Source organism: Hyperoodon ampullatus, assembly GCF_949752795.1.
Source record: "Hyperoodon ampullatus genome assembly, chromosome: 1".
Taxonomy (NCBI): Eukaryota; Metazoa; Chordata; class Mammalia; order Artiodactyla; family Ziphiidae; genus Hyperoodon; species Hyperoodon ampullatus.
This window is the reverse complement of record NC_136914.1, coordinates 87364165-87425112: the sequence shown is the minus strand read 5'-3', so window position 1 is coordinate 87425112 and position 60948 is coordinate 87364165. Positions and strand designations below refer to the sequence as shown.

Here is a 60948-nt window from a genome sequence, read left to right as displayed (position 1 = left end):
TATTATTAGCTGTTTGCTTTCTGGCCTTGCAACAAGATATATATATATATAGATAGATAGATAGTTATAGATATAGATATAAATAGATACACACACACATATATATGTATATATATGTATATCTATCTCTCTCTATATATATTCTTAAAGTGGGGAACTAACATTGTTTAAGGGAAAACTTTCTAGATGTATACAAACTTTTAAACTTTTTCTCTTAAACTGCTGAGAATAAGGTATTAGGTGAAGAATTTTTTTTTCAGATCAGTTAAAGTCAATTTAGTCAAAGTCACAGTCCTAGTGAGTGAAAACTTTAGAAAAGTTAATTGAAGATATAGGTTTTGTAAATGACCTTCTAGCATACATTTCCACACCCTTACCCCATTCAAAGACTACCTTGTTCTCTAATAGGAATCCTGCCATGATCACAGCATCTATTAATCCTCGTAAATACCTCAAAGGAACTTTTACTGACTCCTAAACTTCTACATTTTTCACTCTTATTTTTCAGGATGTCAAACTTGGGACAATTTGACTCTGACTTTTACCAATCTAATTATAACATTGAAAATCAGGAGCAGAGTTATAGTGATTCTAATGCCTATGGAAATCTTTATGGATCTAGAAAGTAAGTACTTGGCATTGAGAAAATATGTTCTCATTTTAAGAAGTCATAATATTTTGACAGGGGGTTTCAGGTAGGGAGGTTCCCTTGAGGGAAGCAAAACCTCTCCCCTCTGTATCTCAGTAAAATGCCCAAGAAGAAATGTTAGGAAAGGGCAGAGAAATGAATTCAGTTTTCCATGAATGGCCTTGATCGCCTCAGGCCTATTCATAGGTGAAAGACTTGTCTCCTCTTTTCAAAACATCACTTAACAGGGAGCATGAATACAGGCCCTGGACAAACAGAAAACATTTTCCTTTTACCTGATACTTTCCAGGACACTGCTCAAGAAACCGATTTTATTCAACTTCATAAATATTTACTGAGTGTCTGCTTGTGTGTCAGAAATTAAGAAAGGCACTATAAACTCAAAGATAAAGATGAAATCCATAATCTTTTCCCTCACAAAATTAAAAAATTTATGTTGGAGAAGGGGACAATTAAATATACTATTATAATACAGTGTGGCAATTCCTAACTGAAATCAAGATAAATGTAATTCAGAATGTGTTAGTTATTTGAGTTGACAATTCAACTTGAGTTGAAAATAAGTTAAAAAATGATTAAGAATTTAGTATTTACCTTCTACTAGTGCCCCAAATAGGGCAGTTAGAATGAGAAGAATTTGGTTTAATCTGGCTCTGGCATTTGTTTTTTGTCACATTGGGAAAGACAACTTCCCCAACTGAGTGTGTTAAACTGAGAAATAAGGATGTTAATAATACCTACTTTGTGAGAATTGTCTGAAGAACAATTGTGAAAATGTGCAGGAAAGTGTGTGTTAAAGTAAAACCATTATAATATATATGTTATTTTTTCATATAACTATAGTTTGCAGAAGCAATGGACACCATTGCCAAGTCACTTAAACATGCATTTGGTTACACAGTTGCTTCTTTAGATGTTCTTTTACATTAGTGAACTGTGAGAAGGGACAGAGAAATTAAGGAATTTTTCCAAGGTCACACAGCTAGTAAAAAATGGGGTTAGGCTACTAGTCCAAGGTTGTTGGATTAGACTAAGGGGCATATAATTTATTGTAAAATCAAGACATTTCTGAGAGTAAAATGTGTGCTATTAATAACAATGTTGGTACAATAAGAATAAACTGGATCATCTTAGGCAAACTGGGATGTGTGGTTACTGTGCCATTCCAACAAGTTTAGGGCAAATAACCACATAAGAAATACTTCAAATTTATTAATTCTTGAAGTTTATTTTTCGAACACAGGTAAGTACCTTGAAAACAGAATAAATACAACAGGCAGTGGGGACTCTTCTGTTCCAACTACAGCCAAGACAATTTGGACATTGTTTTTATGGGCTGGTGACTCCTGCAGACACAGGCAGATAGGTGCCATTTTCACAAGCTGCATCCTAACTACTTGCGCTGAACCACTGCTCTAAAGCCATAGGGAAAGGAATTGGTAACCAATGTTTTTAAAACTGTAGAAATTAAATATCTGGAATTTTATCTCATTCATGCCCCTAGTCTATGTTGTCTAGCATTAGTCAAATTGCCATAAGAACTTCTTAAAATGTAAAGCAATCTATACCTCTATCTACCTATCTATCTGAATATTATCACCAGGAAAATTAAATGTGTTTAAAATATTTATAAGAAAAATGGGGGAAAAGGATAAAGCTGTCTAGAATTGGCTCAATCATTGCTGAATCCAACAACAGAAAAAGAACTTAATTTTATTTCATTTATGATTTACAGTTTGGAAGGTCGAGAAAAAACAGAAAAGTGTATGATGGCCCAGGGAGTAGTTTGAGCATGAAGGTATTACAGGATGGTAACTCAAAATATGTAATCCACATGAAAGCTATCTAATAGGATTTTTCAGCTCTGTGCTCCTGTTTTATTGAAAGGATCCAGTGGCCTGCTGTTTCTTTTCTCCCTTCTCTTCTCCAGATGGAATAAGCACCTGGGCGGCATCTGCAATCCACATTTTCAGACTAAACGAAACTGAAATGTCCAATAAGAGAGAGGCAAAGCTGTCTCCTTAAGCAGGGACTCAAACCACAGCCTTCTCCCCCCACCCCAGCCCACCCAATTTTCTTTCTCCATTTGATTGCACATATCAACGTTGACCAGAAATCAAGATGACAAGGAGATGGAAATTAATATAACCAAGTGAGGGCAAGTTATGATTATATTGCATCAGGTTGATGGCCTGGCCTACTTCAGATGCTTAGCATTTAAATCCAAGTCCTGATTTGGATGTGGTAACATTTGAATTCCAACCCACACTGCAAGTCTCAGGAATTAGAAAAGGGCATATTAGCTGTGGTACTTTTATGAGGTACATAAAACATGGAGTCAGGTCAGTGATTTACAAGTGTGCTTCAGATAACTCCGGAAACTTGATCTTTTATTCATACAGTGCATAGTTCAATTAAAATGTACCCCAAATCAGAATAAGATGCCCATCATACTGGCAAAAGACATAAGAATCCAGTAGCTAGTTATAATCAATTAGTCTCTCTCTCCCTGTCCCCTGCCCCATTCCCTCCTCCTCAGTATGAGAGCTCATTTTAAAACACTTGTTATGCTCAGTGAATGGCATGGTGATCTGAAAGCTGGTTGAATGTGCTTATTATGAATGAAGATATTTATATTTTTAAACAAGTTTTCTTTTAGGATGAACAAGATGGAGTTTTCTCATTAAAAAAAACAACTTAACTATCCAGTCATTCAGATAGGCATTATTTCCAATGACTGCAGCCAGTTTTCTAGGCTGTATTTTCCCACTGCAGTCTCCCAACGTTTGAAATGGGAAATCTATTCCAATTATTTAGAGTAAGAAATAGCTGTTTCTGCAGAAAGGTGACGACAACTGGAAAACTCCCTTTGAATGTTTCAGCAGGACTTTAACAGATAGATACTGAATCATCAGCTTTTCTGAATCTCTAGACCTGCTAGTCCTTTAGTGTTTCAAGCATAGTTAATGGCACTGTCAATGCCACATCATTATGTGTACCCACTGGCTGAGCCAGGATCTGGGAATGTCATACAAGCCCATTCCCCCAGGGATCAGACTGACAAAGGAAAGGAGCATCAATTGACCCTCATGATGGAAGTCCATATAGTTTTGGAGAAACAAAGCCTCTAATAAAATATGTACCTATTGATTATGTGATGCGACAGAAAACTGACTCTGTGCAACAAGCATAATTCTGAAACCACAGAAAGTATAACTGAGTCTTCTAACAGTGATCTTCTGTATTTACATTGGAAGGTGAATGTTAAGTCCTGTTGTCTCAGAAACAGTTAAATATTTTTCCCAAGCTGGAGGCCACGCAGTATCTTAACACAATATCATCTAAGTAAAGACAAGCCTCTTCAGGCTGGTTGGAACTGTATAACCCCATGTATAGGTGGTGAAAAGGGGAATATTGAAGAATTAGTGAGCATTCAGAGCGTTTGTATATGGACCAGGTGTGGCCATTGCTTCATGGCTTAGAGATGGAAAGCCAAGCCAGGCATGGTGTAGTGGAGATTCTCCTGGTAGGAAAACATAGGGTGGGTGGGATGTTGTCAGTCTGGGTGTTCCAGGGAAACCAAAATGGGAAAAGCTATAAAGATGATCAGCACAGAAGGAATACAAACTCTTGGCTTCCTATTAATGTTGTTTTCTCTGAGGAAGTGGCAGACTGGGAGACAACTATTTGCAAATAGAGAAGATGCTGTTCCAGAGTGTGAGGAAGGTGTCTAGAATGCTTCAGTGTCAGTCTCGGGAAAAGAAGAGCATACAGATACTTAGCTAATGCTTATTGATCACTTTTTGTGTGCCCCATGTTAACCTAAGTGCTTTATTTATTTCAGCTAATTTAATTCATCATAACCTTATGAGTTCTATTATTGTCTTCACATTACAGATGAGGAAACTGAGGCACAGAATGTGAAATGATTTGCCTAAGATTATAAAATTGGGATTTGAAGGCAGTCAGACTCCAGGAGTCCTGTTTGCTAAGCACTCTACTTGGTTCAGGATACATCCTACGATGGGACTAGCATTACAGGCAGAAATATAATACATAGAGTTGGACAGCAAAAGAAGGGAGATACGGACAAGAATGTTGCCAGTCGTTCTAAAGGAGGCTTTTGCACTCACTTCACAGTTGTTTGAAATGATTTTTACAGGAATAGGAGATGCCTGTTAACAAAGGTAATATTTAAATCCTAGCAGCCAGAGTCCAGTGTTTATTCTGGTCTAATTTAGTTGAAATTTGGAATAATGTGTTGAGTTAGAAATCATCAAAATTTCAGTATTTACGTTCTCAAAGAGATAATTAAGATGGTCTGCAATCAAGGAAATCAAGGACCACTTTTTATGTTCCTTTCCTTTCCCTTCCCTTCCCTTCCCTTTCCTTTCCTTTCCTTTCCTTTCCTTCCCTTCTCTTCCCTTCCCTTTCCTTTCCTTTCAGTAAAAGCAATTTGAAATGACCAAATAACCTCATAGATGAGGCCTTTTTTCTTCCTCCCTTTCTCTTCCTGCAATAAGTTATTTATTAAGATTGTTTTCCAACTTTCTCACACAAATGGTGAAATAAAGACCAAATAAAAGCACAATCAAGGAAATATTGTAATATGGTGTTTCAACAAAACTAAATTGCACATTTCAAAAGACGGACAGTGAAGCCAGCTATGGAAGACTTTTAAGTCAGGTTCTCAAATATAATTTGATTGTCAATAACTGTCTGGGAATAGCCAGAGCTAAAAAGTCTACTCCTTGATGGACAACAGTCAGTTTATGTGTTTATTTTTTTCCTATGAATTGACTACTATAAAAATTTTGATTTTTAAAAATTTTTATTGAAATATAGTTGATTTACAATGTTGTGTTAGTTTCAGGTGTACAGCAAAGTGATTCAGTTATGTATATATATATATATATATATATATATATATATATATATATATTCTTCTTTTGCATTCTCTTCCATTATAGGTTACTAAAAGATATTGAGCATAGTTCCCTGTGCTATACAGTAGGTTCTTGTTGATTATCTATTTTAAACATAGTTGTGTGTATATGTTAATTCCAAACTCTTAATTTATCCCTCCCCCTCTTTCCCCTTTAGTAACTATAAGTTTGTTTTCTATGTCTGTGGGTCTATTTCTGTTTTGTAAGTAAGTTCATTTGCATCTTTTTTTTTTTTTTTTTAGATTCTACATATAAGCAATAGCATATGATATTTGTCTTTCTCTGTCTGACTTCACTTAGTATGACTATGAGTTTTTACTTGCTGCCTCCACAGATTTATAAGGAATGTCCTGTTTTGTGATTGTCCCTAAAAATCAGTGAAAAAGCAGAATTGTGTAGGGATCAGGGTACTGCTCAGACAGACAGTTTCAGTTCACAGTCCAGCACCTGAATGTTATTGTGTGTTACCAAGCAAGTCATTCAGTCTCCATGAACCTGTATTTCTTTTTCTGTAAGATGGGATTAAAACTACAGTTTTTGCTTTGCAGAGTTTTAATTACGTGAGAAAATGTGAAGGAGAGTGTCCAGCACATTGTAAATTATCAATACATGTTGGTCAATATGGATCATTCTTCTAGAGAGTTTTCTCACAACTAGTTACTTTTTCTTTTTTTGATTAAATTTAAACGTCAAGCAAGTTAATTCTTTCATGGGTAAATAGTCATAAAAACTAGGAGAAATCATAAAAGGAAAATTGTAGTTTCCTTCCTTGATTTGTCGTAATAGCCCTTTCTTAGATGTGTAAATATCAGTATTTTCCTTTTTCTAGACAACAAACCAGTGAGCAGACTCAGCCTGCCTTCGTCCCACCAGAGATGCTCGTGTCATCAAGTTATGCGGGACAATTCTTTCAGCCAGCATCCAACCAGGATTATTATTCACCATCTTCTTACATTGACAGTTTTGATGAAGAGCCTCCTTTACTAGAAGATAAGTTAAGGAAGTGCTATTAATGCGTGTACAGCTCAAAGAACAATAGCAATAATCAGCTCTTAATGTGTGCTGTCAGCATGCCGCACACAGTGTTTTATGTGATTATTCCACATATAAACAAGAGTTTGCCAGACCAACATACTTAAACCTTTGGGAGTTTGTCTCCTGTATGTGTGGGGACAATTTGAAGTAGATACGAGCTATTGCTGTGCTAGTCTTGCAGTTTTTAAATGTTTCTTCACTGTTTCTTGCATGTGGACTCCCTGACCATATCTAGACAACAGTGAAGACATCTTTTGGCAGAGTGATTATATCAAAGTAACCACCAGCATATCTTACTATTTTCTGCTATGTTTGCCTGGGAGAAATGTGGGTAGTTTCTCAGTATTTTTTTTTGTTGTCATGGAGAAAAGACAGGTTTTTTTCCCTTCCTGGCTCATGTGAGCCCGCACATCTCAGATAGATATGACTAAGTGGGAAGGAATATGATTCCAGTAAATAGCACTGTTGGTGGCAAGGAAACCTGAGGACCCTTGCAGTTAAAGGTGGCCTCCAAAGATTTCAGGCATCTTCCATCCATTGCTTTTTTTTTAATCCAGCCAATTTATATCTGCCGCTTTTGTTGTTAAGGAATGTCAACATGATGCTAGAAAACTAAAGTTCAAGGAGATTTAAATTTGGAAGCCAAGGAGAAATATTCACAGGCTAACTGCTCTAACTCTTTTGTATGTAGTCCAGTGAAAAGGGATAGGCTAAAATTCCCAATATTTTACATCAAAAGATCATTGTTTGCTTCTTATGAACACAGCCAGCCACCTGATATTAAAACATTCTTCTCTCTTTGCCTTCAAAATTAAGAAAAGAGGAAAGATTTAAACAGTTCAGAAAAGCACAGAGATTTATATAATCGATTTGTTGGCTCTTTAGAAGCTAGTTAAGTTTTTGGATCAATTACGCTTAACCAATTCATTCTAATTTGCCTCTGCCTCTGATATCTAACACCTGAAAGTTATAAGCTATTCTCATCAAGAATTTTCCTTGACTCTACCAAAATCTCTATGTAAAAAAACCTATCAATTGACTAATTATAAAAGTAATCTATATTCAAAATAGAAATTTGGAAGATATAGAAACATATGAATAAAAATATTTTAAAAATCACCAAAAATTTTGTCTCTGAGACATGATATCATTAATAATTTGATGTAATTTCTTCCATTCTTTATTCTGTTTTTCTATGAATATATATACACTAAAAAATGAAATACTATATTTCTTTGACTATGAATATATTGGTAAATACTTAAAAATAAAAGTTGGATCATACTATGAGTATAAAGTTTTGCATTTTTTAAAGTTACTTTATATCATGAGCATTTCTATACATGCATTCTTTAAAGTCATTAAATGTTATTTGAAAATATGACATGTAATGGCTTCATAATATTTTACTATATACAAGTACTATAATTTAAATCTACCATAGAGGTCATTCTTTATAATCCATAATGCTTTGGGGGTTTCCCTGGTGGTGCAGTGATTGAGAGTCCGCCTGCCGATGCAGGGGTCATGGGTTCGTGCCACGGTCCGGGAAGATCCCACACGCCGTGGAGCGGCTGGGCCCGTGAGCCATGGCTGCTGAGCCTGCGCGTTCAGAGCCTGTGCTCCGCAATGGGAGAGGCCACAACAGTGAGAAGCCCGCGTACTGCAAATAATAATAATAATAATAATAATAATAATAATAATAATAATAATAATGCTTTGGTGAATATCATAGTAAAAACTTTGACCTGTACAGAATCTGTCCTTAGGATGGAACTATAACATTGGGATTATTGGGTCAAAAGTCATTTATACTGTCAGGCTCATCTAGAAAAATAATGAGCCAACAGACCTCCATAGTAGAATATGAAATGTCTTTGTTAATTTGATAGGCAAAAAGGCAAAAAATAATACTTTTTATTTCTTGGTTACTAGAAAAGTTAGACATTTTTTCCATATGTTTATTGACTGTTTTATATGTTTTTTCGTATGTTTATTGTTTCACATGTTTTTACTTCTTTCTGTTTTTCAAGTTCTTTGCCAGATTTCCTATTGGAATCTTAAGATTTTTCCTTTCCTTTTTCATTTATAGAGATATTTATATGGTAAAGATATTAATTATTGTCTGCAATATGTATTTCAAGCTTTTTTTTCCTAGGTTGTGTTTGCCATCTAATTTGTTTATGGGATATTAGGGCATATAGTCATTTTATTAATCATGTTTATGTTTTTAACTCCACAATATTTTTCTTGGTAACTTTTCTTTCCAATTGCTCTTTTGTTTAGAATATATTTCTCCAGCTCTAGATACTGCTTATATCCTCTTGTAGATTCTTAAATTTTTAAATTATCTTTTTGTTTTTCACTTAAATTTTTGATTCATTGAAAATTGTTTTAGGTCAGTACATGAAGTAGAATTTAACTTTGTTTTTTTTCTTTAATGATTAATCAATTTTTCCTGTAACATTTACTGAAAATAATCTTTTCTACTTGTCTCAGATGCCTCCATTCTGATATTCTAAACTCAAATACATTCTCCCATGATGTCTTCTTAAATTTCAAATAGGAAATATACTAGATTTCCCCTCCTACTACATCTCAGAGAAATTCCTAGATTGTTTTGTTTTCTCTTTGTGATTATCCCCACCAAATATATAGTATATTAGAAGAGAGAGTGTGTGATATAATTTTGCATTTTGAGTCTATGAAATTTCTAGACTCTGATCCAATATGTTCTTCAGGCTGGGTGACTTTGTGAAAGCCTCAACCTGCATCTGTCTAAAAGATATAAAAAGACCATAGGCAGGATTTCTAGGATAAGATGATAAAAGACATTTGCTAGTTTTTATTGAGCATACACCAAAACAACCTATAAAATTATGAAGTTATAATAATTAACATCCCTTGCACAAAAACATGCTATTTGAAAGTGCACTCATTTATTTCTTAAATACTTTGTTGTCTAAAAGACTTGTTTCGTTTTATGTAAGAATAATAACCTTTGCTATCTGATCATGTATAATCAATGTTAACAAATGCATCTTGAAGAATAATAGTCAATTCAAATCTGCCAGACTAGAAAAATTACTGTGATATTTGGTATTTACATTTGTAGCATAGCCTGATGTTTATATTTGAAAGGCCAATGCCACAATTTGCATAGTAAACAAAGATATTAATTCATTTTTATAACATATATATTGTATACTTTACTACCACTAGATGACAGCAAACAATAAATTTTGCATTCACATTTCACAGCAGTTTCATCTTTTTTTATCTTGTAAAATAAGTTTTTATATTAGAGTATCTACAATTGATAAATAGGTATCTCATTTGCTTACCTTATAATAAATTAGAAAACAAAATATTCTGGAGATGTATTTTGGTAAAAAACACATAAAATATTTTTTCTTATGAAAATATTTAGTAGGTCTTATGTTCATTCGTTGTTTCATGACTCCATGTTGAAACGTGCAAAAGTTAATTATGCCATCAAATAAATGGCTGATATCAGTAATAATGTCTCATAAAGCATTTTCATCTGGGTTTCTTCAGGAATAATGATTATGCTGTTTGAGGAGAAAGGTATTTTGAATTAAAGGCCGCTTTATTGTGGTAAATACTGAAAACATATTGTTAACGTAAATATATAAATTGAAAATAAAGTTTGAAGACAACATAAGCCTCAGGTGAAATTAATTTAAACTATAGCATTTCTCAATTTTTAAAATCTTCTGCTATTTTAAAAATCACATTGGACATTCTAACCTATTTTAAGTTGGTGAACTACTCATATTCTCCAAAGTGTATGTTCATTAAGAAATATATAAATACACTGTGAAAATAAAAAGGGAAGTTGAAATGCAAATGATTTGTTCAGTATTAATTTAATTCAAATTAAATTCAAATTTTTTTCTTTTCAAGCTTGGGTTGGCTAGCAATCGTCAACCTGGATGTGAAAAGAGTGAAAGATATACTTTCTATCCTAGTTCGGGCAATGTCTGGCTGACCTTCTAAAAATGTCTAGGCCCCTGTTAGAGCAAGGTCCCTCTATGTCATGGCGATCATTGAAAGTTCATCTGGTATTCTGTGTGTAGAATGTCAGCTTTGCAAGGTGTTTAGGTGGTATACACAACTATAAAAGAAGTTGAATTATACCTTGTCTCTGATCAAAGAGGGTTACTAAATCCTGGGAAGGGAAGTTGAATGGCAGGTACCAATGATTTAGGGAGACAATCCTTCACATAGGAGAACTGGGATCACTTCAAAAAATACAAACCTTATGAGATTAGATGCACATTGACTCGACCACAGCTATATGATTAAAAGCATGGGTTCTTTTTTTTCTTTTGTACCCTCCTGTTTTGTACCCTATCCCTAGCCCCTGGCAACCACTTTTCTACTCTGACTCTATGAGTTGGACTTAAAATTTTTTATACTCCACATACAAGTTATACCATGCAGTATTTGACTTTCTCTGTCTGGTTTATTTCACTTAGAAAAATGCTCTCAAGGGCCATTCATGTTGTCACAAATGACAGGATTTCCTTGTTTTTTATGACTGAATAGTATTCCAATGTATATATATATATAGCACAACTTTTTTACACATTCATCCATCAGTGGACACTTCGGTGGTTTCCATGTCTTGGCAGTTGCTGCTTTCAACACAGAGGTGCAGATATCTCTTTGATATCCTGCTTTTGTTTCCTTCAGATATATTCCCAGAAGTGACATGGCTGGATCATACAGTAGTTCTATTTTTTTTTTTTTTTTTTTTTTTTTGCGGTACACGGGCCTCTCACTGTTGTGGTCTCTCCCGTTGCGGAGCACAGGCTCTGGACGCGCAGGCTCAGCGGCCATGGCTCACAGGCGAGCCGCTCCATGGCATGTGGGATCTTACCGGACCGGGGCACGAACCCGTGTCCCCTGCATCAGCAGGCAGACTCTCAACCACTGTGCCACAAGGGAAGCCCAGTAGTTCTATTTTTAAAAAAAAATTTGAGGAACCCCCATACTGTTTTCCATACTGGCTGCACCAATAAACATTCCCACGAAGAATGCACAAATGTTCCCTTTTCTCCACATCCTTGCCAACACATATTTATTGTCTTTTTGATGTTAGCCATTCTAACAGGTGTGAGATGATATTGTGGTTTTGATTTGCATTTCCCTGATGATTAATGGTGTTAAGCACATTTTCATGTACCTGTTGGCCATTTGTATGTCTTCTTTGGAAAATTTCTGTTCAGTTCTTCTGTCCATTTTTTAATTGGACTATTTTATTTATTTAGTTTTCTATTACTGGCTCTGTGACTTTGGAAAAGCTTATCACTCCAAACCTCAGCCATCTGATGCACAAAGTAGGAATAAAATAACAGTACCAGCCTCAATGCATGTCAGTAAGACCAACCTATGTAAATCTTGTAGGGCTTATAGCAAAATTCAGTAAAAATATTCAGTTAAAAAGAATTCCACTCTTTTTTAGCTCAAATGTATGTACTTTATAGTAGTTTAGCTCCAGTTTTTCCTAACCTCCACCTCACCCATATTCAAATTTAAAATGAGAGAAGGAGGGTAACAAGCTTGATTACTGGTTCCTAAGTAGTGACGTTATATTTTCCTTTGTGAATGTCCTTTTTTTTCTATTCCAGATGCATCTTAAAGTTTATCTTTATAGGAGTGGTGAGAAAAGTAACTGATGTGATGTTGGCATTTATTTCTGTATTCAGTGGATGTCAAATGGCTGGGTTTTTTGTTTTTGTTTTTGTTTTTTTTTAATGAAAAAGATATAAGAGGAGGAGAATCTAGCAGCGGGGTCTGTAAAGGGGCAGTCAGAACTCTTTTAAAAACAAGACATTGGAGAAATAATTAGAAATTACTAATTGAATTTAGACTCATGGACACTGAGCCCCACTGCTTTTGGATATTTTATTCTACCATCACCACTCATAAAAGGGAAAGGTTAATTGTCTCAAGAATTTAATCTCTGAATACACAGACTCAACAACACAGAACACTGACCTTATTAAAATATGTATGCATGCCATGATTGCTTTTACTTGCTGAATGAGCCATTGCCTTTTCTCCTCTGTGGAGTTTCAGGCAGTTAGCATGGTATTGCTCTTCTCATCAGGCAGAATATAAGTAAAATCCCAGATCTAGGCTAAGTGTCTTTAGATTAGATAACACTGCTAGTTGAAAATTATGCATGTTTGGTAGGACAAGTTTCAGAAGTGTTAGCAATAGAAAATGTAGGATAAAGAAATATCTCAATGGGCATTAAGATGGGACTTTTGGTTTGTTAGCTACCATTATATTTTGTTTTTACTGTATAATGTCAATTTCCTCATTTTTGGCTGCATTTTAAGCTTATATTTGCTGCAGAAGGCAGGGAAATTTTTCCTTGATAGAATTATTTCTCTAAAATATATCTTTCAGCTCACTGTGTGGGAATAAAAAGTCTTTTTTTTTGTTTTAAGGTTGCTATATATTACATAGAACTTTAAACTATGAAGGTATAACAATCAGATTAAAGTGCTAAGTAAATTAATAATATTTAACTTTAATTAAAGAATATTACTCATGTTTATTTTTCTATATTTATATTATCTCCTCCCCCTTCTTCTTTTTAGAACTTGGAATTAATTTTGATCACATACGGCAAAAAACCTTGACAGTGTTAAACCCACTGAAGCCAGCAGATGGCAGCATTATGAATGAAACAGACCTCACTGGGCCCATCCTGTTCTGTGGGGTCCTAGGAGCTTCCCTACTTCTGGTAATGGACAGCAGCAAGCATTACATATTCCTTTTTTTTTTTTTCCTTTTTTTTAGCTAACATTGGTTTATATAAGTTTCATGTTTACAGCATTATATTTCTACTTCTGCATACACCACAGCCAAGTACCAGATTTTAATGCATGTCTTTTCAAATGTCATTTTTGAAGAGGTCTTTGTAAATATGGAAGAAAGTATATCACTTTATGAAGTGAAAATTGTTTGATTCATAACTACATTTTTTTTTGGTGAGAGAGACATATTTAATGGAACCATAATGACAAAGAGAAACTGCCATCATGTATTACAACAGATAAAAAATGTAAATTTAAATAGAATTTCAAAAATCAAATCACCAAGACAGATTTTCAACAAAGCAGGAAATCATATAAATTATTTTCTTGTAATTAAGTCTTTTTTGTTGTTTAGAAAAGACTGTCAATCTGAAAAAGTTGGAGGAACACATGGATTTGGGAAACAGAGGGTTGAAATTTTATTTTTTGTTTTCTGTGAGATTTCTGTTGTGACACTGGACAAATCCCCTCTATTTACTCATTATTTTCATTGCTGGGGTGTATCTATCTCTAGACTATTTCAAATATTCTGTTAGGTATGAGATGAGTCTCCTTTTTTCTGGTTAGGCTATTATGAATAAATTGACTTGCAACGATAAGCAGTGATTTGTTTATTCAACCTGTATATTTCCCCTATCATTTTAGTTTTCTGTTTTTTATGAAGGCAATTTTCCCCCTGACATCTCCATTTGTCTTGTGTATGGGCCTCTTTCATTCTTTAAATCTGGGAGTAATGATATTCAGAGTCATTTCCACCTAAGTTAAGTTTAGAAGGTATTCTAGCTTATAGTTTAGAAAAATGATTTCTCCACCCAAAAAAGGGAAGAAAAAGAAGAAATGAGAAAGGTCTATGATTTTGTATTAAGGAGGTAATGACAATACATTAAAAACAGAGGATGAACAAGATGGTCAAGCCAGTCTGACAAGTATAGTTTCGTTAGGGCACAAAGAGATAAAATTGGCAAGAGAGGTAATACAGGAAATTAAAGATTCTAAGAAAAGTCCTTAAAATAACTACTCATTTCACTTTCCTTTCTTACAGCTATCCACTTCCCTAATGCAGCTATACTTCTCAAAAGTAGCTGTAAAATGTATTTGCAACTAAATGAGTCTTCACTTTTCAATATTAATTACATAATACTAATCGAAATTCTGATAGAAATCTAATTTCTGCAGTAGTGTGGTCAATAATCACATCATATTTATCCAATACAATAGTACTTAGTTATAGCATCTTATTTCTTCCTTTGAACTACAGCAAATGCAAATACTCAAATAATCTAACACTATATCAACCAGAGTTTTAATTTAGTCTCTAACGTCCCTTCTGTCTTTGTCATAGTAATTTGATAATCTTAGATTAAGCTGCTAAGTAAGACCATGTCAATTAATCAAATTGTCAGAAACAATCAATTTAATATATTAACTCATCTTGCTTTTTCAGTTAATTTGTAATATAACAGCTGTTTGCTTTTCTGTAGAAAATATTACTATTACCACCTCTTAAAGGAAAGCATTTATCCCATTAAGATCTTTTATGGGTATATAATGTTAGTTGGAATTATTTAAATATCCTCTCTCTTGTTTTAAGTGCAAAGTAATACAGGCAAAGAACTCAACTGAAAGTGGAAAAATTGGATCTGCCCCTAAATTTGCCTCCAGGTGTGATCCTGAACCTTTTTTTTTTTTTTTTTCTTATTTCTTGGCCTTCATTTTTTTCATTTTGAAGATCAAAAAAGAGGTTTGTATAAGTGGCTCTTAAGGTTCATTTCAGTTGTGAAATTTTAGGGAATGTGTAAAAGTGCATATTTTCTCAAACTTTTTAGGCAAATATTTTCACTTCAACTTTACAATTAGATGTAGGTTACTTCAGAATTGATTCTGATACATGTAGAACAATAAGGACCGAAAAACTCCACTGGATATTAATAAAGCCAAATTTAACTCAGAGTCCATTTGAGGCTGTTAACCCTGCCCTGGATATCTAAAATTAAAATGTAAAAGATGATTTTATGGGCTGGTATATTCATTGTACTAGAGAAAGCAAAACTAAATCCAGAAACAATATTCAAATCTGTTCATTATCTCTGGAGGTGTAAGATTCATAGTCACATACTCATCATTTTTATGATTTATAATTATATAAGGCACAACACCTTTTAGTGGACTTTCTTCATGTTGAAGGAAGCAAACTAAAAGGAACTGCTTCAAACACTCAACACAAATTTAATTTTACTTATTCTTCCTCTGAAAATTATTTTCACCCCCCAAACCATGAACACAAGCGATTTAAAGCTATGGCTCCATTTAATTTTTCTAGTAGAGCTAAGAGTGTGATCTGGAAAAGGAACATGCACAGCCAATATAAAAGCATAATCAGAAGAATAAGAAGTATTTCGAGCAAAGAAGTAGTAATAAGGGTGGTACAAGGCTGACCTAAAAATTTTTGAATTTAAAAAGAAATTGAACATTTATTTTTATTTTCAATTACAAGTCCTTGTTAGAATTTGAAACAACTTAAAAAATGGGACTGGCCCTGCCAGATGGAATTGTACCTCAAATTAGATAAACTAACAAGAGTAAGAGATAAGGAGAGAGGTCAGTAACTGATATGGAAAAGGACAATTTTACTACCAAATTAGTTTTATCCACCCTCTATTTACCCCACGCACAAAACTGGTTAGGGTCATGGTCCAGCTATGTGTCCTTTGGGTACAGGGAAGTTGTGTTTCACCATTACAACTATTCCTACCTCAGAATTATCCCACCTAATTAAAATATTAAGTAGAATGTTTCTCTAATACATGAAAGTGATTTGAAATTGTCACTATTTTCCAAGTGGAACAAACTCAACCAATAGAGCAGTACATAACTGATGTGTTTCTTTTAGCATGCCCATTAGCATTATTGGCATTATTTCACAAAATAGCCAGGAAGACTTATTATGGCTAACGCAGCAGAGAATTCTGCAGCATAGCCCAGGAACATTTTGTGAAAGACCTTAGTAGTGATCAACTTCCCCAACTGCAGAGGAAGAAAACTTCAAAATCGCCAGACAATTTTAAACATTAAAATGGTCATGATATTCTCCATTAATTAATTACAAAATAAATATCTCTTTATTCTGTAAGACATAAGGACAGCTATGGAGCAGAAAAAAGGACAGCTAAAAAACTCTCTCTCTGAATCAACTTACCAGATCCTTAGTTGTTTTCAAATAATTCCCATGAAAACCGGAGTCAGCCTCCTCAATTTTTATCTAGAATTTCTAACTAGATTAATGTATATATATAAAAATGACATGCATTCTTTACTGGAGCTTTGGCATCCTCGGATAGCAAACATTAAAATATCCTCTGTTGAATCAGTAGTAGATTGTGACTTTCCCTGGATGAGTTTAACGGTGCTGGTTCAGGAGCAAGTCTCTAGTGCTCTGTGGGTGATGGCTATTTTGATGAATACTCAGGTCAGTGGTCTATCCTGAACACTACTGACTTCCTTTAACAATACCTCTTTTGTGATTTGCTATCAGTTGGTTTATATAAATCAGTTTTTCATAAAATCTGTTCAGTTAAGCTGGTAATAGGCATTATGAAAACAAAGGATTCTGGGGTCGGATAAGTTTGGGGTATACTGGCTTAAATAAGGTTAAATAAGTCCCCTTGTTTATGACTTGTTAGAGCTCCTGCAGGTGTTAAAGACCTAAATTTTAGAGCTGGACTGCCTGGATTCAAAGCTGAGCTCCACCGCTTACCATTATTTTACTTTGGGCAAGTTCCTTAAACTCTCTGCACCTCAGTTTCCTCATGTGTATAATGAAATGGGTACAACCATGGTACCAACTAATTATGTTGTGTGGATTAAATAAATTAATATATGTGAAATCTTTAGAATAGGACCGAACATAGTAAATCTGACAGATGTTTGCTAATATTACTAATATGTTTTGCAAATCTCCAAGACTAAATTGGAATGTTTTCATTAACTTATTCATTCATTTAATTGTTCAGCAAATATGGGGAGAAAAATATATCCTTACCTATGCCTAGTATCCCAGTAGGCAATCTATGATAAAAAATATAAATCTGGAAATATAAGCACGCTTGTGCCATCTCATGTATAGTTCAAGGAGGGGTGGTGGTGTTGTTTGTTTTCGTGACCTGAATCCATATTACAGGCAGTATGTTTTCCAGAACTCCCAGTCTCGAGACTTATACTACAAAGACATGAACAGCATTGAGCTGATTGATTCGAAAATACTCTCTGCTTTGTTGACAATCTGATTTCTTCTTGATGTATGTTCTATGTTCAAACCGTTTTCTTCCCGTTGTTTCAGGCAGGAAAAGTCCAGTTTGGTTACGTGTATGGCACGAGTGTCATTGGCTGCTTAGGGATTCACGCCTTACTAAACTTGATGAGCTCTTCAGGAGTGTCCTATGGCTGTGTGGCGAGTGTTCTGGGTTACTGCCTGATCCCCATGGTCATCCTGTCCAGCTGTGCCATCTTCTTTTCACTGCAGTAAGTGTCTCTGTGTACTAATTTACCCCACATGCATGATCATTGCTAGGGTTTGCCACACCAGTACAACAGTTAGCCTCTTTCTGATCATTTTAGTAGTGGGATTGGGGAAACCGGCTATTAAAAGCTACATACAGGGGCTTCCCTGGTGGCGCAGTGGTTGAGAATCTGCCTGCCAATGGTGGGGACACGCGTTCGAGCCCTGGTGTGGGAAGATCCCACATGCCACGGAGCAACTGGGCCCGTGAGCCACAACTACTGAGCCTGCGCATCTGGAGCCTGGGCTCCGCAGCAAGAGAGGCCGCGATAGTGAGAGGCCCCCGCACCGCGATGAAGAGTAGACCCCTCTTGCCACAACTAGAGAAAGCCCTCGCACAGAAACGAAGACCCAACACAGCCAAAAATAAAATAAATAAATAAATAAATTAATTAATTTAAAAAGCTACATACAGATTCAGGAAATTAGGTCGGTTTTGGCTCAGGTGCTGTTCCTATTTCGATGATTTAAAAAATAAATTAAACCAAGTTATCTTTAAAATTGGCACTTTGTAAGTTGTCACATTCTTCAATATGAACTATCATCATGGGTAATATAACCAACAACAGAGAATTCACTTGTTTGAATTAAGAAGAGTAAGTGTCTGGTGCACACTGACAAATTGCTTCAGCTCCCAAGCACTCTGCCTTCTAGGAGGGAAGCAAGTGTTCTTTCTCAGCTGGACACCTTGCAGTACAGAATTCCCAGGAACCCTAATGAGGATATTACTGCTAGAGAACTTTATAGCATATATGCTCAGTCAATTTTTTTTTTCTTTTTTACTTCCTGGGCAGATAGTACTTGCAATTCAAAAATATTAATGAGGATTCAGTAGATATGCTTCTGTCGGGCACTTTCCCAGGGCAGTGCATATCACTACCACTTTGGCTGGGAAGAGTAAGTAATTACATAGTCCTTTGTCACCTGCCATGCTGCAAATCCAATTAGAAATAAACATTTGCCATCAGTGCTCATTCTTCCACATCCAAAGGAGACACAATTCACATTTTTTTCTTGGATAATCCAAGTTTTAGGTTATCAACACTATACTGGATAGGATATTACATAGAGAATTTGCCAATGCCACATAAACATTTTAGAAAGACTTTAATATTTTTGTTTAGATATAATCTCAGATATTTTCTTCATAACGTTATTGAGAATGACATAGATGGAAATGCTTTTTTTGTTTTAATATGGTTTCATTTTGAAAGTAATAGTCGAGAATAACAGAGCAAACTCTTACTTTACCAGCGAGTGCTTAACACTTAAAAGAGAGGAATACAACAGAAAATGGAAACTTTGAATGTATAAGTACAATGTGAGTTAGAGGTGTATTTATTGAGTCTTGTCCATGGAAAAATTCCACTTTTTGTATATCATGTTCCTTAGCAAGCTGTTCTGTTTACTATGTTGTTTGGTACAGATGTTTGACAAGTTACTACAGAGTTCAGTTTTACAACTTCCATTTTGTCAGATGCTTTTGCCAAAGAATACTATAATGATCAACCATTTACAAATTCTAGGTTTTAGACATTATTTCTATCAAAGTTTAGCTTTGGGGTATCTTAAATGACTCCAGATTATGAGGGAAAGAAAATAAAACTACAACTCTTGAATTTTGAGAATCATCAGAGGTCTGGACATTTTTCATTAGATTTTCATTCTGAAATGTAAAGGATGAATTAGAAATCCTTTAAATTATATTAATGGCAAATAAGCTATCTGATCCCTAAGACCATTAAACTGAAATTGCCTTTTTGGGCATATTACTATAACATTCAAATTAATTATATATAATCTCATATTTTTGTTCACCAAAACCTGTAAATTGAATCACACTAAATTTTATTTCTAATAGATATTAACTAAACCTACAAATGTAATATTTACTAGAGTGTTTTAAAATATTTTTGGTTTGTTTGTAATCTAAGGCATAAGCTATACTGTACACTTTTTCACTTGTTTTTCTTTGGTTCAATTATTAAAAGTAGGTATTTCTGTCATTCTCACAAATAATAAACACAATTCTCAATTTCAGATTCAACCAGGATCAAGTGAGGCAGTATAGTTTGACAGTGGCTAGAACAATATGCTGGTACTTAGCAGCTCTTGACCTAATGACCATTTCACTTTGCAATTTTTTTAAGTCACTTCACTCCCATTTCTTCCTAAAGAACTGATTGTCTCCACAGTTACTTTTTGAAGATATCAGTTTGAACAAATCCATTTTGATATTATAAAAATCCACACCTGGGCTTCCCTGGTGGTGCAGTGGTTGAAAGCCTGCCTGCCGATGCAGGGGACACAGGTTCGTGCCCCGGTCCGGGAAGATCCCACATGCCGCGGAGCAGCTGGGCCCGTGAGCCATGGCCACTGGGCCTGCGCATCTGGAGCCCGTGCTCCGCAATGGGAGAGGCCACAACAGTGAGAGGCCCGCTTACCGCAAAAAAAAAAAAAAAAAAAAAAAATCCACACCTTTATTTGCCAAAGTGATCTTCAGCAATGAGGTAGGAGGCCACACACATCTGTGCCTTACTGCTGCATCTGTTCCCTCCCTGAGCTGTGTCAGGCTTTGCTGTCCCAGACAAAAACCCAGGACATGGACCTGGGAGCGCTGGGGAGTAGGAACCCCACTGGAATGCGAGTCCAGTCATTTTTCTGCTCATACTGGGGGTAAATTTAGGAAGAAATTGGGGAAAAGAAATCTGTAGCTGTAAAAGAAGTCTCTAAACATAGTTTATGTAAAAGAATTTCGGAAGTTGGGATTTGAACGTTGACTCATGAGAGTGACAGCAGGTCAATTCTTCTGTTTCCAATAATCTGAGTTTTTACCACTCTATAAAATATTTAGCTTCTAATGGTGAACTTGACTCAAAAATTTTCTAAATAGCTGAGGCCTTTGAGTTCCTATGGTTCCTCACCCTCCTTTTACAAATTGAGAAAGTGGTTATAAATATTGTACCAAGGACATTTCAGAGGCAGCTGTGATTCAATAACCTCTTTTTCTCCTGGTGTAAGATAACCATCTCTTTTGTCTTTGCTCTAGGGGCACCTTTGGAACTGTGTCGGCACTGGTCATCATTGGCTGGTGTAGTCTCTCAGCCTCCAAAATTTTCACTTCAGCCTTGGCCATGGAAGGGCAGCAGCTTCTCATTGCCTACCCTTGCGCCTTACTTTATGGACTTTTTGCCCTCCTAACAGTTTTCTGAAGATTATTTGAGATGGCATTACAGGATTCTATTTGTTTGTCTCTCAGGTTATCCTGGAAATGTATTGGCATTCACATTTGGTCATATGATTTCTGTTTTATCGCTGTTGGGAGAATAATAAGCAGAGAGACAAAACAGCACTTAAGGATGGGGCTCTAATAGGCTGTTTGGTTTGAATGATGATTTGTTTTTTGGTTGGTACATTAAAACAATTTAAAATACTTTAAAATAAAAAGGGATATAGCTGTTGTACTGATGGACCCTGCTTTTCTCAATGGATATATTTCTGAGAAATTGTAAGTAAATAAAATCATATGCTGACTGGGTAGAGGAAATCTACAGTAAGCCTTTTGAGAAATCTTCATGACAGTTCAAGCTGTGTACAAGTTGTTTAAGTCACACTGTCCAGGACCTTTGGAGAATTTCAGGAGGGGTGTTATTTAGGGTTTTATTCACCTGAGAGTCAAAGAATCTCCTGTCTTTCCATTCATTTACCTTCACAACTATTGTTTGGTTCCATTTGAACAATGCATTCACTCACCACTTTTTCAAGCCCTAACTTCCTTCTTACTTGGTTTAGATGCCGTGGTTCATTACTATAATTTCTCCCTTGAATATGTATATCCTCAGTACCCTTGACATTTGCTCTCTGAATAGATGAATGTGACTGGAGGAAATGCCACTTGTTTTTATTTTATTATATGACTACATCTTAAATGGCTGCTCAGTACAACCTTTTGAGTCCTATTACATTACCCTACTATTGACAAATACACTTTCGCACTTTCTGAGACGATTGTTTCACACCATTTCTTCACTGCTCAAATCTCCAATACTCCTTTCATACTGTTAGTTGATGACCTTTCTTACTTTATTGAAAGAAAGAAACATCTAGAAAAAAAGTGTGCCTTCCCATCACCAGATATATCAACCTACATGCATTTTTATAGATACATGTATATATTTATAAAGACGTGTGTGTATGCATATGTGCGTATACACACACACACACACACACACACACACACACACTCCCCCTTTAAAAGGCAGAGAAATGGGCCATAACTGAAGAATGATATTGAATCAAAGGATTTTTATTTTAGGGTAAGAAACATTGAAAGATATTTATGTGCTGCTATGAATAATAGGTCAAGAGGAAAACACTGGTTATGCAGGTGCAGGGGCTGGATTTGGAGAAGAAAAGAGACAGTGACAAGGGGGAATGTGTGATGGAGTTATTATCAGAGATAACTTTTTATTTGAAAGACCTATCCATATGGCAAGGAACATATATAATTACCAAACGTCTGTTCTTGTGATTGTCCTGTGAATTACCTCCTCCCATTTGAAGCTCCAGACCCCTATCCCATTCCTTAGCTCAAGATGGCATATAGGCCTCAATTGTTCAAATTGTCTTTAGATCTCATATCTTTGGGGCTCCTGTATGTATGAAATTAAATTTGTTTTCTCCTGTTAATCTATCTTATGTCAATTTCTTATGCCAAAGAACCTAGAAGGGAAGAAAGAAAATTTTTTTCCTCCTGTGCAATGGGTGTTGATAATTGTAGTAAATAAGACAACCATGGCTGCAGCCCTAATAGAAATTACTTTGGGAGTGGGAAAAAAATAGACAATAAACAAGTAAACAGTAAATAAACAAGATAATTACAGAAGTATGAGAAGAATGCTAAGGAGGAATGTGTAGAAAAGAAGGCAGCACTGTGATAAATGTTAGACTTCTGTACTTTATAATTCATTAATTAACCTGTTAACAAAGCATGGAGTTTCCTTAAGTTCTTGCTCTTTCTATTTGGACTAAGGTGGTCTTCTTACCCTTTGTTTAAGGGAGATGAAGCAAGAATGCTGTTTATTATAGTGATTTCTCTATTGTATATAGTCCTATTTCTTAGAGGTACATTTACATTATGGATTTAAATTTTTACCTTTTAGAAAGTTCTTTAATTAAAAAAAATTATAGGCAAATATTGCTCTAAATTCAGGATGTAGGTTGACATTTTTCTGTGCATATAAACAGTTATACCCAAAAAAGTTTTGATTTTTTTACTATGAAAAATTATAACATCTGTATAAAAAGCCCCATAAACAAAATACTAAATATTTCATAAGAGTAAGAAATAGGAATAAATTTATGTAATAGTTCATAATGGCAGAATTATGAAATACCTAAGAATTAATGTAAAAATGAATATAGATGATCTCTATAAAAATAATTATAAAATATTAGAGGCACTTTTAAAGAAGACTAGATATGTAGACAGATATCCTATATCACAGGATGAGAAAATTGGACTTTGTAAAATATTGTGCCCCAAATAAATGTATAGACTTAATATAATTCCAATTAAAATTCCAGGGTATTTTTCTTTAAATACTTTAATACAAAGTGACTTTAATGTTAATCTGAAAAAATAGGCAAAGTTGTAACTGTGAAAAATTGAAACAATCCAAAAATATATTACAATAGGCAGTAAGTTAAATCAATTATTGTTTATTTCTATGGTTGAATGCTAGGTAACTACATGAAAATATTTTGGAAGAATGATAACATAAGAAAATGTATGCATGAATTTTGCATAATTTTGATATTTACTGAAGACTTACTAGGGGTTGACCTAGATGCTTTACTTTATTGACTCACTTAATCCTCACAATACCTCTATGAAGTGCTCTTATCATCACTTCTGTTTTACAAATGAGGCTACTAGTTACAGATCAGCTAAATCACTTGCCCAAGGTTATTCAGCCAAGAACCAGAATTTGAATCAGGAGAGCTGGATTCCAGTGTCCATAACCACAACATAACCCTCCTGTTACTGAGCAAAAACCTAATTGCATCTCCCCATGGCCGTCAACATATCTATTACCTCTTCTACTCAGATCATCCTTTTCTTTTGACCTTAGCCAATACTGGACAGAGGCAGAGTTTTACTTGCCAGGGAAAAATAATACAATAATAAGATAGAAGAAGAATCCAGAGTATCTAACAGTACTAAAGAGATACCTGCATGAATCCTGGGTCCATTTCTGGACTCTAGTTGAAATAAGCTATGCAGATTCAGATCTAGTTGGCATTTGAATAGAAAAATCTTGCAAAATATAGGCCTTTTCCCTCATTGCAAGTAGTGTTTGCATTATATGTGTTTGTATGGAATGGAGATATTTTCCTTTGTTAATGGTGATATCTGTTTATGGTCAGTAGGATGTGTTACAGAAAAAAATGATAAAGTGAAAAGAAGCACATTTAGGGTACACAACTAGAAAGGTATTTTTTTGGTTGAATAGACCCTAGAAAACTTTCTCCCTTTCCCTTTTACTCAAACACTTTCAACTTCTTTTATCTGAGAAGGCAACATTTTTTTCACTTTTCTGTTTTTACTCGTTGGACAAAAGTTACAGATTATATGTGAAAGGTAAATGGCACATTTGGAGTCAAGAGATGGCCTTCATTTCTACAAGAATGAATGGGAACATGTGTTGAAAATAAAAAAGCCCTGAATTACTGAGACTCAAGTGCCCTAGTTCACAACAGTTTAACTAGGGCAGTGGCCTTTGCGATGTCTGATGACAGATGCCTTTCTACTCTGATCTGGTTCACAGTAAAGAAAGCCAACTATAAAACCATGCTGACAATCTCCTGCTCCACTTTTTCTTAGAGCACGGTGGGGTTTGTTCTGTTTTTCAGTGACATAATGAAGGATCTATAGCTTTTCAAACCAGTTTTTATTTCTGAGTGGAAGTCTGGAATGATTTTAAATGAGTGATCTGGGACCCAAATTGCTATGTATGGAGGGAGGGGTAGTTTCCCACCCCACCAACAAGTAATTCTTGAACATCTGCAGGACGTTTGAGAATTCAACTCAATTCTGACACCATCTACCCAGAGATAGCATCAGATTCCACAGGCTAAAGTTTCAGTCTTACAAGACTGCCCCTTCCCTTACTTCAGATGCCAGCCCCAAGCCCAGGTTCTTACCTGTACTTCTAACCAAGTGGCTATAAATCAGAGGTTCCATGACCCCCTCCTAAGGTTTAATTAATTTACAAGAGTGGCTCACAGAGCTCAGAGAAACATTTTACTTACTGGTGTATTGTGAAAGAATATGATAAAGGATGCAGATAAATATCCACATGGATGAGATATGTAGGGCAAGGTATGGTGAAAAGGAGCTTCCATGCTCTCTCCAAGTGTGCCACTCTCTCCAAATCTCCACGTGTTTACCACCTCAGAAGCTCTCTGAATCCCATCCTTTTGGGTGTTTATAGAGTCTTTATTACATAGGCATGGTTGGTTAAATCATTGACCATTGTAAGTTGATTCAACTTCCAGCCTCTCTCCCCTCCCCAGAAGTGGGAGGGTAGGACTGAAAGCTACACCCTTCTAATTACATGGTTGGTTCTCCTGGCAACCAGCTTAGGTGAGGTCCAAAATCACCTAATTAGCATAACAATTTGCACTTATCACTTCCAAAGTTTTTTTTTTTATTGCACTCATAAATTCCAAAGGTTTCAGGAGCTCTGTGTTAAAAATGGGGATGAAGACCAAATCTATCTATCTATCTACCTACCTATCTATCTATCTATCTTATAAATCACAATATAGATTTTTTAAAGTTTAAAAAGCCAACCAGACTAGACATGTATAGTCAGGACACTCAAGATGGCTGTTCTCTTACTTTCTGTACATCCCCTGCTCGACCAGTGCCTGCTTCACTTACACCCCAATCACATGACTGACCTTCCTACATACTTGCCCCAGGGCCCAGCTAGTAATTGTTCCTATTAACGGGGCTGTGAGAGGTGTGCCCCTCTGCTAGTTTCCCTGGTAACCAATGAGCCAATCTCATGTCAATTCCAACTGTAACTGGCAATCTCCCCTTCCCCCAGAAGCAACAACTGCCACCATGTCCTGCCTGCGGTCCACCTCACATGGTGGGGTGTTGCTCCACAACCTTGCTTCAGACATGAATGCTCCCCCGATTCATTAAACCATTAATGTCTCTATTGTGGACTCTAGGCTCTTTCTTCAGTCTTGGAGCTGGGCAAGCACAGGGCTTGTAGGTCTGTAGGGTACAGTCCACCAGTGGTCCCCAAACTTTCTGGCAACAGGGACCAGTTTCATGGAAGACAATTTTTCCAGAGACGGGAGTGGCGGTGTGGGGGATGGTTCAGGCGGTAATGCCAGCGATGGGGAGTGATGGGGAGCGGCAGATGTAGCTTCACTCTCTCACCTGTTGCTCACCTCCTGCTGTGCGGCCCGGTTCATACCAGGCCGCAGAACAGTAATGGTAACCATGATTATGGTAACCAAATATGTATTTTCAGGAAAAAAAAAGACTTCTTTCATGAAGGTGGAATTCACAGATTTTTACACTGCAAAGCAGTGAAAATACCATGAACAAGGACTTTGATGTCGGAGAAAGAAAAAGTGGAAGGAAGGAAGGAAGGAAATCCTATGTTTGAAACCGAGCAGGACCTCAATGGGGCTTCTGGGTGTGGAAGCCTTTCTGCCCCTCTGTTTCTTGACTCCAGGCCCCATGACCTTCCCTGAGTTCCAAAGGGCAGATTCTAACAGTTACTAATCTGAGAAGGGAAGGGATGCAGAGACAAGGGAGGGGCAGCCAGGAAACAATAGTGCAGCCTTGGGGCAGGATCCTGGTTCCACCTCAAGTGATACACATAGACACTGTCTTTAAGCTCTTTAAGATGTCAGCATTCTTCATACCTGAGAAAGACCACCTGAGGCTACATTAAAGGAAGCAGAGAAGCTCATCAATAAGATTACCTGAGACCAGATTAGAGGAGTAGAGGCCCTGCACACACCTTAATCTTATCAGCAACCCCACCCTTGAACTATTGCTATAAAACTCCTGATCAAATCCTCCCAGGTTGGGACCCATAATTTTTCAGGGCAGGAACCTGCTGTGTTCCCCTTTGCCTGGCAAAGCAATAAAGCTATTCTTTTCTGCTTCACCCAAAACTGTCTCCAAGATTTGATTTGGCACCAGTGCACAGAGGCCGAGCTTTCAGCATCAGAATCTAGTTCTGGCTCTACTTGTAAAGAGCTTGGTGACTTTGAGACCATTATGTACCTTTCTGATTCTCATTTTCTTCATGTAAAAAATGAAGTGAGTGATACAGAGCTTGCAAAGTCCTTTTGGGGACTAAATAGGATGCTGCTGATAACTTACCTAGCCTAGTGCCTGGAATATAGTAGTTACTCAATAAATGGAAAGTTACCACAGCTGTAATAGATCCTCTGGGATGAGATTCTAAAAAATACTATTTGCTATTCCATATATCATGAATGAAATTATAAGTAAAGAATGATGACCTTAACTGATATACATACTTAGTGGAAAACATTTTTTTCAGCATAGTAGCGCAACTGGTGAGGGGATCATGTCAAAGCCAGCTAAACATTTTTTGTGTTATTACAAATATTAACACAATTTTATGAATTTGAAAGAGGGTCTTTGCTGAATTTCATTATTTGGCTCCCAAGCATCTGAACGTCCTTATTATATTGAAGGTGTTCTCTATCTCCCAAAGCAGAAAACAAAGTAGGCAGTTGATTCTTGGAAACTAGTAGCATGTGAACAAAGGTCACTGATAAAGGTCATGTGAACAAAGGTCAATCCTGATAAAGTGACACAAGGACAGAGGGACACTTAGAAATACTCATGGAGGGCTTCCCTGGTGGCGCAGTGGTTGAGAGTCCGCCTGCTGACGCAGGGGACACGGGTTCATGCCCCGGTCCGGGAAGATCCCACATGCCGCGGAGCGGTTGGGCCTGTGAGCCATGGCTGCTGAGCCTGCGCGTCCGGAGCCTGTGCTCTGCAACGGGAGAGGCCACAACAGTGAGAGGCCCGCGTACTGCAAAAAAAAAAAAAACCTCATGGAAACAGAAACAGGGAATATGTAGCTGGGGTTATACCTGCTAGACTAGACTTTCTCTCTGACCAGACCTGAGCTATGTTCTCTGTCTTGTCTCTTTCGAATTATGCTCTTTTCAGGAGCTTGGTTCTCTTGCCCTAAACTTGGTTCTATGATCAATCCTATGTCTTTCTTATAAAGCCCATTCTCTTTTTATATTAACCAGAGTCGATTTCTGCTGCTTGCAATCAAGAACTCCAAGGAATTAGTAAACTAGTGAGTATTTCCTCTCAGTATTACCAAACCTTTGGAGTATAAATTGGGTTATCATGGTATGGAGGGTTTAAATAAATGTATTCTCTACATTTTCCAAGAAGATGACTGTACTGTAGGTAGCTCTCACATGTAGAACACTTAGCACCTAAACTGTCATTGTGGAGGTATCATCACACAAAGCAATACCAAAAAAATGGCACTTGAAACTGAATGTAATCTGAGGAGAGGATTTTGGTAACTAAAGTATAATTCCCAAACTCTGGGGATAAATTAAGAACATGGATTTTAACTGTCCCGCCAGCAAACCGTCTGAGACTGTATTTGATGGTGTGTAATGTGGTAGAGAGGGAGGAGCCATGCTAGAATAGATGCAGAACGTGAAGAGGACCACGTTACATATTTCCTAGAGGCGGAATGCAGGCAGGGGCAGAAGGAGAGAGGAACAACACCAGCCCAAAGTCCTCCCACTGAGCAGTGAAGAGTGCACATTGCCTCAGCCTGTCTTGCCTTTTAAAATGTGGTAACTAGGGAAATCATCCTTACTTAATAAAAAGTGTGGGCCTTGTAGATAAACAGCGATTCTGAGCTTCCCTTGGAGGGGTAATTTATTGAATAGGCGGGGTGAGAGAAGCCAGTACAAGTACAAGCAATGTTTTTCTTAGATCAAAAGTGTATTGGAGGAACTTTTATAGAATTCTTTCAAATTCCTTGGATTTTCTCAGAGTGTGATTGTTTGTGGAGGCCTCAAAATGCTGTTTAACATTTCTGTGTTTATATTCTTCACTTGCCCAGAGAGATTGCTGGAGCAAGTCCAAAAATATATAGAATATGCAAGGATGTTTTTATTCCTAGCATAATTTTTGTAAACACTGACTACAGAAGCATCTATTTTATGTCATTTTGGACATGACCCTGGGCTTGTGCTTCTGTAAGGAGTCATTGAGCCTGGTATGATATTTTGCGTGCCTATAACCTGTACCCTATTTATCTGCCCTGAGTCATAAGTATTATTAAGAAACAATGCTAAATTAAAACAAGAAATCAGAAATATAAATAACTTCTCCCTGATGAACGATATGCATTAATTCTTACTTGATCTTATTAGATATAACACTTCCAGAAAGATTTCCCAGGATAAATTCCATTTGGCATAAACTCTTTTCAATAAACCTTTCATCATTTATAAACTTTGATGAAATAGATTCCTTAAATAGCCATTAGAATTTCCTTAAACATTATATTTTCATATTATTTTAAAATAATGAGAAATTCTATTTACTAATCTTTGTTTTCATAGTTTAATCTTGAGAAGGTGCTTTTTAACTGGAGCAGAATGAAGTAATCCAGAATATTTTAAGATTATCATCAGAATCATTCTGAATCATGCACACAGCTTCATAGAACTTCAGAACTAGCAGCCATTTGGTTGTGAAAGGCTTCTCTCTTACATGAGCCAGACATGCCCAGGCCAGGTCACCATACTCTGGGTATAAAGCCAAGAGATGTAGGTCAATGGAATTTTTTTTTTTAGACTCTTCCACTCTTGCATTCTACATTTTTTTCCTTCCATGGGTAGAATTAGAAAAAAACATTATGTGTTTATACAATAGGCATGAAGGCAGTATCTAAGAACTAATATCAATATATAGTGGGCATCTATTATGTTTCAGGGTTTTATGTAGAATGTCTCATTTTACTATCAGAAAAAGCAATGAGACATTATGTAAGTACAAAATACAAACCAAGAGAATACAATGCCTATTTCATATGCTCCCATAGCATCGTGTGTCTACCCCTATTTATCTGTCTACACCTTCAGTGGAGTTAAGTATCTTGAGGATACTGATTGTATTACTGATATTGATTGCTAGGGTTGCCATCACAAAGTACCACAGAATGGGTGTCTTCAACAACAGAGATTTATTTTCTCATAGTTCTGAAGGCTACAAGTCCAAGGTCAAGGTGTCAATAAATTAGGGTTCTTCTGAGACCTCTCTCCTTGTTTTGCAGGTGGCTGCTTTCTCCCTGTGTCCTCTCATGTTCTTTCCTTGGTCTGTGTCTTCTATGTTCTAATCTCTTCTTACAAGAACACCAGTCATAATGGATTAGGCCCACCCAAATGACCTCATTGTTACTTTAATTACCTCTTTAAAGATCCTATACACAAATATAGTCATATTCTGAAGTACTGGAGTTTAGGACTTCATCATATAAATTGGAAGGGGTGGTGGAGGCACAATTCAGTTCATAACACTCTTCATGTCTAATCATTTTTATATCCTCACCACAGAGTTAATGCTTGTTTATATCATACCACCTGTTTTTCCAAGTAATTTTGTAATTTCTTCCTCAATCTTCTAAGAACAGCTATTTTCTATACCCCTTATGACATAGCCTCCACCCTCCCACATCCACCCCCAGGAAATATGGCTGCTGCCAACAGTTCCTTCCCTCTCTGTACAGTGTCTACATCCTGCCTTGAATCTTGGCTGCTTTGACTGATCTGGCCAGCACAAGACACTGTGCCAGTTCTGAGCCCAGCCTCTAAGAGTACTGGCTACTTCTGCTCCCTGGGTTTTGAGGCCTTGAGCCACTGTGCAAGAAGTCCAGGTTCCTGGGTTGCAATAATACAGCCCATGGAGGAACACTGAGGGGCTAGAAATGTTAGTGAGGAAGACGTCTTGGATAGAGAGCTCCTACCTGAGAATATGTTGGTGGGAACTCTAACTAGAAGTAGTATCAGCTAACTCTATGCTCCTTTGGTTTCAGTGAAGCCCTGTTCCCATTTTACCGCCTTGAGGATGGATAGTTTACCATAACCTTGGAGCAGAGTCCCCAATCCCTGGGCCTCGGACTGGTACCAGTCCGTGGCCTGGTACCAGTCCGCGGCCTGTTGGGAACTGGGTCACACAGCAGGAGGTGAGCGGCGAGCAAGCGGGTGAAGCTTCATCTGCCGCTCCCCATTCCTCCCCTCTGCTCTCATACCGTCTGAACACGCACCCCTCCCACCCCACCCCACGGTCTGTGGGTCCGTGGAAAAACTGTCTTCCATGAAACTGGTCCCTGGTGCCAAAAAGTTTGGGGACCACTGCCTTAGAGAATTCCTTTGCATTATCCCAGGACATAGGGTAGGCAGTGAGAGCAGTATTCTCATTCGTCCTTACCCTTATCAAGCTCTGTCCAAAGGGAACTTCAAGCTGCTACTCCAAGCCACTAAACAATTTAATAAAATTAATGTATTTTTAGGGCAAACTCTTGCACTTTTAACATGAAACCAATTTCATGTAATTTGAAATCTATTCACTGGAGCAACCATCCACAGAATGATTCTCAACTATTCTTGAATCTGAAATGCCTGTTAAGGTACAATTGGTACTGTCAACATTCCTTGCACAATTTTAATGAGAAAAAAAAATTAAAAACACACTCCTTCGTGTGGCCAGTCATTAATCACTGCAATGATAGCTGGGAAGTAAATTAACTGATACTATAACCTTTTCTCCTTCAGAAGCTAAGTAATCATAAAGGTACCACAGGAAAATTGGTTACATCTGAACACATTTTGTAAGGAGCGATGATAATTAAAAATGGTAAAAATCAAAGTTTCTTTTTTTAATTAAAAAAAGAAACATTCTGAGAACTTCAAACTTGGAGGCAATGTTGTAATTCTCATCTTTCCCCCACTGTCACTTCCTCATGCTTCTCAGGCCATGTCTGTACCCTCTTTCTTGTCATCCCTCCTCCAGGGAACACCTTTGGATCCACTGAGAACTTGGGGTCCTTACTGTGTCCTGCTGTTTTCTCAAGGGTCCTGCTTATCTGTGTGGATGACTCCATCCTGAGATCCTTGATGACTGCAGCAGCTTTTATTTTTTCTCCATTCCCATCCTACTACCATAGCCACACTCTGGACGTTGCTGTTTTTGAGAATTGATCCATCTCAAGAGAAAACTTTCATTAGTATTCTCAGTTCCTCAATTCTTTCTTTCCTTTTTCCCCAGTATTCTTTTCCCACCCCCAAGATTTTAACTTTTGTTTTTATCCAAGTCAGATATCATAGTGTCTCATGTTCTCAACTCTCTAAGCCCTTTGCCTTTCTCCTAATTTGTTTTGCTAAACTGCATATAACCTCAGATTAATATAAACTCCTGGTTTCCTAATTTCCTACGTGGTCCGATGGGAGCTGCTGGAAAACTTGAGAATCATATAATAATATTTATTTGTTTGATTTCAAGTTTATAAACTAAAATATCAAATGGTTCTCAAAGCACCTCTATTTTTATAAAAGTAAAACATGTTCATTATAGAACTCACGAAAGCAAACAAAAAATAACAGTGTGAGGGGAAAAGACACTTATAATATCACAGAAAAAAACTGTCATTAAGATTTTGGTGCTTTTCCTTCTAAACTCATTTCTATATAAATAACAGACAAAATATGCATATTATGTTACAAAATGCCCCTTACTATTACGAATTTAGTCCACGTCATGGAATTTATTTTCAATGCCTAATTTTTAGTAGCTTCATAACATTCCCCCTTTTAGACACATTGCAGTTTATTTTTAACTTTCCTTTATTGCTGGATATTTAGGTTGTTACTGACCAGCAACTCAAACTTTTTTTCTCGAGAGTGAATTTATAAAGATAGAACCTGGGAGCTAAAGAAAATAAGTTTTGAGGTTCTGCATGTACTTTGACAAATAATCTTTGAGAAAATTGAGAATAGATTCCAATAATAGTGGAAGTAAGAATAACTTACTTGGTACCTTGAATAGCTTAAATAAAAGCAGCACTGATAGCATTTACAAGCTTTTGTAAGTTTAAATGGCCAAAAATTTTGTGTGTCTATTTCATTTCTTTGATTACTAATAAGATTAAATGTTTCACTTTATAAGTTTCTGTTATCTATTATTTTATGAATTTCCCATTCACATTTTAGAAGTGATCACTTGGACTTTTCCTAGTCATCTCACTCTCCCATTCCTCCCAGTCATTCTGAATTCTCAATGTCCTCTAGCGGTCACCCATTCCAACTTTTATTTCTATACTTGTCTAATTGACAACAATTGAGTCTATCTAGCAATAATATTCCTCCATCCCAACATTTCGTCTTACACCCTGTGTTTGTTTGTTTATTGACAACTCAGAATCATTCTTTCCTTTTGTGTGCTACTTTGTATCACATAGCATAGAAACCTGGGAATTATATTTACTAAAATTCCAAGTAAGATTCCAATAATCTTTCATGCAAGGGGTAGCAGGTAGAAGAGAAGCAGAAACCATTATTCCTCCTAAGTGGTGGGCAAACAAGGGCTTTGGCAGAAGGCAAATATGAGGTTTTTCACCTTCTGGATATTCTCTCACCCATCTTCCAATTTGATGCTACATGCAAATGATTAGCATTTGTATTTTCCTACAATTTCCAGATAAACTGAACTCTTGAATGTTAATGGCTTCCCTCAGAGGAGTTCAGCTCCAGGTCAGAATCCTAGCTGATCTTTCAGGCTGATCCCCAGGCAACTACAAGGTTTTGCCCAGCAAGCCTCCTAAGGGGAAGCACTCCACACAACAGACTTGTTGCACAGCCAGGGCCTTGAAGCTCTCTGTAGGGAGTGACAGTCCAAGGACCCAGGCTCCTCTGGTCCAGCCACACTCATATACATATCAGAGGTCACCTTATCAGGGGCTTTGGGGTCTTCACACTTCAAGGCACTTCCTGTTCCTTATTAGCAACTTTGCTTAAGGCACTTCTCTACTTGACTTTGACCTCTTCCCTGAGTCCCTCCTGCCAGCTCATGGACCCATAAAGAAGGATGAGCTTTTTGTTCTGGGCTCCTCAGTGGTGACGTGATCCCTGCCATCCATGCCTGACCCCTGCTGGTGCCATTCCATGGGGAAAAATGGAAACACTCGGGAGACAGTGTCTTGTTTTGTCCCTTGCTTACACTGTCACAGCAAGTGAATAAAGTCTTGATGGTTATTTTCAGTTTGGTTGTTGTCCTAATTGAGCACCTGACTGCTTGACTCTACCCCAACCCCCCAAGTCTTTGCTTCTCTGGGATCTAATACCCTGTGTTAATCCCTTCCTACATTAAATTCTGAAAGTTTTTCTTTTGTTCCTTCCAAAACTTCACTGATACTCATCAGACTTAGTATTTCTTCTTCTTTGTTTTGTTTCTTCTTCTTTTTTTTTTTTTTAAGTATTTCTTCCTTCCCTTCCATTTCCCAGGGAGAAATGTTATATTTCCTGCTCAAGGTTAATTGTTCATTTACTCAGGTATTAATTCACCTATTTATTTAAACATATGTATTAAACATCTATACCATGTTATTATCACTGGTACTGTGTTAGTTCCTGAGAATACAAGATGAAGACTTGGTCTATGCCCTTAAGGAGTTCATTGTCTTAACCTTGAGACACAAGCGGATGGATAATTAATTAAGAAGTAATCACAGGCTGCTATAGGGAAACAGAGGAAGGAAGGTCACTCAATCTATTCACTAGTGAAGTACTTACAGAGAGGGTGATATCTTGGCCCAGAAAAATAGTACAATAAAAATTTGTTGAATAATGCTGAATAGAAATGGGGTCTTGTCAGATGGAATGAGGCTGAGGAAAATAGGAAAGGGAAAAGCAGGAAAGCTAACACAGCCAAGGGAGAGGGGAGATCGTCAGCCAAGAGAAAGGAATGAGAAGTACTGTCGTGTGAGACCTGCAGGCAGCTGGGTGTTGTTGGACCATAAAGTGTGAAGCAGGGATGGGGAGAGATGACCCTGGATGTGAGGTGGTGGCCAGCAAAGGTAGTGACTTCTGTACTGTAAGAAGGAGTCTGGGCTTACTCTTGAAGGTCATCAGGAGTTATTGAAGAATTTTGTGCAAATAAATTTTTAACTAAAATTAAAATGAGTTTCCTGAGCAATTTTAAGGCACCCATCACAATTAAGATCTTTCTGTAACGTGGTGCTGAAATACTCACAAATTCTTGGAGGCTTCTTGGCAACTTCCTGCGAAGAAGCAGGGGCATATGGAGGCATATGAGACAAGACTTGCACAGGGAAAATAGCCAAGGACCTTGCCTTCAGACTCATTGGTAACCAAATAAATTACATTTAACAAATTAAAATAGCAATACTGTCCTACATCTACCCCTAAAATTAGCAAAGATAAAAATGAATGTTAACCGTTGTGTGGGTGTGCGGTGGTAGTAGTGTAAATTACTACAAATTTCTCTAAAAATCAGTCTAACAACATTTGTCAAGAGCCTTAAAATGCTCATAGGTTTTGACCCAGTCATTCCACTCTTGTGGATCATAAATGAAGATAATGTTTATCATTATCAACTGGAAGATAAAATGGCAACAACTTATATTGCTGTGAAGAATACTTGAGATAATGCTTAAAGAATGCATGTAACACCGCCAGGATATAGAGGAGTTCAATAAATGTTAGGAATCATACTTCTTTTGCATTTTGATTTAAAATGTTCTCAGGCAATAAATAAATGAGTGAGAAAACCACACAGTATGTATTACCTGCCCTGTATGTACTAGTCCTTATGTTAATATGCTGAACATATAATCCTGAATATTGTGGGCTTGTCTCTTACCCTTATGATATCGTCTATACTATCGTGGTGAAGACAGACTCAGTAAATAAACAGTATAAAATCTACATGTATATGTGTACATATGTATATACACACTCAGACACACACAAACACACTGAAGTAAATGAACATGGAACTGTGGGAGAAAAACAGAAGAGATTAAATTTAGAGAGGCAGAGGCAGGTCAGAACTCTCTGGCCAGGTAAGTTTTAACTGGAGATCTTGTTAGGGACAGAACTGTGCCAAACCCCATTCCTATGTTGAAGTGCTAACCTCTAACGTGACTGTATTTGGAAAGAGGGCCTTTAAAGTGGTGACTGAAGTTAAATGAGGTCATAAAGGGGCCCTATCTGCATAGGATTGGTGTCCTTATAAAAAGAGAAAGAAACACCAAAGTTTTCTCTCTGTGCACAGAGAAAAGACCATGCAAGGACATAGCAAGAAGACACCATTTCAAGCTGAGGAGAACTTTTTTTTTTTACCAGAAATCAACCCTACTGGTAACTTGATTTTGGACTTCTAGCCTCCAGAACGGTGAGTAGATAAATGTCTGTTGTTTAAGTCTTCTAGGCTGTGGTATTTTGTTACAGTAAACTAAGTAGACTAATAAAAACCTGAAGGTCACGAGGAGGTGGCTATGTGCAGAGTAGGGAGATGAGCATTTCCAGGGTGAGAAAAACATTAGGCCTTAAGCCCAGGAAGCTGAAAAGAGCTTGACGAGCTTGGACAACTGAAGGAAGAACAGTGTACCTGGGATCCTATGGACCCATTGTGAATATCTCTGAAATACCTTTGGGAAATGAGGCCAAGATTACATGACAAGTAGTTATGGAAATAACAAATGGATTTTGGGTCTGGTGGACCTGAGTTCCAGTTCTAAGGTGTACGATGTGATTGAGATAGGGAGAGAGAGACCATAGTTTTACATTCTGGCAGTGCCTGAGTCACTGGTAACCATGAGAAGCTCAGCTTTTGCACGTTACAGATATCAAACACAGTTTTCCATTCTGGCAGTGCCTGAATCACTGATAACCATGAGAATCAACTTTTGCCTGTTACGTTGTCAAAATTAAAACACAGGGATGTGAAGGATATTAAGAGGGATTAAATACCACACCAGCTAAAATCAGGCATGTTTAAGAACCTAAGTCTCGGGCCTCCCTGGTGTGCAGTGGTTGAGAGTCTGCCTGCTGATGCAGGGGACATGGGTTCGTGCCCCGGTCTGGGAAGATCCCACATGCCGCGGAGCGGCTGGGCCCGTGAGCCATGGCCGCTGAGCCTGCGCGTCCGGAGCCTGTGCTCTGCAACGGGAGAGGCCACAACAGTGAGAGGCCCACATACTGCAAATAAATAAATAAATAAATAACCTAAGTCTCAGCTTACCCTTCCCCCTCCCCGTGTCCTCAACGAAGTGAGAGAGTGGCATGGACACATATACACTACCAAATATAAAATAGATAGCTAGTGGGAAGCAGCTGCATAGCACACGGAGATCAGCATTGAGAAAATGGACAATTGAATCGTTTTATCAAGCAATTATCCAGTTTTAGAGAGAGAATCAGGACACACTACTGATGACGGGAGGGGTGGTATTTTGCCTGAATAGAGCAAGTAAGCCCTCTGTAAGTTTTCCTGGAAAAAGCATAAGGTAGGAGAAGAAATAAGAACTTGGAAGGCAGACTTCAGGTGGGAAGGATAAATGTGGAAGGTATGATCTGACATTTCACAAAAGATGTTAGTACATGCAGGTGTACCTGGGGTAGAATTACACTGGTCCCTGCCCCATGGAGTCAGCCTTTAGCCAAGCCTGGAAGTGCTGTGTGAATACTGGGCTTGCGGGCTTGAGAATATCTACATTTGGTATTAAAGCTTCCTTGAAGTCTCATGAAATGTTAAGCTGAGCTCTGCTATGGGAATATAAGTGTAGACTCTTCACACCCCTCCCAAGCTAGGTAGTGACCATAATATAGGCTTGAAGAAGATCACGTGCTCTCAGAACTACTGGAGGCCATCAGTAAAAGATTTGATGCTGGGGCTCTGTAGATTCATGAACTGCAGGGACCACCTCTAGTAGAGACTCACTAGAGACAATGGTGAAGAAATCCTTGGAGGGTCATGCTCAAGTTTGCCATCCAACTTGGTGGGGTTTTAGGACCTTCGTGATTTATACCATTATGGCAACATGATTTTAATGATAGTTTCGGTCCAGAGCTAATGACCATATTTAAGTAAGTGACCTATCTCCCCTGCTTCAGTGTTAGATTCTTTTGTACAGCAATCGTAACTTATTTTTCTTCTTACCTCTTACTGCAATTGTTTTATTACATTGTATCTGGTATGTATTGACAGATTCTCTCCTTGACCAAATTTTAGACAGGGTCCTCTGAGTCATCTTCTCAACTAGTCCCAACATTTGGGCTTCCTTGTTTTTCTTTGCATTGCCAAGTTTTAGTAAAAATCCTGCTATCAGTTTAGCCAGAAACTTTACCCTCCATATCTGATCACCTTCAATAGCTGATCAAATTCCTCATCCCCCACTATCTCCCAGGTAATATCTGATCAGCCTGGCCTGCCTTCAGCAAGAATCCTGTTAAGTTGGTTTAGCTAGAATCCTTCCTTATCCCTGATGTTTCCTCTCAGTAATTTTCCATCAATTGACCACTACCCCAATCCTTGGCTATCAATCCCTACTTGTTCTTGCTGTATTCAGAAATGAGGTCTCTTTTCTTTTATTGCAGTAGTTCCTGAGTAAAATATGTTTTTACTGTTTTAACTGCTGTCCAGTTCTGGGTTTTCCTTAATAGGACTCAATAAACCTATTTTGAGTGGAACTGAATCCACATTACATTTCATAATAATATCAGTTCTGTGATTGTTGTGATTTTAAAGAAAGTTTATTTCAACAACTTTGACAAAAATTCTTAAAATTTATAGGAAATATTTAAAAAATTCATCTACTAACCTCCACTTTGCAGTAATTACTATCTGTAAACACTATTTTAAATAGCATTATATCCTAAGCCATCTTGCCTTCTCTGAAAGCAATCAATTCCTGGACTTCCCTGCTATGTGAACAATAATATTTTCTGAATTTTAAGCTATATTGATACTTTCTGACTGCCACAATCTGTCTAGATGTTTCTCTTTCATGCAGAATGTCTACCTCTATCCCTGAGTTAGCAAGCTGAATGTTGATGGAAAATTCTGAAGCCTGAATGAGAGCTAAATTGTCTGCATGCATTAGCACACCTTCTAGACAGTGTATTTCCTGTGTCCTGATGACCCTGTTTACAACGTATCCCTATTTTTGAATTATGAATAGTACTTATATGAGAAACTGCTTCCCTAATTTTTGAGCTGCATTTCAGTGGGGCTATTACAAATGTATGATTTGGCTTGGTCATATGTCGTGTTTTGTTGAGATGATACAGAGTGCCATCTCCCCCAGAATTTGCAGTTTGGTATCCATGGTGCTCTCCCCTGCCAAAGGATTCTCATATCTTCTATACACTGTTGATACCAGATAGTGCTGGTAAGAAGTATACTTTCAATGGTTCATGTATTCATCAAAGTTTCAGTTCTAGATGAAGCAGAGATGGTAATGAGGCCTAATCTCAATGTACATTTGGACCTTATACCTACAAACATTAAAACAGCTTGTTTCTGTTCAGTGTTTTTTATTCTATCTGTCTTAAGATGGATTTAGAGACTCTTAACATAGAATTTTAGGAAATAGATCAATTGATATTAAACTCTTCAATATGCCCCCAAACTGTTATTTTCAGCACAGATTCTGCTCAGATTCCAGAATGGAGAGAATATTCAGTTTGATCTTTTTCTATAATCTAGTTTTATTTTTATGTGATTTTATTCTTGCTAGAAGGTTGTGTTTGTGTGAATTAATAGTGGAACTTGACCAAATCATGTTTATTATCAGAAAAAAGATTATCTGTATCAACATTACCCTATAAATCTCATCAGTAAATCTTAACAACCAAGTGATTTTAAGGCAGATAAAAATACACCAAGCATTTAACTTGGAATACTTAGGAAAAATACTTTATAAACTTCCTTAAATAATACTTTTTTAATTTATTAATTTTTTTTTATTTTGGATTTCCCATCTATTCTTTTTTTTTACAACTTTATTGGAGTATAATTGCTTCAAAATGGTGTGTTATTTTCTGCTTTATAACAAAGTGAATCAGTTATACATATACATCTGTTCCCATATCCCTTCCCTCTTGCATCTCCCTCCCTCCCACTCTCACTATCCCACCCCTCCAGGCGGTCACAAAGCACCAATCTGATCTCCCTGTGCTATGTGGCTGCTTCCCACTAGCTATCTATCTTATGTTTGGTAATGTATATATGTCCATGCCTCTCGCTCACTTCGTCACAGCTTACCCTTCCCCCTCCCCATATCCTCAAGTCCATTCTCAAGTAGGTCTGTATCTTTATTCCCGTTTTACCCCTAGGTTCTTCATGACCATTTTTTTGGTTTGTTTTTTAGATTGCATATATATGTGTTAGCATACAGTATTTGTCTTTCTCTTTCTGACTTATTTCACTAAGTATGACAGACTCTAGGTCTATCCACCTCATTATAAATAGCTCAATTTTGTTTCTTTTTATGGCTGAGTAACATTCCATTGTATATATGTGCCACATCTTCTTTATCCATTCATCCGATGATGGACACTTAGGTTGTTTCCAGATCCGGGCTATTGTGAATAGAGCTGCAATGAACATTTTGGTACATGTCTCTTTTTGAATTATGGTTTTCTCAGGGTATATGCCTAGTAGTGGGATTGCTGGGTCATATGGTAGTTCTCTTTTTAGTTTTTTAAGGAACCTCCATACTGTTCTCCATAGTGGCTGTACCAGTTTACACTCCCACCAGCAGTGCAAGAGTGTTCCCTTTTCTCCACACCCTCTCCAGCATTTATTGTTTCTAGATTTTTTTGATGATGACCAATCTGACTGGTGTGAGATGATATCTCATTGTAGTTTTGATTTGCATTTCTCTAATGATTAATGATGTTGAGCATTCTTTCATGTGTTTGTTGGCAGTCTGTATATCTTCTTTGGAGAAATGTCTATTTAGGTCTTCCGCCCATTTTTGGATTGGGTTTGTTTGTTTTTTGTTATTGAGTTGCATGAGCTGCTTATAAATTTTGGAGATTAATCCTTTGTCAGTTGCTTCATTTGAAAATATTTTCTCCCATTCTGAGTGTCGTCTTTTGGTCTTGTTTATGGTTTCCTTTGCTGTGCAAAAGCTTTGAAGTTTCATTAGGTCCCATTTGTTTATTTTTGTTTTTATTTCGATTTCTCTAGGAGGTGGGTCAAAAAGGATCTTGCTGTGATTTATTCATAGTGTTCTACCTATGTTTTCCTCTAAGAGTTTAATAGTTTCTGGCATTATATTTAGGTCTTTAATCCACTTTGAGCTTATTTTTGTGTATGGTGTTAGGGAGTGATCTAATCTCATATTTTTACATGTCCTTGTCCAGTTTTCCCAGCACTACTTATTAAAGAGGCTGTCCTTTCTCCACTGTACATTCCTGCCTCCTTTATCAAAGATAAGTTGACCATATGTGCGCGGGTTTATCTCTGGGCTTTGTATCCTGTTCCATTGATCTATATTTCTGTTTTTGTGCCAGTACCACACTGTCTTGATTACTGTAGCTTTGTAGTATAGTCTGAAGTCAGGGAGCCTGATTCCTCCAGCTACCTTTTTCGTTCTCAAGATTGCTTTGGCTCTTCGGGGTCTTTTGTGTTTCCATACAAATTGTGAAATTTTTTGTTCTAGTTCTGTGAAAAATGCCAGTGGTAGCTTGATAGGGCTTGCACTGAATCTATAGATTGCTTTGGGTAGTAGAGTCATTTTCACAATACTGATTCTTCCAATCCAAGAACATGGTATATCTCTCCATCTATTTGTATCATGTTTAATTTCTTTCATCAGTGTCTTATAATTTTCTGCATACAGGTCTTTTGTCTCCTTAGGTAGGTTTATTCCTAGATATTTTATTCTTTCTGTTGCAATGGTAAATGGGGTGTTTTCCTGATTTCACTTTCAGATTTTTCATCATTAGTGTATAGGAGTGCCAGAGATTTCTGTGCATTAATTTTTTATCCTGCAACTTTACCAAATTCATTGATTAGCTCTAGTAGTTTCTTGGTAGCATCTTTAAGATTCTCTATGTAGAGTATCAGGTCATCTGCAAACAGTGACAGCTTTACTCCTTTTCTGATTTGGATTCCTTTTATTTCCTTTTCTTCTCCAATTGCTGTGGCTAAAACTTCCAAAACTATGTTGAATAAGAGTGGTGAGAGTGGGCAGCCTTTTCTTGTTCCTGATCTTAGTGGAAATGTTTTCAGTTTTTCACCATTGAGGACGATGTTGGTTGTGGGTTTGTCATATATGGCCTTTATTATGTTGAGGTAAGTTCCCTCTATGCCTACTTTCTGGAGAGGTTTTTATCATAAATCGGTGTTGAATTTTCTTGAAAGCTTTCTCTGCATCTATTGAGATGATCATATGGTTTTTCTCCTTCAGTTTGTTAATATGGTGTATCACGTTGATTGATTTGCATATATTGAAGAATCCTTGCATTCCTGGAATAAACCCCACTTGATCATGGTGTATGATCCTTTTCATGTGCTGTTGGATTCTGTTTGCTAGTATTTTGTTGAGGACTTTTGCATCTATGTTCATCAGTGATATTGGCCTGTAGTTTTCTTTCTTTGTGACATCCTTGTCTGGTTTTGGTATCAAGGTGATGGTGGCCTCGTCGAATGAGTTTGGGAGTGTTCCTCCCTCTGCTATATTTTGGAAGAGTTTGAGAAGTATAGGTGTTAGCTCTTCTCTAAATGTTTGATAGAATTTGCCTGTGAAGCCATCTGGTCCTGGGCTTTTGTTTATTGGAAGATTTTTAATCACAGTTTCAATTTCAGTGCTTGTGATTGGTCTGTTCATATTTTCTATTTCTTCCTGATTCAGTCTTGGCGTGTTGTGCATTTCTAAGAATTTGTCCGTTTCTTCCAGGTTGTCCATTTTATTGGCATAGAGTTGCTTGTAGTAATCTCTCATGATCTTTTGTATTTCTGCAGTGTCAGTTGCTATTTCTCCTTTTTCATTTCTAATTCTATTGATTTGAGTCTTCTCCCTTTTTTTCTTGATGAGTCTGGCTAATGGTTTATCAATTTTGTTTATCTTCTCTAAGAACCAGCTTTTAGTTTTATTGATCTTTGCTATCGTTTCCTTCATTTCTTTTTCATTTATTTCTGATCTGATTTTCATGATTTCTTTCCTTCTGCTAACTTTGGGGGGTTTTGTTCTTCTTTCTCTAATTGCTTTAGGTGCAAGATCAGGTTGTTTATTCGAGATGTTTCCTGTTTCTTAAGGTGGGATTGTATTGCTGTAAACTGCCCTCTTAGAACTGCTTTTGCCGCGTCCCATAGGTTTTGGTTCATCTTGTCTCTATTGTCATTTGTTTCTAGGTATTTTTTGATTTGCTCTTTGATTTCTTCGGTGATCACTTGGTTATTAAGTAGTGTATTGTTTAGCCTCCATGTGTTTGTATTTTTTACAGATCTTTTCCTGTAATTGATATCGTTTCATAGCATTGTGGTCAGAAAAGATACTTGATACAATTTCAATTTTCTTAAATTTACCAAGGCTTCAGTTGTGACCCAGGATATGATCTATCCTGCAGGATGTTCCATGAGCACTTGAGAAAAATGTGTATTCTGTTGTTTTTGGGTGGAATGTTCTATAAATATCAATTAAGTCCATCTTGTTTAATGTATCATTTAAAACTTGTGTTTCCTTATTTATTTTCATTTTGGATAATTTGTCCATTGGTGAAAGTGGGGTGTTAAAGTCCCCTACTATGAATGTGTTACTGTCGATTTCCCCTTTTATGGCTGCTAGTATTTGCCTTATGTATTGAGGTGCTCCTATATTGGGTGCATTAATGTTTACAATTGTTATATCTTCTTCTTGGATCAATTCCTTGATCATTATGTAGTGTCCTTCTTTGTCTCTTCTAATAGTCTTTATTTTAAAGTCTATTTTGTCTGATATGAGAATTGCTCCTCCATCTTTCTTTTGATTTCCATTTGCATGGAATATCTTTTTCCTTCCCCTTACTTTCAGTCTGTATGTGTCTCTAGGTCTGAAGTGGGTCTCTTGTAGACAGCATATATATGGGTCTTGTTTTTGTATCCATTCAGCCAATCTGTGTCTTTTGGTGGGAGCATTTAGTGCATTTACATTTAAGGTAATTATCGATATGTATGTTCCTATTCTCATTTTCTTAATTGTTTTGGGTTTGTTGTTGTAGGTCTTTTCCTTGTGTTTTTTTTCGTGCCTAGAGAAGTTCCTTTAGCATTTGTTGTAAAGCTGGTTTGGTGGTGCTGAACTCTCTCAGCTCTTCCTTGTCTGTAAAGGTTTTAATTTCTCCATCAAATCTGAATGAGATCCTTGCTGGGTAGAGTAATCTTGGTTGTAGGGTTTTTTCTTCATCATTTCTAATATGTCCTGCCAGTCCCTTCTGGCTTGTAGAGTTTCTGCTGAAAGATCAGGTGTTAACCTTTTGGGGATCCCCTTGTGTGTTATTTGTTGTTTTCCCCTTGCTGCTTTTAATATGTTTTCTTTGTATTTAATTTTTGACTGTTTGTTTAATATGTGTCTTGGTGTATTTCTCCTTGGATTTATTCTGTATGGGACTCTCTGTGCCTCCTGGACTTGATTAACTATTTCCTTTCTCATATTAGGGAAGTTTTCAAATATAATCTCTTCAAATATTTTCTCAGTCCCTTTCTTTTTCTCTTCTTCTTTTGGAACCCCTATAATTCGAATGTTGGTGCATTTAATGTTGTCCCAGAGGTCTCTGAGACTGTCCTCAGTTGTTTTCATTCTTTTTTCTTTATTCTGTTCTGCAGTAGTTATTTCCACTATTTTATCTTCCACGTCACTTATCCATTCTTCTGCCTCAGTTATTCTGCTATTGATCCCCTCTAGAGTATTTTTAATTTCATTTATTGTGTTGTTCATCATTGCTTGATTTATCTTTAGTTCTTCTAGGTCCTTGTTAACTGTTTCTTGCATTTTGTCTATTCTATTTCCAAGATTTTGGATCTTGGAAACAGAATGCTGGATCATCTTTACTATCATTATTCTCAATTCTTTTTCAGGTAGACTGCCTATTACCTCTTCATTTGTTAGGTCTGGTAGGTTTTTATCTTGCTCCTTCTCCTGGTGTGTGTTTTTCTGTCTTCTCATTTTGCTTATGTTACTGTGTTTGGGGTCTCCTTTTTGTAGGCTGCAGATTTGTAGTTCCCGTTGTTGTTGGTGTCTGTCCCCAGTGGCTAAGGTTGTTTCAGTAGGTTGTGTAGGCTAGCTGGTAACGGGGACTAGTGCCTGTGTTCTGGTGGTTGAGGCTCGATCTTGTCTTTCTGGTGGACAGGTCCACGTCTGGTGGTGTGTTTTGGGGTACCTGTGGCCTTATTATGATTTTAGGCAGCCTCTCTGCTAATTGGTGTGTTTGTGTTCCTGCCTTGCTAGTTGCTTGGCATAGGGTGACCAGCACTGTAGCTTGCTGGTCGTTGACTGAAGCTGGGTGCTGGTGTTGAGATGGAGATCTCTGGGAGATTTTCGCTGCTTGATATTATGTGGAGCTGGGAGGTCTCTTGTGGAGCCATGTCCTGAAGTTGGCTCTCCCACTTCAGAGGCACAGCACTGACTCCTGGCTGCAGCACCAAGAGCCTTTCATCTACTTGGCTCAGAATAAAAGGGAGAAAAAGTAGAAAGAAAGAATTAGTAGAAGAAAGAAAGAGAAAGAGAAAGAAAGGAAGAAGGAAAGAAAGGAAGGAAGGAAGAAAGAACGAAAGGAGGGAGGGAGGAAGGATGGAAAGAAAGAAAGAAAGAAAGGAGGGAGGGAGGGAGGAATGAAAGAAAAAGGAAGAGTGAATGGAAGAAGGGAGGGAGGGAGGGAAGAAGGAAAGATAGAAAGAAAGAAAGAAAGAAAGAAAGAAAGAAAGAAAGAAAGACAGGAAGGAGGGAGGGAGGAAGGAAAGAAAAAGAAAGAGTGAAAGGAAGAAGGGAGGGAGGAAGGAGAGAAAAAGAAAGAGTGAAAGGAAGAAGGGTGGGAGGCAGGGAGGAAGGAAAGAATGATGGACAGGAGGGAGGGATGGAGGGAGGGAGGAAAGAAAAAGAAAGAGTGAAAGGAAGAAGGGAGGGAGGGAGGGAGGAAGGAAAGAAAGAGAGAAAGAAGGAAAGGAGGGGTGGAGGGAGGGAGGGAGGAAGGGAAGGTAGGAAAAAAAGAAAGAGCAGGTAAAGTAAAATAGAATAAAGTATGAAATATAGTAGCGTTATTAAAATTAAAAAGTAATTATTGAAAAAAAAACGGACAGATAGAACCCTGGGACATATGGTGGAAGCAAAGCTATACAGAGAAAATCTCACATAGAAGGATACAGATACACTTTCACAAAAAGAGAGCAGGGGGAAAAATCGAAAATCTTGCTCTCCAAGTCCACCTCCTCGATTTGGGATAATTCGTTGTAAAAAGAGGAAAAGGGCGAAAAGTCTGAAATCTTGCTCTCTAAGTCCACCTCCTTAATTTGGGATAATTCATTGTAAAAAGAGGAAACGGGGGGAAAGTCTTAAATCTTGTCCTCAAAGTCCACTTCCTCAATTTGGGATGATTCGCTGTCCATTCATGCACTCCACAGATGCAGGGCACATCAAGTGGACCGTGGAGCTTTAATCCGCTGCCTCCGAGGCTGCACAGAGAGATTTCCCTGTCTCTTCTCTGCTCTCACAGCTCCCGGGTCTCAGCCTTGGACCTGGCCCCGCCTCTGCGCGTAGGTCGCCGGAGGGCGTCCTTTCTTCGCTCAGACAGGACGTGTTTAAAGGAGCCGCTGATTCGGGGGCTCTGGCTCACTCAGGCAGAGGGGAGGGAGGGGCGCGCAGTGTGGGGCGGGCCTGCGGCGGCAGAGGCCGGCGTGACGTTGCACCAGACCGAGGCGCTCCGTGCGCTTTCCCGGGAAAGCCGTCCCTGGGTCCCGGGACCCTGGCGGTGGCGGGGTGCAAGGCTCCCCGGAAGGCGGGGTGGACAGTGACCTGCGCTTGCACACAGGCCTTGTGCCGGCGGCAGCAGCAGCCCCAGCGTCCCAAGCCCGTCTCCGGGGTCCGCGCCTTTAGCCGTGGCTCGTGCCCGTCTCTGGTGCTTCTTTAAGCAGCTCTCTTAATGCCCTCTCCTCGCGCACCAGGAAACAAAAGGTAAGAAAAAGTCTCTTGCCCCTTCGGCAGCTCCAGACTTTTCCCCCGGACTCCCTCCGGGCTAGCCGTGGTGCACTAACCCCTTCAGGCTCTCTTCCTGCCGCCAGCCCCAGTCCTCTCCCTGCGCTCCGACTGAAAGCCGATACCCGAGCCTCAGCTCCCAGCCCCGCCCGCCCCGGCGGCCGAGCAGACAAGCCTCTCGGGCTGGTGTGTGCCTGAGGGCACCGATCCTCTGTGCCGGAATCTCTCCGCTTTGCCCTCCACACCCCTGTTGCTGTGCTCTCCTACGCTACTCCGAAGCTTTCCCCCTCCGCCACCTGCAGTCTCCGCCCGCGAAGGGGCTTCTAGTGTGTGGAAACCTTTCCTCCTTCACGGCTCCCTCCCACTGGTGCAGGTCCCGTCCCTATCCTTTTGTCTCTGTTTATTCTTTTTTCTTTTGTCCTACCCAGGTATGTGGGGAGTTTCTTGCCTTTTGGGGGGCCTGAGGTCTTCTGTCAGCGTTCAGTAGGTGTTCTGTAGGAGTTGTTCCACGTGTAGATGAATTTGTGATGTATCTGTGGGGAGGAAGGTGATCTCCGCGTCTTACTCTTCCGCCATTTTCCTCCGGGACCCTAAATAATTCTTAAAAGGAGCTTTCATGAGGAGAGGGTCCTAGCTTGCGTACAGTTAACTTTCAGTTTCTTTGTTTTTTTCAGTTGAACACTTCCTTCAAATAACACTTTCAAGTGGCTTCTGATTTAATTCATGGATATGAGTTCAACTGTTTAGAACATCAAGTAAACAAAGTCTATGTGTCTATCTATCTATCTATCTATCTATCATCTATCTATCTATTGGTCTGCTATGTTTCATCCTTTTACCAGGTCATATACTGAAGAACTGAGTGAAGTCCCTGAGGGGTTATAAAGCATCATGATATGAAAGCCACATAATGTGATATGAACGACCAATAGCAATTTGTACATATAAAATATAAATGTATGTTTAAATATATATATATATATTAAACTTGTTTAAGAAAACGTGGGCATGCTGGAAATTTTTTGTAATGTTATTTATGAAGTAGAGTGTCACCAGTGTAATAGATAGATGTAATAGAACCAAGTTACTTTTAATTATGTCATTAAAAAACATATTTTTAAAATGAGAGTATTAATTTGAAATAATGGTAGTTTATTTAAGAGAAAAGGTAACTATACAAATCTTACATCTCGGTTTCAGAATTTGTGTGTTTCTGAGTCTAGTGAAGACAGGACAAGAGAGAATATGGAGAAATCACAATAAATCCAGGCACACAGTCTATCAACTATACAGTACTATGTATGTGCTGGGGGCTTAAAAGGAAAAACACACAGCTCCTCCACATAAAAGGCTTACAATCTATGTAATGGATTCTTGCCTATAAATATAGAATGTAATTATTTAGCTGGTTGTATGAAATATAACAGTGTATCATGACCTTGCTGCTACCCATTACTATGGAAAAATCAGGGACACTCTTCTGACTTTCAAGGCCAAATATGTATTAGTATATTCACCGAGATAGATGCATTAGATAGAATTCAGCAGATGTTCTAGTTATAATCTTTTAGTCACAGGAAACATAGACTCACTCAAGTTGTCTTAATAATGAGGGATTTATAGTAAGGAAACATTTAGGGCAATAAGAGAGACAGAGATGGAATAGGGTTCCAAGAATGGAAGCCATAGTACAGCTGGCCATCGTACATATGGAACTTGATCCAAGGAAGCACTAATCATTTCAGCAGTGGAGGTTCATGAATTGTCAGGAGCTTGACAGCAGTGCTGTGTTCTTTGTATTGACTTGTGTAGTCTTTCCACTACTCTGCCTTCTAACTCTACTTCCTCAAAACTTCAGCTTGCTCTGACCCTTTGTGACCCCAAACCTAAACTCTTCTTGGCCCCATCTAATCCTCCTGGCTTCTTCTGCTTCTTCTTCTTAACAGCTATACTCTTCAGGGTTAATTGCTTAATTCCTTTTTTTTTTTTTTTTGGTATTTAACACATAAAATTCTTGAGATATAGAATCTTATAGGGCTTTTCTATTAGGATGTGCATTGTTTTAATTGATTTTTAAACATTTTAGTATATCAGAATTAACTGTGACTTTTTATTTTAAGATAGTTTTAACAAATTATTTGCTTTTAAATTTTGATCAGTGTTTCCTGACATAGTTTTGTCTTAAATTTTTATTTATCAGATCTGTCTATCTCCTCTTCCTAGATTTTGCTTTTGCTAACAGGCTCAGAACATTCTCTTCCTCTATAGCATTATGAAATTATTCCTCGTTATCCGTGTTTTTCTGAATTGTAGTCTACAGAGCACCTGTGTAGAATCACCTGTGTTTGCTTATTTAAAATGTAGAAATCAGATGCCCCACTCCAGACTTATTTTATTAGATTTTTTTTTCAGGGTGAGGCCCAAATAATCTGTATATTTTTTAATTAAGAAAGAGAGTTGATCCTTTTGCATATTAAAATTTGACATAGTTGATATATTTTTCTAGTACTTCATTAAGACTACAAATTGCTTTTAAATAATTATAAAAAGAGATTATTATCTGAAAAAGTCCTATAAAACAGAAGTATATAGAATAAATGTGAATATTATCTTCTAATTTCTTCTTTGCGGATAAAGAATATTATTCATAAGTTTGCTTTGAGTTATTCAGAACATACTTTCTATCACAGTGAAGTTTTGATTGTCTTACAAATTGGAACTATATGACCTTGTAGACCAAGAATTAATTTGTAAACTTATGTAATAATTTCTTTTTTAAAATTTTATTTAACATCTTTATTGGAGTATAATTGCTTTATAATGTTGTGTTAGTTTCTGCTGTATAACAAAGTGAATCAGCTATATATATACATATATCCTCATATCTCCTCCCTCTTGTGTCACCCTCTCACCCTCCCTATCCCACCCCTCTAGGTGATCACAAAGCACCAAGCTGATCTCCCTGAGCTATGCGGCTGCTTCCCACTAGCTATTTATTTTACATTTGGTAGTGTATATATGTCAATGTTACTCTCTCACTTCGTCCTAGCTTACCCTTCCCCCTCCCCGTGTCCTCCAGCCCATTTTCTACGTCTGCATCTTTATTCCATAATTTCTTATTTTAACAGAGAAATCTAACAAAACATTGAAATATGGTTTCTTTTGTACAATTTAGGATTCCTCCAGCAATAATATAGATTATGCACCATGCTATGTTCAAAAGCTAATAAGGATATTTATATATACTTATATCATATAAAAATTTTAATGTAGTTTACTTTATATTATTTTAAAATTCCAAAGGAAATATTAAAAATTATTCATTATAACATGAGCTTAACATAGTAGTAAAGCTATTCATATTTTATTTTCTGTTATGCCAAATTCTTTGCAAATTGTTATAGAGTATAAATTACTTTAAAAAATTCCAGTCTTGTGCAGTTTGGTCTTGATGATAAAATTTTCAAAGATATTGAAAGTCCTCAGACGTGGCAGTTTTACATCAAGTGAAAAAATATATGTTAATCTTGGGTGACAGTTTGTCTTTTGTCATGGCTTCCCAGGTATTTTTGAACTTGATTTTGAAGATCAGCAGGCTGAGCTGTCTTATTCAACTGTTTGACCATGAAGGAATTTACAGTCGTTAGGTACAGAGCAATGAATTTTTTCTTTAAAGTTGAATGTAGGCTTTCATTGAACCCATTTAGTAAATTTTAATTGTACTACTTTAATTGGATTTTGTGATATTGATTTTCTGGTGATGTTCACCGAAATACTTTCTTCTGAAAATCTGTCACCTTGGGACTAACATTGGTATATGTTAAAATACATGAACCTTTTAGTCCATGGCCTTTCTGACTATTCACCGAGACTATGGAATTTATACAAAAAAGAATCCACCGCTATTGCTCTTTACCAAATGTTTATCTACTTACAAGTCTAGCTCTGTGACCTAGGTTTTATTTTGCGGACTCTTCTCTTCTGGATCTGTACTTGTTCCCTAGGCAGTCATATCATCCAGCCTCAGAACTTTGGATTCAGCTTCGTGCCAATGACTCCCAAATTTCCCAGGCAATTAAGGGCTGAGTAATAATGCTATATCCCCCTAGGTAGAGTGAAGGACTCCACTGAGAACCCTCCGTGGGAGTATTGTTGAAGAGGCAGAAACTTTCCATGGGAGTTTCTAAATGAAAAGCTTCCAGGATTCTTTTGCCATCTTGTAGGAAGAACTGACTGGGAATAAAATCAACACAGGAAAAACCACTGCTAAGAGGTAGATAAAGATAAATTTTCGATTAATTCATATGAGCACAAAAGCCCAAGCAAGCTTACTCCTGGCCTTTTCAGTAACGGTTTTATTCATACAAGCTAAAATGTACCTTTATTTGCTTAAGCCATTTTCAATTGTGTCTCAATTCTCTGCAAATAAATCAAAGACACAGATAATACTTAAATAGTAATATTAAATAGTAAAAACCCACATAATTTTTAATTTCTAATATTATTTCAGGTTGTAAAGCGTATGCAAAGAAAAATGTGAAAATGTAATTCTGAGAAATAGAATTACACGTATTTTTATTTAGAAACTTTTTAAATTTTCATATTTTCTACAATAAGCTTCTATTATTTTTATAGTCAGAAAAGCTTTAAATCGAATTGTGTGAAACCTAGCTTTTCCATTATTATGAATGTTGTTATTTCCTCAGTATTATTACTGACAAATATTCTCTGTGCTTGAATATAATTTTGCTTGCAAATTCAATCTAAAAGGTTTATTTTTATTTGATGCAAGAGTTTGAGTTCATTTTAAAAGAAGAACATTTAACTGGCTAAGAGCTTTACCCCAATAAAAATAAAGCTTCATAAAGATCTTTGTTTCCTATTTTAATCATGTGTTTTTTTAACATATAATTCTCACCTCTAAAATTCTAATTTTTTTCTTCCTTTTGTTGCCTATAGATTATCTTTCTACTGCTTGTTTTGAGATATTCTAGTGCATATACTTTTCCATTTCTCTTTGCCTTTTAGAATGTGACATGAGCATACTTTCTTTTAACTGTTGTTTAAAGTGCATTGAGAGCAATGTCTTGTGAATATCCACATGAATAGCTGTGATGGAAGTGGAAAGTAAGTGCTGTTTTAAGTGCTGCTACTACTGTCTCTGTAAAAAAAAAAAAATGAGATTTTTTTAAGGCTTTGTGTTTTGAAAAAGTTTGCAGAAGACTCAAGCATGATGTGAGTTGGCTCCTATTTTAGCTGATATCTACAATTTATCCCAAATTCTCATATTAAAATAAGCTCCAATATTGAATAAATTTTATATCTAAATAGAGACTTATGATTCATTGTAAATGAGTTGTGTACCCTATGTAGGTACTGCAAATTGCAATGTGCATAAATGTACCTGGAACATTAATAAACATAAGGCATTTTTGGATGCTAAAATGCCATGTAACTATAGAATTTTTCTTCTTTCTAATGTTGGGAGAAGAGTTTTATTTAGCTTAGAAGTTATTTTCTTCTCCTAAATATCCGAGTGGCCTCCAGAAATAAAAAGAAAAACTATCTCTGGGAATTCTCAGGCAGCTGCTCAAAAATATTTGACAGAAGTGGATTTGGAAAAGAATCACATCTATGGAAAATTTGCCAACTTACAAATCTGTGTTAGAGTTATAGGAATAGAGTTGAGAAAGTTTCTACATTAAAGTCAGCTTGGATCAATTATAGCAGAGACTGAGAATTCTTTGAGATTTGTATAGAAGCTCTTATAAAAAGGAAGTAATTAGCCTGACATGAACCAGTTTGGGAACAGAACAGGGTTAGTGAGTGGTTAAAAAAAAAAAAAAAAAAAAAAAAGAAGGTAAAAATAGTAGAAGCATATCTGGACCAGACCTGGGACAGAGAGATTCCCTTGGGGGCACCTAACTTAAGAGTTTTATGTCTTAGAGTGGAAGGGCTGATCATTCATACAAGAATCAGACACTAGCCTTAACCGTTTTTAAAAGATTTGCTATTATTGTTATGCTTAAGGCTACATAGTTCATTCCATAATATTTATTCAATTCTTCTCAACTTTTTTTTTTCTGGCCCAAATTAATAGAGCTTCAGAGATTGTTAAGCTGACTAGGAAGAAATTAAATTCCATTCAGTTTAGTAGAGCAAATATTTCTCAAGGGCTTAATAAACGTCAAGCATAGGACTCAGTGAGAAAGGCAAATAAGATGCTGCTTCACACCTGAAGGCACCCAGACAGCATAAGGCAGTTAACTAAGTAGCATGAAATAAGATAATATCGATATAAAGTTACTTTATCCAGTCCTCAGTGTTGCAGGGACCAAGGGCTGGGGAACAGGTGAGGCTTGCTCAGGAGGTGATGCCACAGCTGAACATTGAAGAAGAGTAAGAGTATATTCTGCAAATGGGAGAGGTAGACATGATTGGGACTGGAGCAGGGTGAAGGATGGAGGAATATTCTGGAATCAGAGAATGGGATTAGTAAAGGCATGCCAAGATCCTGCTGCTTTCAATGAAGGGACCAGATAAACTGCATGGTTTCTGTGACTGCTTCTTAATTTTTAAAGATGAGGAGTTATTTATCTTGATTCAAGTCATTAATTGCTAATATTAGGTGTTTGCTTTTTTAAAACATGATATTTCTTATACATTAGAAGCCTGGATTCAGTGTAATATTAATGGTTTGTAATGATTTGTTCATATAATCACCTGAAGTTTGAGATTCCAGTTTAATGAGTTTTTCTTATTGTCATAAAACATGTGATATTGTTATTTTGTAATTTTGTTATTTTTTAAAAAAGTTGTGCTTCCTATATCTTAGCCCATTTTATTGTAATGTCTAGAGATCTTTGTCAATCAAAGTGTATATGTTTTTAAGTCTTATTGCTTACTTTTTTTTAAAGTAAAACTGTTGGTTAGACTTTGGAAATAGACATATTTGAAAAAGAGAGATATTAGAAGCTTAAAAAATAAACCAGTTGCTCAATAATTATAAATGTTTACCTCTTCTTAATATAATTATGTGCCTTCAAAAGTGTGGAAATATATTCTTGATATCATATAATGTGTTTGCAAAAGCAAGTTGAACTCACTCTTTGCAACAGACATGGTAGAGAGAAAAAAAAGGGAATCTGAATAAAATTCTATAAACTGGATATTTTTGTAATGTTAGTGAGCCAGAAATAATATAACATACCTCTGAGTTTGCCCAACAGATTTCTCAATCCCAGTTTGTCTTTTGCTGTACTCTGTTTTTTCCTTTTCTTTGCTCTTTTTGTAGCCAGCACACAGGGTATAGAACCTTAGCTGTTTTAGAGTTTTGCAGCTTTCTGTGGGTTTCTGTACAGATAAAATAATTTTCCCTGAGTAACACTGTGGAAGAAGAAATCCTCTATGGTACTTAAAAATTAGAATCTAACAGAATTTTGGCTACTGCTTTTATTTCCAATCATTTTTAAGGACCCAAGTTCTATTTCTTGAAATACTGTAATTTAATTATTTTGGTACTATATAGATCTCCTTTGATTAGCACTGGTCTGTGATTCTTGTAATTCTTTGGAAGTACATTAAATTTAAGTATAAATATATTTAAAAAATTGGTAAAATGTCCCATGGTCATTGGGACTTTCTTCAGTGATGAAGATTTATGCAAATAATTTTTCCATATAAAAGTGCCTGGATATACTTCTCTTTGTTTTCCTATCTGCAAGTATGCGGACAAAAATTAGTTCATATATTTTTATAGTTTCCCACCCATGGTTAGATTTGCTCTCTTCCTAAGCCACTTAATGTATCTCCATTACTTCATTTATCTTTGCAGCTATAGCCAAAAGCTCTGAGTGTTTTATTTCCTTACTCTAAATGGATTGGGAGGTTTTCAGTGACAGTAAGGTTAGCTTTATTGACTGTATTGTCTAAATTATATTTCTCCCATTGCCTCTTCTGTGGACTAGCCATGGTTGTATACAAGGGGAGAAAGTAATTGTATTTACTTCAAAAAGAATGAATGTTTTAAATAATTGATTATAGCAGTGTTCCTTCTGAGTTTTATGTAGTTGTTTTCCTCTTCTAGAATTATATAACTTTGTGTTTTGCCAAAACTAAAGACCTTGACACATAATTTTTTTAACCAGGGTACTACAACTAAATTACTCAACTTTTATTACATATTTTCTTACTCTGTGAGATAAAATTCAGATTAGAACTCAATGAAAAGGACAATTTTATGTTGCTAGGGTCTAGAGATTGTTTCTGATAGCAACTTTTTAATGGTCTTTATTTTCAAATAAAAGGAGCTGAATAAAGTTTGGGTTTATAAGTGTTTAAGGAAGAAGAGGTTAGAGACAAGGAAACTTGGAGAAGGATGAGGAACAATGCAAGGACAATGCAAAAGGATGCTGGACTGGGAGACTGAGATGGTTCTTGAGTCAGAACAAGGATGGTGGTCCCATAGGCATGAACGGTGGTCACAAAAATGCTGGAGCCTGTAGAGCTACAGAAGAACTCATGAGAGATAATGTTTCCCTATAAGTTGCTTCAGCCAAGTACCCAGAAACAGCATTGCCCAGAGAGTCAGTTCCAGCACCAAGGCTTGGAGCAACCTGCCTGGATTGATCAGGCTATTGATCACAATTTTCCCCCAGTTTTATTGCAATATAATTGACAGACAGCACTGTATATGCTTAAGCACTGTATTGACATAAAGCACTGTATTATGTACAGTGTAATGATTTCACTTAGTTATCATGAAACGATTACCACAATAAGTTAGTTAACATTCATTATCTCAGATAGGTACAAAAGAAAAAAAAAGAAAATATTTGTTTTCCTTATGATGAGAACTGTTAGGATTTATTCCCAATAACTTCCATATATATCATATAGCAGTGTTAATTATAGTTATTATGTTGTACATTCCATCCCCAGTACTTATTTATCTTATAATTGGTAACCACAAATTTGATCTCTTTTTCTGAGTTTGTTTTGTTTTTTGGATTCCACATATAAGTGAGATCATACAGTGTTTGTCTTTCTCTCTGACTTATTTCACTTAGAATAATGCCCTCAACGTCCATCCATGATTGTCACAAATGACAAGATTTCCTTGTTTTTATGGCTGAATAATATTTCTATTTTTAATATTTTTGAGGAATTTTGATCATATTATTGAAGTATATTGTTCTGGCTAGGCCTTAGTACCTCACCCAAACTTCTTCAATCATTGCATAAGTAACATCAGCATCCTACTGTTAAGTTCTTTAAAACTGAATTTTGGGATGCCTCCTCTGTACATCCCAGGAATTTTAGTTGTCTGTCTTGTTTGTCACTGTATCATCACTGCCAAGCTTAGGGCATTGAAAAGAGCGGCTGTTTAATAAATACTTGTTGAATGAATGAATGAGGGACCTTTTGGAAACCTTGATTGGTGGGAGAAGGCAGAAAATTTCCTATGTATATGCTGAGACATAATGGAAAACATTAGAAATTTCCAAGTTGTGTGGAGAGGTAAAAGGTCATCCCATTTATAATTTGGGCACTTCCTTTTCCCAGCACACATACACGTCACATTCCTTCTCATCCCTTTCTTGCCAGTACAGGTTAGCACAATGTCCTTCTGCATCTTCGTGTCTGGACCTTTCTAGAATGACCCTAGAGCCTGCACTCCTCTTTCCTGCTGTCTCTTTAATTAAACCTTGAAAAATATCATTATAGAAAATCCTATAAACAAACTTATACTAAGATAAAATAAGTTTACTGTGCTATTTTGTTCAGGTGTTGGAGGGATTAAGTTCTAGTCAAAAAGATGAATTTCAACAGGCAAATCTGAAGGATCTGAGAAAAATACTTGAGCAAAAAGTATATTCCAGAATCATTAAAAGATACTACTTTTTTAATTTACAGAAATATGGAGTGTTTTCCAGTTATCTATTGTGTGTAAAAAATCACCCAAAACATAATGCCTTAAAATAAAATGTTATCTCTCACAGTTCTGTGGGGTTGACTGGGCCCCAGTGGGGCAGTTCTAAGTTAGGTCTCTCACAGGTAAGACTGGAGTCATTAAAGGCTTGACTAAGCTAGATATTCCAGATGGCTCATTCACAAAGCCAGCAGGTGACACTGTCTGGGATCTCAAGACCAGAGCTCCTACACAGAGACTCGTCTTGTAGCTTGACCTTATCACAGCATAATAGCTGAGTTCCAAGAAGGAAAGTCTCAAGAATGAGCATTCTGAAGTGCAGGAAGAAACTTAACCTCAGAAGTTCCTGAATATCACTCCCACAGAATTTTATTAGTCAGACAATAGGATCTGGCCTGATTCAAGAAGAAGGGAATCAGATTCAACTATTTGACGTAGATGTGACATGCAAATACAAGGAGGAACAGAACTGATATTGGCCGTATTCAGAGACAACCTACCACATCAATAAACCTATAGGAGTGTTACATAATGAGCGTTCTTTGGACCTCTTGTGGTTCCATGGTCAGGTTAGCAAATGCAGAAGAAAAATAAATGTAATTAATTTGTTTTCAAACATATAATAAATTTGAACTCTAAGACTGATTATAATTTTCATAGTAACCTTATTATGTTCTTAATAAAAATTAATGTTCTCAAGTTTTGTGCATATACTTAAGGACTATGTTGGTCAGTGTCTCAACTTACATTAAATTGAGATTGTAATTCCTAGAGTAATTATTTTCATAGCATTTGCATATTAATGTTTACATTTATTAAGTTTGCATGCTTCATTGGTTTCTGTTATATTACATCAGATCAGTGGGTCAAAAGTGGTTCATTGATGGTAAAACAAGTGATGAAAATAACAAAATTACAATTGAGAATAATGAAATAATTTTAAGTCCAGTAACCCAGAGTATTATTGTTGTTGTTTTTAAATTTGTTCAATCTCTTTATAGTCACAGGGAGTATACTTGAGCAAGAGAGTGGGAAAGCTCAAAGGAATTGTTCAGAGGGTACAGTGTAAGAAATTGAGATTTTGGAGGTGTTTGGTCTCTGGTGATGCAAAGGTCTGCTGAAGTAAAGAGAAAGGTCATTGTATCTGAGCAGAATGTTGATATCACTGAAAATGGTGCCAGAAATTTAGAGTGAAGAGGAATATTTTCAGTCAGGAGCTAAAATTCAATTTTTTGTAGTAATTCCTCCAGAACAATGCTAAATAACATTGATGATAAGGCAAAAGACTGTTTTAGTCCTACCTTTAATAGACATGATATCACCCTTAAATATAGTGCTGGGTGTTGGTTTGAAATATACCTTTCTATAATCTTTTATAAAATTCTCTATAATTTAAAAAAATAGGCTTTTTTGGCATCTAGTTAAAAGTTCAGGGCTTCCCTGATGGCGCAATGGTTGAGAGTCTGCCTGCCGATGCAGGGGACACGGGTTCATGCCCCGGTCCGGGAAGATCCCACATGCAGCAGAGCGGCTGGGCCCGTGAGCCATGGCCGCTGAGCCTGCGCGTCCGGAGCCTGTGCTCTGCAACGGGAGAGGCCACAACAGGGAGAGGCCCGCATACCGCAAAAATAAATAAATAAATAAATAAATAAATAAGTTCACATCTTTTTTCTCCTCTCTTGATCTTTTCATATTCATTAGTATTTGAAATATATTCTCTCAGCATCACTTTCTATCTTTCTAACTTACTTTTACTAGTTGTTTGACTCTAACAATCTTTTGATCCCCACCAGGACCTATAAAGCATTGATGAAGTCATGTTTTCCATGCTCCTCATCCCTCTTGTGTGATCAATATCTTCTTTAAATTCCATAGACAATCATTATTATCACACCCTTGCTTACATGTTCAGCTTCCCTGATCTCTCTCCATCCATCATACCAGTCTGGTAAAACCCCAGCCCAGCTTAAAGTAGATCTCCACATATACATGCAATGATAATAATATTAATAAAACAAGGTTGAAAGAAAATGCTAGTCTTGGAAAACTATGCAGTAAGAGGCCACTTTTGTGAATCTCAAGAACAAGCAAAACCAATTACTTTATTACTTAAAGACTCATTCATTTAAAAAAACCAGAGGACTTCCCTGGTGGCGCAGTGGTTAAGAATCCTCCTGCCAATGCAGGGGACACAGGTTAGAGCCCTGGTGCAGAGCAACTAGGTCCGTGTGCTACGACCCTGCTAGCCACAACTACTGAGCCCACGTGCTACAACTACTGAAGCCTGTGTGCCTAGAGCCTGTGCTGCACAGCAAGAGAAGCCACGGCAATGAGAAGCCTGTGCACTGCAACGAAGAGTAACCCCCACTTGCTGCAACTAGAGAAAGCCCGCACGCGCAACAAAGAAGACCCAACACAGCCAAAAAATAAAACAAACAAATAAATAAATAAATTTAAAAAATAAGACAGAACAAAAGAATTATGATCACAAACTCAGGATTGTGGTTATTTGTTTGGGGGTGAGTAGGTAGAAGGATATGCTGAGGAAAGAACACATTATTGGTGATGTTCTAGTTCTTGATTTAAATAATGGGTTCTTAAGCTTTCATTATTATGCATTATAACTTACATATATCTTACATATTTGCATATACAAAGAGAAAATAAATAATGCAGATGTAGATTTGAGAGAGCTTTGCATGTCCTTGTTAAGAGTTTGGGGATTTATTCTACAGATAATATATAGATTATTTATGTGTTCTGAGAATGAGTGTGAAATGATAATATATGTGCTTTCAAAATACAGTATTACTCTGTTAGCAGGTTGGAAAATGAGTTTGAAAGGGTAAGAATGGATGCAGAAAGAATGCAATTTGTTAGAATATCGAAGGGGAAAACTAGAGGGTGACATTGAGGATAGATAGAAGTGGTTGTTATAATTGCACCTTTTCCCATTTGAACCATATTTCTGTTACTGGAATGAAGGACAGTTCAAGGTGTTCCATTAATTTAATATATTGCTGTAATTATTTATGAATGTTTTATTTAAAACTTTTGCATCTTTATTTACAGAATTAAATGGTTTATAGTTATGTTTGTATTATTTTTGTGAAATTGTATTATCTTTGTTACATCGCCTTTATTGATTTTTTTGGAAAAGGAAATATATCTATGATTAGGAACCATTTACATACTAAGTAAATATGTCTTTTGAAAGGTTTGAAAGACTTCCTTCAGTACTATTTTCAAAGGTAACCATTTTTCTTCTTAAGTAAGTTCGTCTGATAAAACACAAAATGCCCAGTTAAATTTGAATTTTGAATAAACAGTGAATAATGCTTTAGTGCAAGTATGGCCTAAATGTTGAATGGGAAATTCTTAGATCAATTTTTTTATACATTTAGTCAATAGTCTAGTTTATCGTTGCATGGTATCATTAACATGAAATTTATCATTATGGTGTTATTATGCAGAATTCTCATATAAGCAATTCAAGTTTCTTTTAATCTGTACTTATTACACATGGCCCTTTCATATTTTATACATTAATTTTCTAGTTAGTATACCTAGGGTTTTATCCCTATCTCTCTCCCCCAAAACCACTATAACAAATAATTTTCCTTGCTTTTTGGTTTTCTAATTTATTAATTCACTGTTATCATTTGAATT

The 60948-nt window shown here is 36.9% G+C and overlaps 1 protein-coding gene across 1 annotated transcript; it reads left to right on the top strand.

Moving 5' to 3' along the window:
• Positions 1-509: 509 nt before the first annotated feature.
• On the top strand, positions 510-21254 carry YIPF7 (Yip1 domain family member 7; the record flags this gene model as incomplete). The annotated part of the gene is made up of 5 exons (XM_079718124.1): positions 510-625; positions 6425-6585; positions 13269-13414; positions 17824-18005; positions 21092-21254. The coding sequence occupies 5 exons, from the start codon at positions 510-512 to the stop codon at positions 21252-21254; spliced, it is 768 nt and encodes a 255-aa protein (XP_079574250.1).
• Positions 21255-60948: the final 39694 nt, after the last annotated feature.